The 69,876-nt window shown below is 42.8% G+C and overlaps 6 protein-coding genes across 8 annotated transcripts; 1 reads left to right on the forward strand and 5 right to left on the reverse strand.

The window, feature by feature from the left end:
- Positions 1-4,598: 4,598 nt before the first annotated feature.
- Positions 4,599-6,949, forward strand: LOC117812351 (zinc finger protein 771-like). Of its 2 annotated transcripts, none has more exons than XM_034683052.1 (2): positions 4,599-5,203; positions 5,405-6,949. In XM_034683052.1, exons 1-2 carry the CDS (start codon positions 5,011-5,013, stop codon positions 6,367-6,369), a joined length of 1,158 nt encoding a protein of 385 aa, XP_034538943.1. In that variant the 5' UTR covers positions 4,599-5,010; the 3' UTR covers positions 6,370-6,949. The 2 variants fall into 2 exon arrangements, with proteins under 2 accessions (XP_034538943.1, XP_034538942.1); XM_034683051.1 differs by having other exon boundaries at positions 4,600-5,203; positions 5,393-6,949.
- A 3,683-nt stretch (positions 6,950-10,632) lies between these two features.
- Positions 10,633-19,242, reverse strand: LOC117812748 (gastrula zinc finger protein XlCGF57.1-like). The gene is made up of 5 exons (XM_034683661.1): positions 18,903-19,242; positions 15,514-16,246; positions 15,419-15,432; positions 12,344-12,554; positions 10,633-12,150 (listed from the first exon to the last, which is right to left on the reverse strand). Exons 1-5 carry the CDS (start codon positions 19,078-19,080, stop codon positions 11,646-11,648), a joined length of 1,641 nt encoding a protein of 546 aa, XP_034539552.1. The 5' UTR covers positions 19,081-19,242; the 3' UTR covers positions 10,633-11,645.
- A 900-nt stretch (positions 19,243-20,142) lies between these two features.
- On the reverse strand, positions 20,143-23,764 carry LOC117812350 (zinc finger protein 501-like). Of its 2 annotated transcripts, none has more exons than XM_034683050.1 (2): positions 23,440-23,764; positions 20,143-21,818 (listed from the first exon to the last, which is right to left on the reverse strand). In XM_034683050.1, exons 1-2 carry the CDS (start codon positions 23,612-23,614, stop codon positions 20,575-20,577), a joined length of 1,419 nt encoding a protein of 472 aa, XP_034538941.1. In that variant the 5' UTR covers positions 23,615-23,764; the 3' UTR covers positions 20,143-20,574. The 2 variants fall into 2 exon arrangements, with proteins under 2 accessions (XP_034538941.1, XP_034538940.1); XM_034683049.1 differs by having other exon boundaries at positions 20,143-21,815; positions 23,422-23,764.
- A 4,724-nt stretch (positions 23,765-28,488) lies between these two features.
- On the reverse strand, positions 28,489-41,403 carry LOC117812749 (gastrula zinc finger protein xFG20-1-like). Its single transcript, XM_034683662.1, has 5 exons — positions 41,041-41,403; positions 37,921-38,997; positions 37,846-37,863; positions 32,530-32,730; positions 28,489-29,772 (listed from the first exon to the last, which is right to left on the reverse strand). Exons 1-5 carry the CDS (start codon positions 41,231-41,233, stop codon positions 28,688-28,690), a joined length of 2,574 nt encoding a protein of 857 aa, XP_034539553.1. The 5' UTR covers positions 41,234-41,403; the 3' UTR covers positions 28,489-28,687.
- A 6,605-nt stretch (positions 41,404-48,008) lies between these two features.
- On the reverse strand, positions 48,009-57,187 carry LOC117812349 (zinc finger protein 501-like). Its single transcript, XM_034683048.1, has 2 exons — positions 56,829-57,187; positions 48,009-49,556 (listed from the first exon to the last, which is right to left on the reverse strand). The coding sequence occupies exons 1-2, from the start codon at positions 57,019-57,021 to the stop codon at positions 48,223-48,225; spliced, it is 1,527 nt and encodes a 508-aa protein (XP_034538939.1). The 5' UTR covers positions 57,022-57,187; the 3' UTR covers positions 48,009-48,222.
- Positions 57,188-59,115: 1,928 nt separating this feature from the next.
- On the reverse strand, positions 59,116-63,172 carry LOC117812354. The gene is made up of 4 exons (XM_034683054.1): positions 62,288-63,172; positions 60,918-61,070; positions 60,735-60,824; positions 59,116-60,096 (listed from the first exon to the last, which is right to left on the reverse strand). Exons 1-4 carry the CDS (start codon positions 62,630-62,632, stop codon positions 59,776-59,778), a joined length of 909 nt encoding a protein of 302 aa, XP_034538945.1. The 5' UTR covers positions 62,633-63,172; the 3' UTR covers positions 59,116-59,775.
- Positions 63,173-69,876: the final 6,704 nt, after the last annotated feature.

Consider the following 69,876-nt stretch of genomic DNA (forward strand, 5'->3'; position numbering starts at 1 on the left):
ACGGTAGGACAGATTCCAGACGCAAGGCTAAAAGCTTAGCTAGTATCTTATAGTCCACATTAAGTAGAGAAATGGGACGGTACGAGCCGCAAGCAAGGGGGTCCTTATCCTTTTTTAGTATTAATGAAATAGAAGCTTGCGTTAAAGATTGGGGAAACGAGCCAGTGTCAAACGAGTATGTGAACATTTTCAGTAAGAGAGGGGCTATTTTAACCATAAATTTACGGTAAAACTCAACTGGGAACCCATCCGGCCCCAGACATTTGGAACACCGTAATGTGCCTGCCGCCCGTGAGATCTCGACAAGTGTTATGGGCTCTTCTAGTTGTAGCTTCAGTGGTGTGTCCACAGTGGGGATATTAAGAGTGTCAAAAAATGAGTCGGTGGTTGAGGAATCCGCAGATAGATCAGAAACATAGAGAGAAGAGTAAAAATCTTTAAATTTGTCATTGATTACCTTAGGATCAGTCGTTACACCCTCGGAGGTTCGGATTTGAGGAATTTGGTGATTGGATGATATCTGGCGAAGTTGGTGAGAGAGTAGCTTACTTGCCTTATCACCATGCTCATAATGTGCATGCTGGGATTTAAGTAATAGTTCTTCAACTCGTACGGCTGCCAAATTGTCAAACTCTGCTTGTAGAGAAAGACGCTCTTTATATACCGATGGGGAGGGGGAGACTGCATACATTCTATCTAGCTGTAATATTCTAGTCGAAAGTTCATTCAGTCTCTTTTCCCTCTGTTTTTTGTCATAGCTTGTAAAGGACATAATGTGTCCCCTGATGAAGGCCTTAAAAGTCTCCCACAAGAGAGAGGGCGAGATACCAGGTGCTTCATTTGTGGCCACAAAAAGATCGATTTGGGCAGAAACAAAAGAGACAAACTTGTCATCGGACAATAAGCGAGAGTTAAAGCGCCATGGTGTGCGAGGAGGTCCTCCATCCACCAGCAAGTCAAGAACTACAGGGGCGTGGTCCGATATGACAATAGCATTATGAGAGCAGGAACGGACACACGGTATGAGTCTATTATCCAGAAAAAAGTAATCAATGCGAGTATAGGTGTGATGAACAGGAGAAAAGTATGTATACTCCCTGCCTGTGGGATTGAAAAAACGCCAAGAGTCAACGACTGAGAATTCCTGAAGAAATGCATTAATAACTCTGGAGGATTTAGACTGATTACTAAGTTTGTTTGAAGAGCGATCCAGGGGACCCAGCCAGCAATTGAAGTCACCCCCAAGGACTAGATGGTGCGAGGACATATCTGGGAGTTTAGAAAAGAGTGTAGAAAAAAAATGATTGTCGTCCCAATTAGGAGCATATACATTAGCAAGAATCAATTTGGTGTTATAAATGCTCCCGACAACAATAACATACCTGCCATTGGGATCGGAGATAACATTGGAAGAGATAAAGGGTACTGATTTATGTATTAAAATAGCGGCACCTCTGGCCTTACTCTGAAAAGCAGAGTGAAACAACTGACCTACCCAGCCTCTCCGCAGCCTGAGTTGATCTGAAACCTTTAGGTGGGTCTCCTGCAAAAAGGTTATCTGGGCACCTATGTGTTGAAGATGGTGGAGCACCTTACTTCGCTTTATTGGCTGATTTAACCCCTTGCAGTTCCAAGTACAGAATTTGAGTGTATTACCCGCTGGTTGTCCTCTGACATTAGGTTGTTGAGACATTCGTCACAAAGAAAAAAATAATGGATGCGAATAGCCCTTCGAGTAGCATCAGAAGATCAAAGAAGACATACAGAACAATAAACATGAACATATAAACTACCAAACTCACTCCCAACTGCTGAAGCATCTTCCCAAACAAGATGCGCGCAACCCCCTGTAACCAAACCACCAAGTGCCTCCAGCGAAGCATAGAAGACTCAGTGGGTTATCCGAGCTCTCTTGGAGCCAAAACAGTGACAGTTATATAGATGTAAACAGGTGAGAGTACATCCCACCGATCATTGCGGCCAGGTTGTAGGAGAAAATTTAACCTTTGGCACAGACAACATCATAACATGTAGTCTAAATTTGTATTATTAAATAATAATAACAATAACAATGGTAAATTTTATCATTGTCATAATGAAAATATATATAAAATAAAATAAAAAGGTAAAACCAGTAAGAAGTTGAAGATGAAAAACTTGAAACAGCTGTTAATCGAGACAACTCAGTAGAAAATAGTCTTAACTTTGGTCCAACATAAATTGTTCAAGACTGGCTTACCAATATTGACTAATAAAGGATACACTGTAGCAGTACCATCGATCCCATCATGGTGTGTCTGGAGAGGCAGCCCTCTTCAACTCCATCTTAACAAAGTCAGTTGCAGCTGCTGGATCGGTGAATCTGTGACGGGTTCCTCCTGGGAGGGTGATTCTCAGTTCAGCCGGATAAAAGAGGCCAAATTTGACCCCCGAGCAGGAGTGCAGGAGGCGCTTGACATCCCCAAATCCTGCCCGCTTTTTAGCAACCGAGGGGGCAAAGTCAGGAAAGATGGATAACCTCCTCCCTTGATGCAGAAGGGGGGCAGCCTCCCCCGCCCTGCGAAGGATCTGCTCTTTAAGGTGAAAATAATGAACCCTAATGATGAAAGGCCGTGGCGGCCCCCCATTCCCAGGTCTGTCTCTGAGGGACCTGTGGGCACGATCCAGGAGGGGCGCCTCTTCCAGCTTTAAAATGTCCTGCAGAAGATGGGAAACAAACTCTCTTGGGCTAGAGCCCTCCAGACCCTCCGGAACACCTATTAGACGAATATTATTACGCCTTGACCTACCCTCTAGGTCTTCACATTTAGCCTGGAGCGTTTTGACCTCATCTTGTAAAGCAGTAACTGTATTACCAAGGGAAAAAAGGTCATCACTGCATGTGGTAGCAGAGAGTTCGAGGTCTTTAATAGTTGCACCTTGTGTGTTAACTGTGGACTGGAGGGTATCTAAAGATGATTTTAGTTCATCCTTAACTGCTGCCACTTCAGTGCGGAGAGCTTGAGAGAAAGTGTCAATCTTTGAATCCAACTTGTCATAAATGTCCCGTTTCAAGCCCTCCAGTGCTCTGGTAAAAGTACCTGTGTCAAGCGGTGCACCCTGGTCTTCGTGGTGTTTCTCACCGCCTGGAGAGGTGCTCTGCGGGCTCGATTGTTTAGGCAAGACCGGGGCTCCGCCGAAGCCCGCCTCCGCCGGGTGCTTCCTAAGACGAGTCTTCGAGGCCTCTCTCTTATCAACCATTTCGGCAGTCTAGCAAGAATCCTGATCAGTCTAGTCGAAAACAAAATCAGTTTTGTAGACGAGTCGAGAGAGCCCCGTAGTTGCGGTGCCAGCTCCGTTGATAAGTGGACTAGCCAAATAGCAATAGCAGCGCTAGCCGCGAAGCTAGACAGGGGTATTTAGCACTGCAGGTAGCGTTAGCTGGGACAGAAGAATCCAGGGCCCCCACAGCGGCCCGCTCCGAAGTTCTCTCAAGAGTCGTTAAAGTGTTTAATTATCTTTCGTATGTACCAAAGGGATCGACAGACTGCTTAGAGTGTAGTTGAACGTAGTATTTTCATGAAGTAAGGTAGGGATGACTTTGTATAGATATCTTATTTGTCACTGTTTGGCGGAGCTCCGGGAAACCTGTCTTCACTCCATGGTGTCCACATGCCCACTAAATCTGACCGAAATCTGGGTGTCATGATCGATGACCAGCTAACCTTCAAGGTTCATGTTGCCTCGATTGCTCGGTCCTGCTGTTTTGCCCTCTACAACATCAAGAGGATCAGACCCTACCTGACAGAACATGCAACACAGCTCCTGGTTCAAGCTCTTGTAATGTCACGCATTGACTACTGCAACTCTCTACTGGCAGGCCTCCCTGCATTCACAGTTAAACCTCTGCAAATGATCCAGAACGCAGCAGCACGTCTGGTCTTCAACAGACATGAGTCATGACACCTGCTCATTTCGCCACACTGGCTTCCAGTTCTAGCTCGCATCAGATACAAAACTCTAATCATGACTTACAAAGCAATCACCAAAACCACTCCAGTTTACCTGGAACCCCTCATCCAGGTCTACTGCCCTTCTCGCCCGCTACGCTCAGCCTCTGAAAAGCGCCTAGTGCTTCCAGCACACAAGGCCTCAAAATCACTAGCTCAACTCTTCTCTTCTGTTGCCCCTAAATGGTGGAATGAATTGTCCAACTCCATTTGATCTGCAGAGTCCCTCTCTACTTTCAAAAGACAGCTAAAGACCCAGCTCTTTAGGAAGCACTATGCACTTAGCTAGACTGTTCTCCACTGTTGTCCCCAGTGGCAGATCATGTCTTCCAGCTACAGTTGTGCATTGCCTTTACACTGCTTGGCAGTACCTGCATCCAAATGGACTTGAATCACTTTGTTACCCGTACTGATCTTGTTTCCTCTTGTCTAGATCTTTGCTTGTGTTGTTCTTGTATGTACATCGCTTTGGATAAAAGCGTCTGCTAAATGACATTTTAACATTGTAACTGTTTTTGACTGCAATTTAAATTTGAGTAATAATTCAAAATGTTGATGTTAAACTGGACATTTAAACTTTTGTGGAAGTGCTTCATGAAAGTAAACTTCCTCCTCTCAGTGTTCTTCCTCTCTCCTGGTTTCAATGCTCTTCAGTGAGGTTATTTATTACTTCAACTTCAATAAAGTTGTCTGACTTTTATTTTGAAACGGACAACACTCAACCGGAAGTACTTCTAACTGGAGCGCGTGACTGTTTTATCAAAATGGCGCCGTGGTGAAACAGCGTTTGAGTTCCGTGTATGTGTGGAAGCTGAATAAAGCTGCTCTGATGACCCTTCAGAGCCTCCGTATGTCTAAATAAACCTCTGAACGGACTTTCTGATGTTCACCTGTTTCTCAGGGATTCACCTCTGACTCATCTCCAGGGAACTACAGCTATTCAAGTTAGCTTAGCACGCGAGCTGGAGGAAGGAAGGAAGGAAGTTTGATAGAGAGCTAGCTGTGTTTGTGAGAGTTTAAAATGTCTAAAGTCCACACACTGAGAGGTTTAGTGAAGCAGAGACTGACTGCGGCTGCTGAAGAGATATTTGAGCTGTTTGAAAGAACGATAGCAGAGTACGAGGAGCAACTTAGTCGATCAGCAGAGGAGAACCAGCGACAACAGAAACTACTGGACGCTGTTTACAACCCGGAAGTCCTCTTACACAGAGCAGGTCTGTTCTCTCTTCTTTTACTCTCACCGATTGCTGGTTGGATTACGTGTTCCCGCCTGTTTGCTAACCACATTAAGTAACAGAAGAATGCTAACTGCGTTAAATAGCAAATTAATTACAAAACATTAGCGAGACACAGACATGACTCTGTAGTGGAAGTCACTGCATTAAAAACAGACATGACTGTAGTGTTTCCTGCAGACGTCCAGCAGCTGGGGGAGAATAAAGAAGAGGTTCCCTCTGAGCAGCAGGAGTGGAGCTCCAGTCCAGACCAGGAGGACCCACCAGATCCACCACACAATAAAGAGGAACAGGAGGAACTGTGGATCAGTCAGGAGGGAGACCAGCTTCAAGGACTGGAGGAGACTGAGACCACCAAGGTCACATTGACTCCTGTCCCTGTGAAGAGTGAAGATGATGATGGAGAGAAACCTCAGCCCTCACAGCTTCATGAAAACCAAACTGAAGAGAACAGAGACACAGAGGGTTTGAAAACAGAAGAAGATGAAGAGGAACCTCAGTCCTCACAGCTGTCTCAAATACAAACTGAACAGATGGAGACAGGAGCTGATGGAGAGGAGTGTGGAGGACCAGGACCAGACAGGAGCGGGGATGAAGACACTTCTGAAGCTGAGACTGAAGACAGTGATGAATGGGGAGAGACGACAGAACATCAGTCAGGGTTAGACTCTGTGAAGCAGAGAAATAAAGAAAGTCAAGAGACGAAGAAGAAACCACACCGCTGCTCTGAGTGTGGGAAAACATTTAGGGAGAAAGGAATGGTAGCTCAACACATGAGGACTCACACAGGAGAGAAACCCTTCAGCTGCTCTCAGTGTGGGACAAGGTTCGGTCAGAGGCACTCTCTGAAGCGTCACAAGATAACTCACACAGAAGAGAAACCCTACAGCTGCTCTCGGTGCGGGAAAAGGTTTAACCAAAATGGGAATCTTCTTAGACACATCCGTATCCACAAGGAAGAGAAACTCCTAAGCTGCTCCGTGTGCGGGAAAAAATTTAAAGACAAAGGAAATCTGAGCAGACACATGAGTGTTCACGAGAAAGAGAAACCATTCAGCTGCTCTGTGTGTAAGAAAAGCTATTACTACATAAAAGCTCTCATCAGACACACGGACGTTCACATCAGAGAGCAACTGTTGAGCTGATCTGAGTGTGGATGAAGTTTTACTCTGAGATTAAATTCAGAATTCTGAGATTAAAGTCTGAATTCTCAGATTAAAGTTAGAATTTTTCAGATTAAAGTCTGAATTCTCAGATTAAAGTCTGAATTCTCAGATTAAAGTCAGAATTAAATAAAAATATTGCACCTTACATGTTTTTTCCAGTGTCCCTCATCCTCTCCCGTACCCTCTGATACGTCCACGCTGCAGCTGAAATGTTCCGTCTGAACTGTCATAGATATCACCAGATTAATGGGATTAAGGAATCAGCTGCAGAGTATGAACAGGAGTGATTTTTGTCTTTTATTTGTTTGGATGTTTGTTTTTGATCCGCCTGTTCTTCCTTCATTCAGTCACTGCAGCTGTTCTGATTTTAGTCTGCATCGTGTGTTTACTAGTTCACTCTGTTAGATATGATCAGCTGATGGCAGACTTGTTCATGTTAGTGATGATATGTTGTTTACATCGTACAGTTCATGTAAACGCTCTCACAGTAACTCTGGCTCAGTTTATCAGCTCAATAAAGCGACTTCCTGTTTCAGGGTTAGTGAAGCCAGATAACCAGGGGTGCTTCTCAAAGCTCTAAACTACAGTCTCCTCCCTCCTCGCTCCTCGCTCCTCGGCCAAACCGGAAGTACTTACTGACGCGCCATTTTAACTTGCATCCCAAAGCTCTAAACGCTGCTGGAGGAGAGAGGAGCGAGGAGACTGATCCGAGGAGGGATAATCGAGGAAACACGAGAGCAGACTTTGCGGAAGTCTTTTCTCTGACAGACACGCCCCCTTATCGAATACCTCTCACTGATTGGATGCTGCAGCGGCTCAGACTTAACCGAAACGTAACATCAGCTGAGTTTAATAACAGAGAAAAGATGGACCTTAGAACAGTCACTAAGGGTGCCCTGAAACAGACCTTAAAACAGTCACTAAGGGTGCCCTGAAACAAACCTTAAAACAGTCACTAAGGGTGCCCTGAAACAGATCATAAACACACGTCAGTTTCTAAACAGTCTGTGTGTGATGAGCTGAGATTACAAAATGTTTGATGTGAGTTTTAAAAACAAAATACTGATCGCAAAATCATAAATTCAATATAACAGAGGATGGATTATGTTATATATGATTGATTTTGTCAGATTCACTGTCTAATGAAATAGAGTAATAGAGTCTAATATCATAGATATAATATATATCAATGATCAGTTATTCCTCCTGTTAGTTTCCCTGTTTGTTCTCATTTTCTTCATGAAGAGAAGTCTGACAGTAAAGTTTGTCTGTTAGTAAAAACACTTGTTATATTTCCTGTCAGGTTGATAAAGTTTCATATCATAAATGAGCACAGGGTTTTAAAAGAGTTGCATGGTTTATATTTTCCCTTGAAGTAATAAATAATTTAATAATGAGGCATTTTACTGATGAATCGATCCGTGATGCTTCAGGACAGAATAAACAGAGAGCTGATTCTCTTCATGTGCAGGTGTTTGTTAAACAGGTAAACACAGAGACAGAGCTCTGTTACTGTTTATATTGATCAGAGTTATTACAAGGGCTGCACGGTGGTGAGGGCTGCACGGTGGTGCAGTGGGTAGCGCTGTTGCCTCACAGCTAGAAGGTTCCTGGTTCGAATCCCCGGCCGGGCGGGTGCCTTTCTGTGTGGAGTTTGCATGTTCTCCCCGTGCATGCGTGGGTTCTCTCCGGGTTCTCCGGCTTCCTCCCACAATCCAAAAACATGCTCAGGTTGATTGATCACTCTAAATTGCCCGTAGGTGTGAGTGTGTACGTGAATGGTTGTCTGTCTTTCTGTGTTAGCCCTGTGATAGGTTGGCGACCAGTCCAGGGTGTACCCTGCCTTCCGCCCGAAGCCAGCTGGGATAGGCTCCAGCCCCCCGTGACCCCCAACGGGATAAGCGGTCAAGATAATGGATGGAATGGAATGGAAGAGTTATTACAGTGAAAATGTGTGTTAAACAGGTGTGTGTTAAACAGGTGTGTGTTAAACAGGTAAACACAGAGACAGAGCTCTGTCACTGTTTATATTGATCAGAGTTATTACAGTGAACATGTGTGCAGACACAAACAGCTGTTAAAGCCGTCATCACAAATCGACGTCGCTTCACGTGACGCTCTGGAGGAGAGGACGTCTCGTTTTTCTAAATACAAATCTCCTCTCTCCTCTCTCCTCTGGTTTCATTTCCTCGCATTTCTGGTGGGCGGGACTAAGACGCGAGGAAGAGACGCAAGGATGGACGTTTAGAGCTTTGAGAAGCACCCCAGGAAGTGTTTGTTTTTGTAGTTCTGATTGTTTTGATTTTAAAGGATGAATAAAACACTAATAACACTGTGGCTGTGTTGTTTGTTCAGGCCTCAGAGAACATCACTCCGTTCAAATGCTGAGACATGATCGGATCTCTTTTTGTGATATGAGATGTCAAAGTGGTGAGAGTCACTCCACAGCGCTGAGTGTGGTGATGCATTCAGGGGACCTGGAAACAGTGGGACGTCCCCACTCTGCAACTTTTGATCTTGAAATCAGATTCGGACTTTTTTCTCAACATTCACAATCAACTGTTTTTACTGTAATTTAAATTAGAGAAGAAAAATGAGTCAGCTTTAAAGTCCATTCAGAGGTTTATTTACTCATAGGGAGGCTCTGAGGGGTCAAACTGCTGCTTACACACTCTGTAAACCCGACTCCGAAACCCAGGAGACAAAATTATTCCGACTCGTTGTCATTTTTTGGAAAATCAGAGTAACACGTCTTGATCGAAAAGTACTTCCGGGCAAGCGTTGATTGCAGCCTTCAAAATAAAAGTTTGGATTTTTTTTTTTAGGAAACGAAACACCAACACTGAAACCTCTTCTCACAGGTTATTTTAAGACATTCTGCTGTGTATTAAGACATTTCTATTAATAAATTCTCTCTATTACTGTATAAAAGGAGAAAAATATTTAAATGAATCTGTATATTTTAATAATTTTTAATAATAATTCATTTTTTATAGGCGCCTTTCTGGACACTCAGAGTCCCCTTACAACATAGCAATAATAAAAGCAACATTCAACAGTAAATAAATACATAGCATTTTATTTTTTAAAACACAAATTGCCTTTTATGTTTTCCATGAATTGTATTTATTTTTAAAAAAAAAATTGAGTTATATTTTTGGGGCTTTTACACCTTTATTTTCACAGAGGAGAGGATAGTGGATAGTGAAGGAAACTGGGAGAGAGTTGAGGAATGACATCCAGGAAAGAGGCCAAAGGCTGGATTCAAACCCAGTCAGTCTCCTGTATGGGCGCGCAACTTAACCATTACTCCAAGTCCGCGCCCATTAATTGTGTTTGTATTTATTATCTGTTTGTAGTTGTCAAAGTGAGACCTATACAAACCTATGATCTAGGACCTGGTAAGTACCATGTCATTTTTGCTGTCCAGGCTCTGGTGGGCGGACTTTGTGGCATCAGATGCAGAAGGTCCGTAGAGTCGCGTGGTGACTTGATAATTCCATGTCAGAAGTCAAAAGCCAACCTGAGTCTGTGAAGTCTGAGACACCTGATCAACCTCTGGAACCATACCGGAGGTGATGCCGATGTTCCTAACAACTATTCAATATATATGCGGTCCTGAAATCAATGTCCAAAAATACATTCCCTTTTTGCTGATATTCCCATTTATTGAAGTGTAAAATGAAACTGACTTACATCCTCAAGTTCACAGTAGATTCAGCACGGAAGACGGACAAATTCCACCGGATCCGTGTCAGGTCCGTCTCCGATCCATTACAGCACCAGATCTGATAGGTTTCTATTCTAGTCAATGTGTTAACTTCCACTGGATCCGCTCCATTGCGTTTCAGCTGCGTATCTGATCCGGCAGGTCGGAGTCCTCCGGATCAGATACACAAGACTTCTATTTTTGCCGGATGCCGGAGAACGACACATCAATCTCAACAGAGCAGATGGAGCGGGACAGGAAGTCAGGTTTCACCAAAACAAAATGAAAACATCCGGTTAATTTTCAGAATAAAACACTCAGTGTTATCACCAGATAGTATTTCACTTAACTACAACAACAAACCAAAGTCATGATGAGCGGAGCCAGGCCTGGAGTCAACAGGTCAGAGGTTTTCACAGTACCACAGCAATTCTGGTTGAAGTCTGATGAAGTCCTAATTTACCTCACCAGATGTTAACATAAACCAACACATCAAACATTTTCAGTCCATCAAAAATTTAAAAAAAAAACAGTTATACTGTCCCACAGTTTTCATTTATTGCTTTCATCAGCTCAGTTACAAATATATATTCACATAATAAAGACAAACTAGAGTCAGAATAAAAATAAACCCTGTGAGACGGCTCTCCTCTGAAGGATCCGTAGCGGACCAGTATCTCTCTCGTGTGAGTTTTTTGCGTCCCTGCAGAAGGAACCTCGGAGTAGCTGGAGGGTTTTTTTCTGCTGGGTGAACACTCGTGTGTCTGCTGAGATGCTACCTCTGGTTAAATTTGTTCCCCCAGGTGAAGGGTTTCTCTTCAGCGTGAGTCTGTATGTGTCGTATGAGATGCCCTCTTTCGTGGAAACATTTCCCGCACTCCTGGATCCAGTGGAAGTCAACACACTGACTAGTATAGAAACCTATCAGATCCGGTGCTGTGACGGAGCGGACACAGATCTGGTGGAATTTGCCCGTTAGCAGCAGAAGTCCTCACAAACACTGTATCCCGACACAGGAAACACACATAACAAACAAAGATTCATACGTATGATTTAAATACACTTAAATTCATTCTGTGATTTTAAAAAAAGCTGCTAAATTAATGTAAAAATGGCGCTCAAGGACAAGGCACTGTTTTCATAGCAATCGGCTGCTGATGGAGTCGTGACTTTGGTGTGACTGCGAGTTTGACTCAGTGGAAGTGGGTTCGTCTGAATCAGTACACGAGCCTTTAAAAACGTTGCAGTCAGGGCTGTAAGTCCATGCAGGAACCTCTCTGTGCTCAACGTTCCTCTCTTGAAGGAAGATAGACCGGGGCCAGAAAGATGCAGAAGAGCCTAGATCGCCTTAATGGTACATGTATACTGATCATAATGAAAAAGAGGCTTATTAAGATTTCAGGGCGTCAGAGGAAACTACGAAAAGTTGACTTACAGCCTGCTTGTTGTACCTGAGGTGTCTAAAAGTAGTATGGGAGGTAGAGCCTTCAGTTATCAGGCCCCTCCTCTTTGGATTCGTCTATCAGTCACTGTCCTGGAGGCAGACTTAAAGCGTATAGTCAGGCGCCTGCCCGCTGACACACGTGTGGCTCTTCAGCTGCCTGTGATAACTGAATCTAAGCTCACACACGGAGCAGCTGTAGGGTTTCTCCTCCCCATGCTGCACCATGTGCGACCTCAGGTTGGGCTTACTCGTGAAGCGTTTATCACACTTGGTGCAGCAGAAGGATTTCTCTCCCGTGTGGATCTTTGCGTGTATGTTCAGAGACACCTTCTGATGGAAACGTTTCCCACACACGGAGCAGCAGAAGGGTCTCTCTCCCATGTGGATTTTGAGGTGACTTTTTAGGTTCCCTTTGTCCTTGAATGTCTTCCCGCACTCGGAGCAGATGAAGGGTTCCTCTCTCATGTGGACCCTGGTGTGACGGTGGAGATGCCACTGTTGGGTGAAAGTTCTGCTGCACACAGAGCAGCTGAAGGGTTTCTCTCCGGTGTGGATTCTCATGTGGACGTTCAGATGCTGTTTCTCTTTGAATGTTTTTCCGCACTCTCTTTGGTCTTTTTAAACCTGACAGACATTCTCTTCTCTCTCTCCAATCATCACTGTCATCAGTCTCAGGTTCAAAACAGTCCTCAGTCACTGGCTGTAAATGTCCCGCTGGATCCTGTCCTGGTCCTCCAAAGTCCTCTTCCTCAAATCCTGTTTCTATCTGTTCCATCCATCTTTGATAAAGCTGTGAGGACCTGTGAGGTTCAACAAAGATGTTGTTGATATCCTCCTCCTCCGGACCTTGAAGCTGCTCTCCCTCCGGACTGATCCACAGTTCCTCCTGTTCCTCTTTATTGTGTGGTGGATCTGGTGGGTCCTCCTGGTCTGGACTGGAGCTCCACTCCTGCTGCTCAGAGGGAACCTCTTCTTTACTCTCCACCAGCTGCTGGACGTCTGCAGGAAACACTGAAATACAACAACACAGGTGGCATGAACAACTAATGCAGTGACTTCCACTACAGAGTCATGTCTGTTTTTAATGCAGTAACTTCCACTACAGAGTCATGTCTGTTTTTAATGCAGTGACTTCCTCTACAGTCATGTCTGTTTTTAATGCAGTGACTTCCACTACAGAGTCATGTCTGTTTTTAATGCAGTGACTTCCACTACAGAGTCATGTCTGTTTTTAATGCAGTGACTTCCTCTACAGAGTCATGTCTGTTTTTAATGCAGTGACTTCCACTACAGAGTCATGTCTGTTTTCAATGCAGTGACTTCCACTACAGAGTCATGTCTGTTTTCAATGCAGTGACTTCCACTACAGAGTCATGTCTGTTTTTAATGCAGTGACTTCCACTACAGAGTCATGTTTGTTTTTAATGCAGTGACTTCCACTACAGAGTCATGTCTGTTTTTAATGCAGTGACTTCCACTACAGAGTCATGTCTGTTTTTAATGCAGTGACTTCCACTACAGAGTCATGTCTGTTTTTAATGCAGTGAGTTCCACTACAGAGTCATGTCTGTTTTAAATGCAGTGACTTCCACTACAGAGTCATGTCTGTTTTTAATGCAGTGACTTCCACTACAGAGTCCTGTCTGTTTTTAATGCAGTGACTTCCACTACAGAGTCATGTCTGTTTTTAATGCAGTGACTTCCACTACAGAGTCATGTCTGTTTTCAATGCAGTGACTTCCACTACAGAGTCATGTCTGTTTTTAATGCAGTGATTTCCAGATCAACTTTGTGAACACCGCTGGGCTCATCAATGTCACTTCTTGATCACCGATCAAACAGAATCAAGAAGGGGCGGGACATTTGGAATCAGCTTTGTAACAACAGCAGTGGCTGAGGTCTGTACGCAGTAGGGTCGCTAATGTTTTGTAATTAATTTGCTATTTAACGCAGTTAGCATTCTTCTGTTACTTAATGTGGTTAGCAAACAGGCGGGAACACGTAATCCAACCAGCAATCGGTGAGAGTAAAAGAAGAGAGAACAGACCTGCTCTGTGTAAGAGGACTTCCGGGTTGTAAACAGCGTCCAGTAGTTTCTGTTGTCGCTGGTTCTCCTCTGCTGATCGACTAAGTTGCTCCTCGTACTCTGCTATCGTTCTTTCAAATAGCTCAAATATCTCTTCAGCAGCCGCAGTCAGTCTCTGCTTCACTAAACCTCTCAGTGTGTGGACTTTAGACATTTTAAACTCTCACAAACACAGCTAGCTCTCTATCAAACTTCCTTCCTTCCTTCCTCCAGCTCGCGTGCTAAGCTAACTTGAATAGCTGTAGTTCCCTGGAGATGAGTCAGAGGTGAATCCCTGAGAAACAGGTGAACATCAGAAAGTCCGTTCAGAGGTTTATTTAAACATACGGAGGCTCTGAAGGGTCATCAGAGCAGCTTTATTCAGCTTCCACACAAACACGGAACTCAAACGCTGTTTCACCACGGCGCCATTTTGATAAAACAGTCACGCGCTCCAGTTAGAAGTACTTCCGGTTGAGTGTTGTCCGTTTCAAAATAAAAGTCAGACAACTTTTTTGAAGTTGAAGTAATAAATGACCTCACTGAAGAGCATTGAAACCAGGAGAGAGGAAGAACACTGAGAGGAGGAAGATTACTTTCATTAAGCACTTCAACAAAAGTTTAAATGTCCAGTTTAACATCGACATTTGTTTAAATTAAGAGGAAGAAGTGTCGTCAGTAGAATCGGAATCAAAAAAATCAGTCATTACAGTACACTCTTATATATATTATGGAAATAAGATAGAAATATGAATCCGATAAAATAATCATAATATCATATATATAATATAATTATAATGATAATTCGTCTTGTCTTCAAACTAGGGTTGCAAAATTCTGGGAATTTTCAAGGTTGGAAACTGTCCATGAGAATTAATGACATAAACCACGAAATTACTAAATTGAAGGTTGGCTCTTAATAGGGAGCTTAAATATAGTTGGGGAGAATATATTTTAGCATAATCCTGATTAAAACAACCAGATTTCATGCAAGTACAAATGAATATCTGATCTAATATGCTATTCCTCAATCACATGCATGCTTGGATCTTCCTCCGTCCACTTCCATGAAGTTTGTTTATTTAAACATCAACACTCCCACGTTAAAATATGTAAATACAGCACTTCCAGCACTCGTTTTCTACAAACATTAATCATGGAGGTTGTCACTATGTTTTATTTCCAGAAGCAGTCAGGCTGATAAACCTGAGATTAAACCTTTGGAGAGCTGTACCTGATTAAAAACCATAGACTGTAAATAAAAATGGACAGCGTTGCTCCGCCTCTTCCCGTTGTACGGGTCTGAAGCCAAAAAATCCCGCTACTGGGCGCCGCCATTGTGAAGCCAGAGCCTGTGAAGCCACTGTAATAAGCTCCGCCATACAGTGTAACATCACAAGACGCTGTGTGTCCTTTGAAGTTTCACTCTACGGCGGCTGTGAATCAAAGGAAACAGGAAGTAAAACCCCGTTTTTTAACCTCTAATAACTAACGAAAAAGAAACTTTTCAGAAAAAAGAGGCCTTGAACACAAAACAGTCAAATAATAACTACATATCACCACAGCATACGGATGTGAGAAACATTCGTACCACGTGTATTTATTTTTTAAAGTTTGACTGCTCCCCCATTCAAATGAATGGGGGAGACAGATTTTATTTACCTATACTGCAGCCAGCCACCAGGGGGCAGACACACTGCTGAAAGCCTCACCACTAGGGTCGCATCGCTCGCTTGTTAAAAACATGGCAACTGTGACACCTGCTGGTTAAAAAGAGGTACTACATCACAGCCCTGCACAGATTCATTACACTGGAGTTCACTGCTGGATGAGAGAGGAGGTGAGCCCTTCTCTGTGAGGGTCAGGGGTTTGAAGAAGGACTTCCTGTAAAGCAGCTATCCGTACCACTCCTCATCACTGATTGGTCCTAATGAAGCTGAAGCCGGACCCCCGACACACTTGTGTCTCTTTAACTGTTGACACCAGGAGAACCTCTGGTCACAGCCCCTGCAGCTGTACGGTTTCTCCCCGCCGTGCTGCACCATGTGGGATCTCAGACCCTGCTTACTCATGAAGCTTTTGTCACATGCCGAGCAGCTGAAGGGGTTCTCTCCGGTGTGGACTCTCATGTGTTTGGTCAGAAAGCGTTTCTTCTTGAATGTTCTCCCACACTCAGAGCAGCTGTAGGACTTCTCGCCAGGCTTCGGTCTTTTGTGGATCTTCAACGTGGACTGATATTCTGCTGCGTCTCTCCAATCATCGCTGTTGTCCGTCACAGGTTCAGAACAATCTCTACATCCTGGTCTTAAATTTCTCTCTGGATCTGGGTTCTTGGCTGGTCCTGGTCTTCCACAGTCCTCTCCATCAGCTTGATAAAACCGGTGAAGGAGCTGAGGTTTCTCTCCATCATCACCTTCACTCTTCACAGGGACAGGAGTGAAAGTGACCTTGGTAGTCTCAGCCTCCTCCAGTCCTTGGAGCTGGTCTCCCTCCTGACTGATCCACAGTTCCTCCTGTTCTTCTTTAATGTGTGGTGGTTCTGGTGGGTCCTCCTGGTCCGGATTGGAGCTCCTCTCCTGCTGCTTGGAGGGAACCTCTTCTTTACTCTCAACCAGCTGCTGGACGTCTGCAGGAAACACTGAAATACAACAGCGCAGGTGACATGAACAACTAATGCATGATGTCATCCATCCCTCTGTGGAGGGGTGTCCCCCTGTTCTTGCTCGCTGATGACGGACCCAGATCATGACTTTAAAAAGCACATGGAGATGTAGATTCATGGTACAGTGACTCCTGTATTCAAACCCTTTACATGCAGGTAAACATTAGAGTCTAGTGATGATCATAAAGAGTTAATATCAGGAGTAGTTTTAATAACATATAAAATGAACACAAATATTTTAGAAGTTTTTTAAGAGTTCATGAAAATGTGTCTTGACTAGGGATGGGCGATATTATCGGCCCTCCGATACTATCGGCCTATTTTGACTTAAAAATGTACTATTGGGAATTATCGGTATCTGGTTTTTATAACCGATGTTTGTTCGGTAGGTTTTAGCAATTCCGAGCCTGCATAGTGGCTTGCTAACCGTGGCTAACAAGCTTGCTCGCCCGGTGCAAGAGATGTCCGTGGTTTGGAACTATTCCCAAGTGTCACCTATGAATCGTACATTTGCAATGACTGCAAAGCGTTAGCTACACGAGGAGGAAACAAGGCGTCTTCCTTTAATACACCAAATTTGATCTCCCATCTCAAGAAGAATCTTTCTTGTTTTTATTATTTTGAGAGAGCAGGGCGATGGAGCCCAGTTTATAATTGAATGATTGTATTATTTGCCAAGTTATGGCCATTTCCCTCAGTCATTGAACTTGGAATGAAGAGGATTATGTTTGTTCATTACTCTGGACTGAATATATGCATCTTCCTTGTTTTGATATTGTCTGTGGTGTTGTTTGAGGCAAAATGTTTCTCACTAAAATCTCTAAAAAATAATAAATATGGCAGTGCCATATGGGCACTTTTTTCCATAACTTAAGTTGAAGTTGTTCTCTTTATTTTGCCCAAACAGTGTGTACATTTGGAAAGCCATGATGCATTTATGCATGCTTCCAGTGGGGCATAACAATACAATTAGGCATAATGTGTTAACTCCACAATAGGAGATATGTTATGACCAAGCGGCAAACTCCGGTCTCAAACGATGAAGCCAATGCGGAAGTGTTATAAACTGCAATACATCGTAAATCCTCTTGAGGCTGGCTGCAGAAACACCGGAAACCACATAGACATGAATGGGAAAAAGACGATCTTTGCAGCATTAATAAACATGTTTACAGCCTGGTTCAAAAAACGGCTTGGCCCTACAACGCTAATCTCTCTAATGGCACACACTGTACGGGGGGTGAATTTTTTTCTAACGTGACGGTTAAGAAGATATTAAGATTATGAGTTTTGCCCAAATAAGGACATGACTGACGTGACTCCCGGTCGGGAACACACAGCCATTGGCTAAGAGACTCACACTACGTCACACTCTGCCTAGTTGAGTTCCGCATTACCAATATGGCTGCTGCCGTCGATTTGCTTCAAAACAGCTCTCAGGAACAGATGGGTGACGTCACGGATACTACGTCCATATTTTATACAGTCTATGGTTATGACCAAGCGGCAACCTCCGGTCTAAAAATATGAGTCAATGCGGAAGTGTTAAAAGCTGCAGTTCATCGAGGATCCGCTTGAGGCTGGCTCCGGAAGTACCGGGAGTCACATACACATGAATGGGAAAAGGCTGATCTTACAGCTTTAATAAACATGTTTACAGCCTGGTACAAAAGATGAGTGTAGTCTAGATAGCTCATTCCTCGATGTCCTCTCACTGTGAGGGGGGTGATTTTTTTCTAACGTGGCAATTTCGAAGATATTGAGATTACTAGTCTTCCATTGAGAGGCACAGCTGACTGTGGGAACACTGCAGCTGTTGGCTAGGAGGCTAACTCCGCTTCTTTACGTCACACATCGGCTCGACAGAAGCAATATGGCTGCCGCTGACGATTGGTCTCAAAACAGCTCTTCAGAAACAGATGGGTGACGTCACGGATACTACGTCCATATTTTATACAGTCTATGGTTATGACGTTACCAAACAGTTTGGGTGTAAAAAGCCTGAATATATCGGTATCAGAAATTAAGAGTTGGACAATATCACAATATCGGCAGATTAGCCAATATCGTGCATCCCTAGTCTTGACTGACAGGAAATGAATACCCCTTATGTCTTTTCATATTTAAGTCTAAAAATACTGAATATTAGGCACTGTCAACAGGCATGCACAAACTGCTTCTTTTACTGTGAGCCTTGAAATGAAGAGACATTTAAAGGATTTGACTTACACATCTGATTATTAAATGTATTAATCTGTAGTTTAGGGGAATATATGGACGGGGTTGCTGGGTATAGGCGGATTATACAACACCCCCGAAAATCTCTCTATTTCTCACAGTCTAATTTTGGCAGGTAGGTTCACAGAGTGGTGTCTATCTGGATATGTAAGAGACTCGGCCTCTCTGTGGTACAGTGTTTATACCCAGCCATGTGGCTGACCTGTTTCAGACTAACCTGATGAGTTGTCTGATGCTCATTTATGCAGATTGTCTCCAGGAACAGAAACTGTAACCATTGACGGCCGTTAACTGACCGTAGAGCTTAGAATAGAGCCGCCCTCGTGTTGTAAAGTGGCTTGTTTAATTTAATAAACAAAGAAGAGTAATGAAAAGAGAGAGAGAGTAATCAAACCTGCTTCCGGGTTGTAAACAGCGTCCAGTAGTTTCTGTTGTCGCTGGTTCTCCTCTGCTGATCGACTAAGTTGCTCCTCGTACTCTGCTATCGTTCTTTCAAACAGCTCAAATATCTCTTCAGCAGCCGCAGTCAGTCTCTGCTTCACTAAACCTCTCAGTGTGTGGACTTTAGACATTTTAAACTCTCACAAACACAGCTAGCTCTCTATCAAACTTCCTTAAACTCTACCATGAAGACAAAAACACTCAGACAGAATTATCGCGCCAACCAGTCACCATTTTAAAAAGACAGAGTCACGCGCTCCAGTTAGAAGTACTTCCGGTTGTGTGTTGTCCGTTTCAAAATAAGTCAGACAACTTTATTGAAGTTGAAGCAAGCGGCAACCTCCGGTCTAAAAATGAGTCAATGCGGAAGTGTTAAAAGCTGCAGTTCATCGAGGATCCGCTTGAGGCTGGCTCCGGAAGTACCGGAAGTCACATAGATATGATTGGGAAAAAGACGATCTTTGCAGCAGAAATAAACATGTTTACAGTCTGGTACAAAAGATGAGTGTAGTCTGAATAGCTCATTTCTCGATGTGCTCTCACTGTGAGGGGGGTGGATTTCTTTCTAACGCGGCAATTTCGATGATATTGAGATTACTAGTCTTCCAATGAGAGGCACAGCTGACTACAGGAACACTGTAGCTGTTGGCTAGGAGGCTCAAAGCCCGCCTCTTTACGTCACACACCAGCTTGACGGAAGCAATATGTCTGCCGCTGACGATTGGCTTCAAAACAGTGTTCAGAAACAGATGGGTGACGTCACGGATACTACGTCCATATTTTATACAGTCTATGAGTTTAAGTAATAAATAACCTCACTGAAGAGCATTAACACCAGGAGAGAGGAAGAACACAGAGGAGGAAGGTTAATTTCATTAAGCACTTCAACAAAAGTTTAAATGTCCAGTTTAACATCAATATTTTGAATTTTTAATTGAATTTAAATTACAGTAAAAAAAACAGTTGATTGTGAATGTTGAGAAAAAAAGTCCAAATTTGATTTCAAGATAAAAAGTTGCAGAGCGGGGACGTCCCACTGTTTCCAGGTCCCCTGAATGCATCACCACACTCAGAGCTGTGGAGTGACTCTCACCACTTTGACATCTCACATCACAAAAAGAGATCAGATCATGTCTCAGCATTTGAACAGAGCGATGTTCTCTGAGGCCTGAACAAACAACACAGCCTGGGTATTATTAGTGTTTCATTTATCTTTATTTCAACAGAGAGGACCCGCTGAGACCGAGGTCTACAGAGGTGCCCTGCAGCAACACAATCAGAACTACAATCAGAACTACATAAACAAACACTTCCTGGTTATCTGGCTTCACTAACCCTGAAACAGGAAGTCACTTTAATAACCTGATAAACTGAGCCAGAGTTAGTGTGAGAGCGTTTACATGAACTCTATGAGGTAAACAACATATATAAACACAATTCAGAGATATGCATTCATCATTATAGAACTAACATCCCTGAGGTTAACCTTTAGAGTCTGACACGTGTGCAGCTCTAAGGTTTCTCCTAACCTGACATACTATGTGACTAACTAAACTGCATACTCATAAAACTTTAATCCAGAAGCTCAGGTTCCCTTTAAGAGTAAATCTGTAAGCATGCTCAGATCAGCTCGACGGTTTCCCTCTGGTGTGAACAATCATGTGTCTGCTGAGTCGGCTTTTCACCTTGAATGTTTTCTCGCACGCCGGACAGCCGAAGGACTTCTTCTCCCCGTGACCTGCCGTGTGTCTGCGCAGAGCTTCCGCGTGGAGGAATCCCCTCCCGCAGATGGAGCAGCTGAACGGTTTGTCCTCGGCGTGCGTTCTCATGTGCTGCTTTAGATACCGCTCCTGAGTAAATCTTTTCCCGCACTCGGAGCAGCTGATGGGTTTCTCCTCCTTGTGAAGGCGCATGTGGAGGCTCAGAAGCCTGCTGTAGCGAAATGTTTTACCACACTCTGAGCAGCTGAAGGGTTTCTCCGCCTTGTGACTTGATGCGTGTCTGTCCAGATCTTGTTTGTAGAGAAATCCCCTCCCGCACTCGGAGCAGCCGAATGGTTTCTCTCCTGTGTGGATTCTCTCGTGCTGCCTCAGATATGCCTTGTGAGTGAATCTTAGAGCACACTTGGAGCAGCTGAAGAGATAAATCCCCTGGTGAATGTGCATGTGTTCAACAAGCTGCGATTTCCTGATAAATGTCTTCCCACACTCGGAGCAGCTGTAGGGTTTCTCTTCTGTGTGAACCCTCTCATGACGCTTCAGATATGGCCTCTGAGTGAACTTTTTACCACACTGAGAGCAGCAGAAGGGTTTCTCTCCTGTGTGAGTCCTCATGTGATCAGCTAGCAGTCCTTTCTTCTTATATGTTTTCCCACACTCAGAGCAGCAGTGTGGTTTCTTCGTCTCTGGTCTTTCTTTATTTCTCTGCTTCACAGAGTCTAACCCTGACTGATGTTCTGTCGTCTCTCCCCAATCATCACTGTCTTCAGTCTCAGCTTCAGAAGAGTCTTCTGTTGTGACCTCACTATCTGGATCCCCGCTCCTGCCTGTTCCTCCACAGTCCTCTCCATCAGCTCCTGTCTCCATCTGTTCAGTTTGTATTTGAGACAGCTGTGAGGACTGAGGTTTCTCTCCATCATGATCTTCACTCTTCAAAAGGACTCGAGTCAATGTGACCTTGGTGGTCTCAGCCTCCTCCAGTCCTTGAAGCTGGTCTCCCTCCTGACTGCTCCACAGTTCCTCCTGTTCCTCTTTATTGTGTGATGGATCTGATGGGTCCTCCTGGTCTGGACTGGGGATCCTCTCCTGCTGCTCAAAGGGAAGCTCTTCTTTACTCTCCAACAGATGCTGGACATCTGCAGGAAACACTGAAATACAACAACACAGGTGACATGAACAACAAATGCAGTGACTTCCACTACAGAGTCATGTCTGTTTTTAATGCAGTGACTTCCACTACAGAGTCCTGTCTGTTTTTAAAGACTAACCTGATGAGTTGTCTGATGCAAATTGATGCAGATTATCTCTAGGAACAGAAACTCTAATCATTGCTGGTGTTGTGCTGAGAAACGCCTGCCCGCTGAGAATTGCATGCACCTCGCGGGAACGCGCACCGCTTATAGTAGAGCTGTCCACAGCAATTTACAGTTTAAAACCGATACAATTCTTATTGGTGGGGCTAAATAGTGACGAGTTATGACCCAAAAGTAAAGTTTATATCTTTTTGTGTCTTTATGTTGAATAGACTTTGTAGAATAAGCGTTTTATCAGCCTTAATGTTTGACTGATGATGTGTGACTTCATTTCAATGCAGAAAACTCAAAACCATGATGATCGATTGAATTTAGCTGCAGGCGGCCGGCTGTCAGAAAGACCGCACTGCCCTCAGGCGTTTCGGCGGAGAATTGCTGCGCGACACGGACTCACCGACGCACAAGTATGTGGGGCTCATGTCCGCGTCAGCCCTGCTGCGCAGGCCTTAAGGCTGATTTATACTTCTGATTTATACTTCTACGCAGCAGGGCTGACGCGGACATGAGCACCACATACTTGTGCGTCGATGTGTCTGTGTTGCGCAGCAATTCTCTGCCGAAACGCCTGAGGGCAGTGTGGTCTCTCTGATAGCTGGTCGCCTGCTTCCGGTCCTGCTACGATCTCTGTTTACTTTTCCACAGAGATTCAGAGCGTGTTCTGTTAATCTACTGCTGATACATGTTGCTGTTTATCATACAGACATGATTAAATGAAGAATAGAGAGGAGGAGATGAAATACACGGCCGATGTGTGGCCGATGTCCGGGACCCCGGAAGTGCTGTGAATGCGGGAAAGACAAAGCCGTCGAGCGGACCAATCACAGAGCTTGCGGTCCGCGTCGGCTCCACGCGTAGTTACATTTTGGAGGAGGTGCACGTCAGCTACCTCTGCGTAGGTACGGGAGCTACGCGGACCTACGGCGTAGGCTACGCCGTTGATTCAACGCAGAAGTATAAATCAGCCTTAAGGAGTCAGAAAATATGCATCCACCTGTTATTCAGCTATAGAGAAAAGAACAAGTCATATTTTTGTAACTAATAAATCCACACAGTTCAAAATATGAGCTAGCAGCAGTTTGGGACTCAACAAAGGATCAAAAACTAACTTTAGAGGTGGATGCATATTTCGGCAGACAGAAAAATAGCTGTTGCCGAAAAATGCATCCACCTATAAAGATATTATTCGGACTCTTTAGAGTCCCAAAATGTCTTCAGCTCATATGTTGGACTTTTCTCGTCCAATATTTACAGATATATGACATGTAATATGCTATGAAGCTGAATAATCGCGTTCCCGCGAGGTGCATGCAATTCTCGGCGGGCAGGCGTTTCTCGGCACAACACCGTCCATTAAATGACCGTAAAGCTTAGAATAGAGCCGCCCTCATGTTGTAAAGCGGCTTGTTTAAGTTCATAGAAGATTAAAGAAGAGAGAACAGACCTGCTCTGTCTAAGAGGACTTCCGGGTTGTAAACAGCGTCCAGTAGTTTCTGTTGTCGCTGGTTCTCCTCTGCTGATCGACTAAGTTGCTCCTCGTACTCTGCTATCGTTCTTTCAAACAGCTCAAATATCTCTTCAGCAGCCGCAGTCAGTCTCTGCTTCACTAAACCTCTCAGTGTGTGGACTTTAGACATTTTCAACTCTCACAAACACAGCTAGCTCTCTATCAAACTTCCTTAAACTCTACCATGAAGACAAAAACACTCCGACAGAATTATCGCGCCAACCAGTCACCATTTTGAAAAAACAGAGTCACGCGCTCCAGTTAGACGTACTTCCGGTTGAGTGTTGTCCTTTTCAAAATAAAAGTTATTCTTCTTCTTCTTCTTCTTCTTCTTCTTCTTCTTCTTCTTCTTCTTCTTCTTCTTCTTCTTCTTCTTCTTCTTCTTCTTCGGGTAAGGCAGGCTAGACGCAACAACAGCGTATTGCTGCCCTCCTCAGGTCGATGAATCAGGTCCTTAGATCAATTCTCATATTCTTGAGTACACTCTGGTTCTGTGTAAGAACTCCAACAGTGTCTTAACTTTCGCCCAGTTGTCCAAGTTTAATAACGTGCTCCTGCTAAAGACTGCTTCTCAAGCTGTTAGCAGGTCTCTGAACAGCGTCCTCCTTTCCCAAGCATATCTTTCACACTGCAAGAGAACATGACGCACTGACTCCACGTCCCCAAAGTCACATTTTCCATCAGGGTGCTTCCCTATCAGGGCCAGCCCACTCTTGAGCCCACAATGCCCAAGCCCCAGCCTAGTTATAACTACTGAGTCTCTTCTTTTGCACTTAAAAAAATATTTTTCCTTTCCCACTCCGCTCTGAGTTTCAAAATATGACCTCCCCTTTCTTTCATTTTCCCATGCATTTTGCCATGCATCTTTAACCCACTTATTTATAATTTCTTTATAATCCTGCAGTCCATAAGGCAAACACATTCCAACACTTTCAATCTTTGTGGCTCTCTTTGCCATACTATCTGCTCCCTCATTTCCTTCTATTCCCATGTGTGCTGAGACCCAAACAAATCCCACTTTACCCCCTGCTGTGTGAAGTCTATACAGCGTTTGATTTATCTCTGCTAACATGTCCAGCCTAGACTTGGACTTCTGCTCTTTAATTGTTGTCAACACTGCTGCTGAATCACTGCATATCACTACCTGCTTCAATTTCTTGTCCTTTACCCACCAAAGTGCCCATAGTACTGCCACCATTTCAGCAGTAAATACTGACGTGGTCAGGAATCCGCACCCCCTTTTTAACTCCCAGCTCAGATATGTATACTCTCCGGTTCTTTTGATCCGTCTGTAAACACTGGAATATACCCATTCCAATGCTGGCACAAATAAGACTGAAACACTCTCACAGCACCCCCTACTTCCTTTCTCTGACAGACATTTAGAATACTTAAGTCAACCTCAGGACCTGGGATCAACCATTGAGGTACAATAGACCAACAGACTTGAGGACACACATCCAAATTAAGCACTCCCATTTCCTCTGCTACAGATTTTAGCTTTCCCCAAAGTTAGCTTCAACTGTAGTTGCTGATCCCAAGAATTCCCAGTGCTGGTTCAAGAGTCTATTTGCTTGACCTGATTTAGTCTGCCCCTTTATTTTCATTAAGTACCTCACGCCAAGTTTAATCCTTCTAAGGTGCAGTGGCGTTTCCCCCATTTCTACTAAAAGAGCAGCTACTGAGGTAGTGTGATATGCGCCACCACACACTCTTAAGGCCTTAGCTTGAATTATATGGAGCTTCCTTGTCACTGACGACACAGCTGATCCATATGCCATACACCCATAATCAATAGCTGAACATACCATAGCTCTATATATCATCAAAAGTGACTCTCAATCAGCCCCCCAGTCTGACCCTGCCACACACCTAAGAACATTCACTATTTTTTCACACTTAATACAGACCTTTTCTACATGCACTTTCCACGTCAATCTCTTATCCAGCCACATTCCAAGAAATTTAAAGTGCCTGACTCTTTCAAGTGTCTGCTGGGCTGGCACTTTCCTTTTAAACCCGAATACCATGTATTTAGTCTTATCAATTGATATTTTGAAGCCCCATTCATTAGCCCACTCAGTCACACTCTCTAAAGCTTTCTGAGTCTGAGTGAAGACATAAGGGAGATTCCTCCCTCGTTTCCAGACAGCTCCTTCGTCAGCAAACAAGGAAACTCCAAGTTCTCTACCCACTCTACTAAACATACTGTTTAATAAGATATTGAACAAGACAGGGCTTATAACACTTCCTTTAGGGGTTCCATTCTCTACCTCAAGTTTCTCAGAGAATTCGCTTCCGACCCTCACCTGTATTGTCCTATTACATAAAAAGCTCGTAATCCAGTTATACATCCTTCCTTTAACCCCAGCATCATATAATGCAATTAGCAGCCCCTCCCTCCATAGCATATCAAATGCTTTTTCAATGTCAAGAAACACTGCTACTACTGCTTCTGTATTTGCAATAGCCTTTTTTACATCAATGTCCAAATTCAAAACAGCATCCATTGTAGATCTACCCTTCCTAAATCCACTGTGATACTCTAAAAAGTACCAATTTTTTCCAGTTTCTGTACCAATCTATCTGTAACCATCCACTCCATTATTTTACAGAGTACAGAGGGAAATAAAAGTTAGACAACTTTGTTGAAGTTGAAGTAATAAATAACCTAACTGAAGAGCATTAACACCAGGAGAGAGGAAGAACACTCAGAGGAGGAAGATTACTTTCATCAAGCACTTCAATAAAAATTTAAATGTCCAGTTTAACATCGACATTTTGAATTTCTTCTCAAATTTAAATTACAGTAAAAACAGTTGATTGTGAATGTTGAGAAAAAAAGTCTGAATCTGATTTCAAGATAAAAAGTTGCAGAGTGGGAACGTCCCACTGTTTCCAGGTCCCCTGAATGCATCACCACACTCAGAGCTGTGGGGTGACTCTCACCACTTTGACATCTCATATCACAAAAAGAGATCCGATCATGTCTCAGCATTTGAACAGAGTGATGTTCTCTGAGGCCTGAACAAACAACACAGCCACAGTGTTATTGGTGTTTTATTCATCCTTTACAATCAAAACAATCAGAACTACAAAAACAAACACTTCCTGGTTATCTGGCTTCACTAACCCTGAAACAGGAAGTCGCTTTGTTGGGCTGATAAACTGAGCCAGAGTTACTGTGAGAGCGTTTACATGAACTGTACGATGTAAACAACATATCATCACTAACATGAACAAGTCTGCCCTCAGCTGATCATATCTAACAGAGTGAACTAGTAAACACACGATGCAGACTAAAATCAGAACAGCTGCAGTGACTGAATGAAGGAAGAACAGGCGATCAAAAACAAACATCCAAACAAATAAAAGACAACAATCACTCCTGTTTATACTCTGCAGCTGATTCCTTAATCCCATTAATCTGGTGATATCTATGACAGTTCAGACGGAACATTTCAGCTGCAGCGTGGACGTATCAGAGGGTACGGGAGAGGATGAGGGACACTGGAAAAAACATGTAAGGAGCAATATTTTTAATTCTGACTTCAATCTGAGAATTCAGACTTTAATCTGAAAATTCAGACTTTAATCTGAAAATTCAGACTTCAATCTGAGAATTCTGACTTTAATCTGAGAATTCAGACTTTAATCTGAAAATTCTGACTTTAATCTGAGAATTCTGACTTTAAAATTAGAATTTAGACTTTAAAGGGGACATATCACGCTTTTTTCATCAATATATATTGGTCTAAGAGGTCCCCAAAACATGTCTTTAAAGTTTATTTCTCAAAAAAAACACTTTGAAATCAGATTTTGGTCTGCCTGAAATGCCCTCTTCTTCAGTCCTCCTCAGAACAGTTGGTTTTCTCTCTGACCACGCCCCCTCAGGAAGTGGATGTGGCCTCGGCTGTCCAGCACGTTGATCTAATGTTTACATGTTGGCTGAATATACACGGCTGCTCAGAGATCACGTTACTTCAACCCTCTGAATCTGATCCAGAATCTGATCCTGACGGAGAGGCGCCTGCAGCAGGACCTTTCTGAACCATTGGTCACAGATTTAGTGTTTCTTGTTGTTTTATTTGTCAGCATGTCGACGTGTGTCTTGGTACACAGCAACAGCTACGACATGTAGCTATGTGGCTATGCTAACTAGCGCTAGCACTTATCCATGACAAATAAAAATCATCCACTAGATCTTCAAATCTGCAGACGTGGGGAGTAAAACCGACCTGTGTGTTTATTAAGACAGCCTACAACTAGCATGCCTCCCTTCTAAGCTCCTTGTTAGCACCAAGGGAGAGGTTCCGGTGGCTGGTGGTGAGGATTTCAGCAGTGTGACTGCCCCCTGGTGGCTGGCTGCAGTATAGGTAAAAAAATCTGCCAGTCAAACTTTAAAAAATAAATACACGTGGTATGAATGTTCCTCACATCCGTATGCTGTGGTGATATGTAGTTAGTATTTGACTGGTTTGTGTTCAAGGCCTCTTTTTTCTGAAAAGTTTCTTTTTTGTTAGTTATTAGAGGTTAAAAAACTGAATTTTACTTCCGGGTTTCCTTTGATTCACAGCCGCCGTAGAGGGAAACTTCAAAGGACACACAGCGTCTTGTGACGTCACGCTGTAGGGCGGAGCTTATTACAGTGGCTTCACAGGCTCTGGCTGCACTATGGCAGCGCCCAGGAGAGGGATTTTTTGGCTTCAGAACTGTACAACGGGAAGAGGCGGAGCAACGCTGTCCATTTTTATATACAGTCTATGGTTAGCACACATGTGTGCAGGTAATGAAAAACGGGGGAGGGATTCAGTATTATTTTATACAGTCTATGGGCTGAACAAGCTCCGAGCTCTGACTCCGTGACAGACCGGATATTGTTGTTATGTAACAAAAACACGGAAGTCTGAAACGGCTGGTTTCACACACATTTACAGAAAGGTGGAGAAATCAGAACAGGGGCAGAATGGATTTTTTTCATTCTCGGGGGGTTTGTAGACATGCCAGGGAAATGTGGGGGGTCGTGAGATGTCTGCCAGAATGTTTGAAACCTTGAAATAAAACCTTGAAAATAGAAAATGTACACTAGGCAAGGTGTTTGAGACTCAAATACCAACGACCTTTGAGGCTCTGTACTTGGGTCATGTTCTGTGTCTGAAAGAGAAGAGTGATATAGGATCAGATTCCCTTGAAGAGTAAATCTTTATCCACACTCAGATAAGCTCAACGGTTTCTCTCCGGAGTGAACTTTCATGTGTCTGCGCAGACCTTTGTGGTAGTTATATCTTTTCTTACACACTGAACAGCTGAAGGGTTTCTCTTCCCTGTGAAGAAGCATGTGGATGCTCAGAAGCCTGCTGTAGCGAAATGTTTTACCACACTCTGAGCAGCTGAAGGGTTTCTCCGCCTTGTGACTTGATGCGTGTCTGTCCAGATCTTGTTTGTAGAGAAATCCCCTCCCGCACTCGGAGCAGCCGAATGGTTTCTCTCCTGTGTGGATTCTCTCGTGCTGCCTCAGATATGCCTTGTGAGTGAATCTTAGAGCACACTTGGAGCAGCTGAAGAGATAAATCCCCTGGTGAATGTGCATGTGTTCAACAAGCTGCGATTTCCTGATAAATGTCTTCCCACACTCGGAGCAGCTGTAGGGTTTCTCTTCTGTGTGAACCCTCTCATGACGCTTCAGATATGGCCTCTGAGTGAACTTTTTACCACACTGAGAGCAGCAGAAGGGTTTCTCTCCTGTGTGAGTCCTCATGTGATCAGCTAGCAGTCCTTTCTTCTTATATGTTTTCCCACACTCAGAGCAGCAGTGTGGTTTCTTCGTCTCTGGTCTTTCTTTATTTCTCTGCTTCACAGAGTCTAGCCCTGACTGATGTTCTGTCGTCTCTCCCCAATCATCACTGTCTTCAGTCTCAGCTTCAGAAGAGTCTTCTGTTGTGACCTCATCTGGATCCCCGCTCCTGCCTGTTCCTCCACAGTCCTCTCCATCAGCTCCTGTCTCCATCTGTTCAGTTTGTACTTGAGACAGCTGTGAGGACTGAGGTTCCTCTCCATCATGATCTTCACTCTTCAAAAGGACTCGAGTCAATGTGACCTTGGTGGTCTCAGCCTCCTCCAGTCCTTGAAGCTGGTCTCCCTCCTGACTGCTCCACAGTTCCTCCTGTTCCTCTTTATTGTGTGGTGGATCTAGTGGGTCCTCCTGGTCTGGACTTGGGATCCTCTCCTGCTGCTCAAAGGGAAGCTCTTCTTTACTCTCCAACAGATGCTGGACATCTGCAGGAAACACTGAAATACAACAACACAGGTGACATGAACAACAAATGCAGTGACTTCCACTACAGAGTCATGTCTGTTTTTAATGCAGTGACTTCCACTACAGAGTCCTGTCTGTTTTTAAAGACTAACCTGATGAGTTGTCTGATGCAAATTGATGCAGATTGTCTCTAGGAACAGAAACTCTAATCATTGCTGGTGTTGTGCTGAGAAACGCCTGCCCGCTGAGAATTGCATGCACCTCGCGGGAACGCGCACCGCTTATAGTAGAGCTGTCCACAGCAATTTACAGTTTAAAACCGATACAATTCTTATTGGTGGGGCTAAATAGTGACGAGTTATGACCCAAAAGTAAAGTTTATATCTTTTTGTGTCTTTATGTTGAATAGACTTTGTAGAATAAGCGTTTTATCAGCCTTAATGTTTGACTGATGATGTGTGACTTCATTTCAATGCAGAAAACTCAAAACCATGATGATCGATTGAATTTAGCTGCAGGCGGCCGGCTGTCAGAAAGACCGCACTGCCCTCAGGCGTTTCAGCAGAGAATTGCTGCGCGAGCCTTAAAGGCTGATTTATACTTCTACGTCTCCCCTACGTAGCAGGGCTGACGCGGACATGAGCACCACATACTTGTGCGTCGGTGTGTCTGTGTCGCGCAGCAATTCTCCGCCAAAACGCCTGAGGGCAGTGTGGTCTCTCTGATAGCTGGTCGCCTGCTTCTGGCCCCGCTACGATCTCTGTTTCCTTTTCCACAGAGATTCAGAGCGTGTTCTGTTAATCTACAACTGATACATGTTGCTGTTTATCATACAGACATGATTACATGAAGAATAGAGAGGAGGAGATGAAATACACGGCCGATGTGTGGCCGATGTCCGGGACCCCGGAAGTGCTGTGAATGCGGGAAAGACAAAGCCGTCCAGCGGACCAATCACAGAGCTTGCGGTCCGCGTCGGCTCTCGTAGTTACATTTTGGAGGAGGTGCACGTCAGCTACGTGCGTAGGCCTCTGCGTAGGTACGGGAGCTACGCGGACCTACGGCGTAGGCTACGCCGTCGATTCGACGCAGAAGTATAAATCAGCCTTTAGGAGGAGGTGCACGTCAGCTACGTGCGTAGGCCTCGGCGTAGGTACGGGAGCTACACGGACCCCCGGCGTAGGGTACGCCGTTGATTCAACGCAGAAGTATAAATCAGCCTTAAGGAGTCAGAAAATATGCATCCACCTGTTATTCAGCTATAGAGAAAAGAACAAGTCATATTTTTGTAACTAATAAATCCACACAGTTCAAAATATGAGCTAGCAGCAGTTTGGGACTCAACAAAGGATCAAAAACTAACTTTAGAGGTGGATGCATATTTCGGCAGACAGAAAAATAGCTGTTGCCGAAAAATGCATCCACCTATAAAGTTATTATTCGGATTCTTTAGAGTCCCAAAATGTCTTCAGCTCATATGTTGGACTTTTCTCGTCCAATATTTACAGATATATGACATGTAATATGCTATGAAGCTGAATAATTGCGTTCCCGCGAGGTGCATGCAATTCTCGGCGGGCAGGCGTTTCTCGGCACAACACCGTCCATTAAAGGGGACATATCACGCTTTTTTCATCAATATATATTGGTCTAAGAGGTCCCCAAAACATGTCTTTAAAGTTTATGCTCAAAAAAACACTTTGAAATCAGATTTTGGTCTGCCTGAAAAGTCCTCTTCTTCATTCCTCCTCAGAACACTCTGTTTTCTCTCTGACCACGCCCCCTCCGGAAGTGGATGTGCCTCGGCTCTCCAGCACGTTGATCTAATGTTTACATGTTGGCTGAATATACACGGCTGCTCAGAGATCACGTTACTTCAACCCTCTGAATCTGATCCAGAATCTGATCCTGACGGAGAGGCGCCTGTAGCAGGACCTTTCTGAAGGATTGGTCATAGATTTAGTGTTTCTTGTTGTTTTATTTATCAGCATGTCGACGTGTGTCTTGGTACACAGCTACGAACATGTAGCTATGCTAACTAGCGCTAGCACTTATCCATGATAAATAAAAATCATCCACTAGATCTTCAAATCTGCAGACGTGGGGAGTAAAACCGACCTCTGCCAGAAAGGCAGCAGGACCTTTTATGAAGGATTGGTCACAGATTTAGTGTTTCTTGTTGTTTTATTTGTCAGTATGTCGACGTGTGTCTTGGTACACAGCTACAGCTACAGCTATGAACATATAGCTATGTGGCTATGCTAATTAGCGCTAGCACTTATCCATGACAAATAAAAATCATCCACTAGATCTTCAAATCTGCAGACGTGGGGAGTAAAACCGACCTTTGTGTTTATTAAGACAGCCTACAACTAGCATGCCTCCCTCCTAAGCTCCTTGTTAGCACACATTTGTGCAGGTAATGAAAAACGGGGGAGGGATTCAGTATTATTTTATACAGTCTATGGGCTGAACAAGCTCCGAGCTCTGACTCCGTGACAGACCGGATATTGTTGTTACGTAACAAAAACACTGAAGTCTGAAACGGCTCGTTTCACACACATTTACAGAAAGGTGGAGAAATCAGAACAGGGGCAGAATGGATTTTTTTCATTCTCGGGGGGTTTGTAGACATGCCAGGGAAACATATTTCAGGTAAAGAACCATTAAAAAGTTGATTTTGCATGATATGTCACCATTAAATGACCGTAAAGCTTAGAATAGAGCCGCCCTCATGTTGTAAAGCGGCTTGTTTAAGTTCATAGAAGATTAAAGAAGAGAGAACAGACCTGCTCTGTGTAAGAGGACTTCCGGGTTGTAAACAGCGTCCAGTAGTTTCTGTTGTCGCTGGTTCTCCTCTGCTGATCGACTAAGTTGCTCCTCGTACTCTGCTATCGTTCTTTCAAACAGCTCAAATATCTCTTCAGCAGCCGCAGTCAGTCTCTGCTTCACTAAACCTCTCAGTGTGTGGACTTTAGACATTTTCAACTCTCACAAACACAGCTAGCTCTCTATCAAACTTCCTTAAACTCTACCATGAAGACAAAAACACTCCGACAGAATTATCGCGCCAACCAGTCACCATTTTGAAAAAACAGAGTCACGCGCTCCAGTTAGACGTACTTCCGGTTGAGTGTTGTCCGTTTCAAAATAAAAGTTCTTCTTCTTCTTCTTCTTCTTCTTCTTCTTCTTCTTCTTCTTCTTCTTCTTCTTCTTCTTCTTCTTCTTCTTCTTCTTCTTCTTCTTCTTCTTCTTCTTCGGGTAAGGCAGGCTAGACGCAACAACAGCGTATTGCTGCCCTCCTCAGGTCGATGAATCAGGTCCTTAGATCAATTCTCATATTCTTGTGTACACTCTGGTTCTGTGTAAGAACTCAAACAGTGTCTTAACTTTTGCCCAGTTGTCCAAGTTTAATAACGTGCTCCTGCTACAGAATGCTTCTCAAGCTGTTAGCAGGTCTCTGAACAGCGTCCTCCTTTCCCAAGCATATCTTTCACACTGCAAGAGAACATGACGCACTGACTCCACGTCCCCAAAGTCACATTTTCCATCAGGGTGCTTCCCTATCAGGGCCAGCCCACTCTTGAGCCCACAATGCCCAAGCCCCAGCCTAGTTATAACTACTGAGTCTCTTCTTTTGCACTTAAAAAAATATTTTTCCTTTCCCACTCCGCTCTGAGATTCAAAATATGACGTCCCCTTTCTTTCATTTTCCCATGCATTTTGCCATGCATCTTTAACCCACTTATTTATAATTTCTTTATAATCCTGCAGTCCATAAGGCAAACACATTCCAACACTTTCAATCTTTGTGGCTCTCTTTGCCATACTATCTGCTCCCTCATTTCCTTCTATTCCCATGTGTGCTGAGACCCAAACAAATCCCACTTTACCCCCTGCTGTGTGAAGTCTATACAGCGTTTGATTTATCTCTGCTAACACGTCCGGCCTAGACTTGGACTTCTGCTCTTTAATTGTTGTCAACACTGCTGCTGAATCACTGCATATCACTACCTGCCTCAATTTCTTGTCCTTTGCCCACCAAAGTGCCCATAGTACTGCCACCATTTCAGCAGTAAATACTGACGTGGTCAGGAATCCGCACCCCCTTTTTAACTCCCAGCTCAGATATGTATACTCTCCGGTTCTTTTGATCCGTCTGTAAACACTGGAATATACCCATTCCAATGCTGGCACAAATAAGACTGAAACACTCTCACAGCACCCCCTACTTCCTTTCTCTGACAGACATTTAGAATACTTAAGTGAACCTCAGGACCTGGGATCAACCATTGAGGTACAATAGACCAACAGACTTGAGGACACACATCCAAATTAAGCACTCCCATTTCCTCTGCTACAGATTTTAGCTTTCCCCAAAGTTAGCTTCAACTGTAGTTGCTGATCCCAAGAATTCCCAGTGCTGGTTCAAGAGTCTATTTGCTTGACCTGATTTAGTCTGCCCCTTTATTTTCATTAAGTACCTCACGCCAAGTTTAATCCTTCTAAGGTGCAGTGGCGTTTCCCCCATTTCTACTAAAAGAGCAGCTACTGAGGTAGTGTGATATGCGCCACCACACACTCTAAAGGCCTTAGCTTGAATTATATGGAGCTTCCTTGTCACTGACGACGCAGCTGATCCATATGCCATACACCCATAATCAATAGCTGAACATACCATAGCTCTATATATCATCAAAAGTGACTCTCAATCAGCCCCCCAGTCTGACCCTGCCACACACCTAAGAACATTCACTATTTTTTCACACTTAATACAGACCTTTTCTACATGCACTTTCCACGTCAATCTCTCATCCAGCCACATTCCAAGAAATTTAAAGTGCCTGACTCTTTCAAGTGTCTGCTGGGCTGGCACTTTCCTTTTAAACCCAAATACCATGTATTTAGTCTTATCAATCGATATTTTGAAGCCCCATTCATTAGCCCACTCAGTCACACTCTCTAAAGCTTTCTGAGTCTGAGTGAAGACATAAGGGAGATTCCTCCCTCGTTTCCAGACAGCTCCTTCGTCAGCAAACAAGGAAACTCCAAGTTCTCTACCCACTCTACTAAACATACTGTTTACTAAGATATTGAACAAGACAGGGCTTATAACACTTCCTTGAGGGGTTCCATTCTCTACCTCAAGTTTCTCAGAGAATTCGCTTCCGACCCTCACCTGTATTGTCCTATTACATAAAAAGCTCGTAATCCAGTTATACATCCTTCCTTTAACCCCAGCATCATATAATGCAATTAGCAGCCCCTCCCTCCATAGCATATCAAATGCTTTTTCAATGTCAAGAAACACTGCTACTACTGCTTCTGTATTTGCAATAGCCTTTTTTACATCAATGTCCAAATTCAAAACAGCATCCATTGTAGATCTACCCTTCCTAAATCCACTTTGATACTCTAAAAAGTACCAATTTTTTCCAGTTTCTGTACCAATCTATCTGTAACCATCCACTCCATTATTTTACAGAGTACAGAGGGAAATAAAAGTTAGACAACTTTGTTGAAGTTGAAGTAATAAATAACCTAACTGAAGAGCATTAACACCAGGAGAGAGGAAGAACACTCAGAGGAGGAAGATTACTTTCATCAAGCACTTCAATAAAAATTTAAATGTCCAGTTTAACATCGACATTTTGAATTTCTTCTCAAATTTAAATTACAGTAAAAACAGTTGATTGTGAATGTTGAGAAAAAAAGTCTGAATCTGATTTCAAGATAAAAAGTTGCAGAGTGGGAACGTCCCACTGTTTCCAGGTCCCCTGAATGCATCAACACACTCAGAGCTGTGGGGTGACTCTCACCACTTTGACATCTCATATCACAAAAAGAGATCCGATCATGTCTCAGCATTTGAACAGAGTGATGTTCTCTGAGGCCTGAACAAACAACACAGCCACAGTGTTATTAATGTTTTATTCATCCTTTACAATCAAAACAATCAGAACTACAAAAACAAACACTTCCTGGTTATCTGGCTTCACTAACCCTGAAACAGGAAGTCGCTTTGTTGAGTTGATAAACTGAGCCAGAGTTACTGTGAGAGCGTTTACATGAACTGTACGATGTAAACAACATATCATCACTAACATGAACAAGTCTGCCCTCAGCTGATCATATCTAACAGAGTGAACTAGTAAACACACGATGCAGACTAAAATCAGAACAGCTGCAGTGACTGAATGAAGGAAGAACAGGCGATCAAAAACAAACATTCAAACAAATAAAAGACAAAAATCACTCCTGTTTATACTCTGCAGCTGATTCCTTAATCCCATTAATCTGGTGATATCTATGACAGTTCAGACGGAACATTTCAGCTGCAGCGTGGACGTATCAGAGGGTACGGGAGAGGATGAGGGACACTGGAAAAAACATGTAAGGAGCAATATTTTTAATTCAGACTTCAATCTGAGAATTCAGACTTTAATCTGAGAATTCAGACTTTAATCTGAAAATTCAGACTTTAATCTGAAAATTCTAACTTTAATCTGAGAGTTCTGACTTTAATCTGAGAATTCAGACTTCAATCTGAGAATTCTGACTTTAATCTGAGAATTCAGACTTCAATCTTAGAATTCTGACTTTTATATGAAAATTCTAACTTTAATCTTAGAATTCAAACATTAATCTGAGAATTCTGACTTTAAAATTAGAATTTAGACTTTAAAGGGGACATATCACGCTTTTTTCATTAATATATATTGGTCTAAGAGGTCCCCAAAACATGTCTTTAAAGTTTATTTCTCAAAAAAACACTTTGAAATCAGATTTTGGCATGCCTGAAATGCCCTCTTCTTCAGTCCTCCTCAGAACAGTTGGTTTTCTCTCTGACCACGCCCCCTCAGGAAGTGGATGTGGCCTCGGCTGTCCAGCACGTTGATCTAATGTTTACATGTTGGCTGAATATACACGGCTGCTCAGAGATCACGTTACTTCAACCCTCTGAATCTGATCCAGAATCTGATCCTGACGGAGAGGCGCCTGCAGCAGGACCTTTCTGAACCATTGGTCACAGATTTAGTGTTTCTTGTTGTTTTATTTGTCAGCATGTCGACGTGTGTCTTGGTACACAGCAACAGCTACGACATGTAGCTATGTGGCTATGCTAACTAGCGCTAGCACTTATCCATGACAAATAAAAATCATCCACTAGATCTTCAAATCTGCAGATGTGGGGAGTAAAACCGACCTGTGTGTTTATTAAGACAGCCTACAACTAGCATGCCTCCCTTCTAAGCTCCTTGTTAGCACCAAGGGAGAGGTTCCGGTGGCTGGTGGTGAGGATTTCAGCAGTGTGACTGCCCCCTGGTGGCTGGCTGCAGTATAGGTAAAAAAATCTGCCAGTCAAACTTTAAAAAATAAATACACGTGGTATGAATGTTCCTCACATCCGTATGCTGTGGTGATATGTAGTTAGTATTTGACTGGTTTGTGTTCAAGGCCTCTTTTTTCTGAAAAGTTTCTTTTTCGTTAGTTATTAGAGGTTAAAAAACTGAATTTTACTTCCAGGTTTCCTTTGATTCACAGCCGCCGTAGAGGGAAACTTCAAAGGACACACAGCGTCTTGTGACGTCACGCTGTAGGGCGGAGCTTATTACAGTGGCTTCACAGGCTCTGGCTGCACAATGGCAGCGCCCAGGAGAGGGGTTTTTTGGCTTCAGAACTGTACAACGGGAAGAGGCGGAGCAACGCTGTCCATTTTTATATACAGTCTATGGTTAGCACACATGTGTGCAGGTAATGAAAAACGGGGGAGGGATTCAGTATTATTTTATACAGTCTATGGGCTGAACAAGCTCCGAGCTCTGACTCCGTGACAGACCGGATATTGTTGTTACGTAACAAAAACACTGAAGTCTGAAACGGCTGGTTTCACACACATTTACAGAAAGGTGGAGAAATCAGAACAGGGGCAGAATGGATTTTTTTCATTCTCGGGGGGTTTGTAGACATGCCAGGGAAATGTGGGGGGTCGTGAGATGTCTGCCAGAATGTTTGAAACCTTGAAATAAAACCTTGAAAATAGAAAATGTACACTAGGCAAGGTGTTTGAGACTCAAATACCAACGACCTTTGAGGCTCTGTACTTGGGTCATGTTCTGTGTCTGAAAGAGAAGAGTGATATAGGATCAGATTCCCTTGAAGAGTAAATCTTTATCCACACTCAGATAAGCTCGACGGTTTCTCTCCGGAGTGAACTTTCATGTGTCTGCGCAGACCTTTGTGGTAGTTATATCTTTTCTTACACACTGAACAGCTGAAGGGTTTCTCTTCCCTGTGAAGAAGCATGTGGATGCTCAGAAGCCTGCTGTAGCGAAATGTTTTACCACACTCTGAGCAGCTGAAGGGTTTCTCCGCCTTGTGACTTGATGCGTGTCTGTCCAGATCTTGTTTGTAGAGAAATCCCCTCCCGCACTCGGAGCAGCCGAATGGTTTCTCTCCTGTGTGGATTCTCTCGTGCTGCCTCAGATATGCCTTGTGAGTGAATCTTAGAGCACACTTGGAGCAGCTGAAGAGATAAATCCCCTGGTGAATGTGCATGTGTTCAACAAGCTGCGATTTCCTGATAAATGTCTTCCCACACTTGGAGCAGCTGTAGGGTTTCTCTTCTGTGTGAACCCTCTCATGACGCTTCAGATATGGCCTCTGAGTGAACTTTTTACCACACTGAGAGCAGCAGAAGGGTTTCTCTCCTGTGTGAGTCCTCATGTGATCAGCTAGCAGTCCTTTCTTCTTATATGTTTTCCCACACTCAGAGCAGCTGTGTGGTTTCTTCGTCTCTGGTCTTTCTTTATTTCTCTGCTTCACAGAGTCTAACCCTGACTGATGTTCTGTCGTCTCTCCCCAATCATCACTGTCTTCAGTCTCAGCTTCAGAAGAGTCTTCTGTTGTGACCTCATCTGGATCCCCGCTCCTGCCTGTTCCTCCACAGTCCTCTCCATCAGCTCCTGTCTCCATCTGTTCAGTTTGTACTTGAGACAGCTGTGAGGACTGAGGTTCCTCTCCATCATGATCTTCACTCTTCAAAAGGACTCGAGTCAATGTGACCTTGGTGGTCTCAGCCTCCTCCAGTCCTTGAAGCTGGTCTCCCTCCTGACTGCTCCACAGTTCCTCCTGTTCCTCTTTATTGTGTGGTGGATCTAGTGGGTCCTCCTGGTCTGGACTGGGGATCCTCTCCTGCTGCTCAAAGGGAAGCTCTTCTTTACTCTCCAACAGATGCTGGACGTCTGCAGGAAACACTGAAATACAACAACACAGGTGACATGAACAACTAATGCAGTGACTTCCACTACAGAGTCATGTCTGTTTTTAATGCAGTGACTTCCACTACAGAGTCATGTCTGTTTTTAATGCAGTGACTTCCACTACAGAGTCATGTCTGTATTTAATGCAGTGACTTCCACTACAGAGTCCTGTCTGTTTTTAATGCAGTGACTTCCACTACAGAGTCATGTCTGTTTTTAATGCAGTGACTTCCACTACAGAGTCATGTCTGTTTTTAATGCAGTGACTTCCACTACAGAGTCATGTCTGTTTTTAATGCAGTGACTTCCACTACAGAGTCCTGTCTGTTTTTAATGCAGTGACTTCCACTACAGAGTCATGTCTGTTTTTAATGCAGTGACTTCCACTACAGAGTCCTGTCTGTTTTTAAAGACTAACCTGATGAGTTGTCTGATGCACATTGATGCAGATTGTCTCTAGGAACAGAAACTCTAATCATTGCTGGTGTTGTGCTGAGAAACGCCTGCCCGCTGAGAATTGCATGCACCTCGCGGGAACGCGCACCGCTTATAGTAGAGCTGTCCACAGCAATTTACAGTTTAAAACCGATACAATTCTTATTGGTGGGGCTAAATAGTGACGAGTTATGACCCAAAAGTAAAGTTTATATCTTTTTGTGTCTTTATGTTGAATAGACTTTGTAGAATAAGCTTTTTATCAGCCTTAATGTTTGACTGATGATGTGTGACTTCATTTCAATGCAGAAAACTCAAAACCATGATGATCGATTGAATTTAGCTGCAGGCGGCCGGCTGTCAGAAAGACCGCACTGCCCTCAGGCGTTTCAGCAGAGAATTGCTGCGCGACACAGACTCACCGACGCACAAGTATGTGGTGCTCATGTCTGCGTCAGCCCCTGCCGCGTAGAAGTATAAATCAGCCTTAAAGGCTGATTTATACTTCTACGTCTCCCCTACGCAGCAGGGCTGACGCGGACATGAGCACCACATACTTGTGCGTCGGTGAGTCCGTGTCGCGCAGCAATTCTCCGCCAAAACGCCTGAGGGCAGTGTGGTCTCTCTGATAGCTGGTCGCCTGCTTCCGGTCCCGCTACGATCTCCGTTTACTTTTCCACAGAGATTCAGAGCGTGTTCTGTTAATCTACAGCTGATACATGTTGCTGTTTATCATACAGACATGATTAAATGAAGAATAGAGAGGAGGAGATGAAATACACGGACGATGTGTGGCCGATGTCCGGGACCCCGGAAGTGCTGTGAATGCGGGAAAGACAAAGCCGTCCAGCGGACCAATCACAGAGCTTGCGGTCCGCGTCGGCTCTCGTAGTTACATTTTGGAGGAGGTGCACGTCAGCTACGTGCGTAGGCCTCTGCGTAGGTACGGGAGCTACGCGGACCTACGGCGTAGGCTACGCCGTCGATTCGACGCAGAAGTATAAATCAGCCTTTAGGAGGAGGTGCACGTCAGCTACGTGCGTAGGCCTTGGCATAGGTACGGGAGCTACACGGACCCCCGGCGTAGGGTACGCCGTTGATTCAACGCAGAAGTATAAATCAGCCTTAAGGAGTCAGAAAATATGCATCCACCTGTTATTCAGCTATAGAGAAAAGAACAAGTCATATTTTTGTAACTAATAAATCCACACAGTTCAAAATATGAGCTAGCAGCAGTTTGGGACTCAACAAAGGATCAAAAACTAACTTTAGAGGTGGATGCATATTTCGGCAGACAGAAAAATAGCTGTTGCCGAAAAATGCGTCCACCTATAAAGTTATTATTCGGACTCTTTAGAGTCCCAAAATGTCTTCAGCTCATATGTTGGACTTTTCTCGTCCAATATTTACAGATATATGACATGTAATATGCTATGAAGCTGAATAATCGCGTTCCCGCGAGGTGCATGCAATTCTCAGCGGGCAGGCGTTTCTCGGCACAACACCGTCCATTAAATGACCGTACAGCTTAGAATAGAGCCGCCCTCATGTTGTAAAGCGGCTTGTTTAAGTTCATAGAAGATTAAAGAAGAGAGAACAGACCTGCTCTGTGTAAGAGGACTTCCGGGTTGTAAACAGCGTCCAGTAGTTTCTGTTGTCGCTGGTTCTCCTCTGCTGATCGACTAAGTTGCTCCTCGTACTCTGCTATCGTTCTTTCAAACAGCTCAAATATCTCTTCAGCAGCCGCAGTCAGTCTCTGCTTCACTAAACCTCTCAGTGTGTGGACTTTAGACATTTTCAACTCTCACAAACACAGCTAGCTCTCTATCAAACTTCCTTAAACTCTACCATGAAGACAAAAACACTCAGACAGAATTATCGCGCCAACCAGTCACCATTTTGAAAAAACAGAGTCACGCGCTCCAGTTAGACGTACTTCCGGTTGAGTGTTGTCCGTTTCAAAATAAAAGTTCTTCTTCTTCTTCTTCTTCTTCTTCTTCTTCTTCTTCTTCTTCTTCTTCTTCTTCTTCTTCTTCTTCTTCTTCTTCTTCTTCTTCGGGTAAGGCAGGCTAGACGCAACAACAGCGTATTGCTGCCCTCCTCAGGTCGATGAATCAGGTCCTTAGATCAATTCTCATATTCTTGTGTACACTCTGGTTCTGTGTAAGAACTCAAACAGTGTCTTAACTTTTGCCCAGTTGTCCAAGTTTAATAACGTGCTCCTGCTACAGAATGCTTCTCAAGCTGTTAGCAGGTCTCTGAACAGCGTCCTCCTTTCCCAAGCATATCTTTCACACTGCAAGAGAACATGACGCACTGACTCCACGTCCCCAAAGTCACATTTTCCATCAGGGTGCTTCCCTATCAGGGCCAGCCCACTCTTGAGCCCACAATGCCCAAGCCCCAGCCTAGTTATAACTACTGAGTCTCTTCTTTTGCACTTAAAAAAATATTTTTCCTTTCCCACTCCGCTCTGAGTTTCAAAATATGACCTCCCCTTTCTTTCATTTTCCCATGCATTTTGCCATGCATCTTTAACCCACTTATTTATAATTTCTTTATAATCCTGCAGTCCATAAGGCAAACACATTCCAACACTTTCAATCTTTGTGGCTCTCTTTGCCATACTATCTGCTCCCTCATTTCCTTCTATTCCCATGTGTGCTGAGACCCAAACAAATCCCACTTTACCCCCTGCTGTGTGAAGTCTATACAGCGTTTGATTTATCTCTGCTAACACGTCCGGCCTAGACTTGGACTTCTGCTCTTTAATTGTTGTCAACACTGCTGCTGAATCACTGCATATCACTACCTGCCTCAATTTCTTGTCCTTTGCCCACCAAAGTGCCCATAGTACTGCCACCATTTCAGCAGTAAATACTGACGTGGTCAGGAATCCGCACCCCCTTTTTAACTCCCAGCTCAGATATGTATACTCTCCGGTTCTTTTGATCCGTCTGTAAACACTGGAATATACCCATTCCAATGCTGGCACAAATAAGACTGAAACACTCTCACAGCACCCCCTACTTCCTTTCTCTGACAGACATTTAGAATACTTAAGTGAACCTCAGGACCTGGGATCAACCATTGAGGTACAATAGACCAACAGACTTGAGGACATACATCCAAATTAAGCACTCCCATTTCCTCTGCTACAGATTTTAGCTTTCCCCAAAGTTAGCTTCAACTGTAGTTGCTGATCCCAAGAATTCCCAGTGCTGGTTCAAGAGTCTATTTGCTTGACCTGATTTAGTCTGCCCCTTTATTTTCATTAAGTACCTCACGCCAAGTTTAATCCTTCTAAGGCAGTGTTTTTCAACCTTTTTTGAGCCAAGGCACATTTCATGCATTAAAAAAATCCGGAGTCACACCACCAACCAAAAGTTTTACAAAATGACACATTTAGTCTCTCAATATATGAATCTATTTATCTGCGAGAGGGACTTTGGCTACTTCTTTAATCAGGGCGAAGCACCTTATTTACAATGGCTTTTGCAGGTAGTGTTAAAGGTGACATATCATGCAAAATTGACTTTTTAATGGTTCTCTACCTGAAATATGTGTCCCTGGCATGTCTACAAACCCCCCGAGAATGAAAAAAATCCATTCTGCCCCTGTTCTGATTTCTCCACCTTTCTGTAAATGTGTGTGAAACGAGCCGTTTCAGACTTCAGTGCTTTTCATACGTCACAACGCCATCCGGTCTGTAACTGAAGTCAGAGCTTGGAGCTTGTTCAGCCCATAGACTGCATAAAATGCAACTCAACTCCTCCTCCATTTTTTATTACCTGCAAACATGTGTGCTAACAAGGAGCTTAGGAGGGAGGCATGCTAGTTGTAGGCTGTCTTAATAAACACAAAGGTCGGTTTTACTCCCCACGTCTGCAGATTTGAAGATCTAGTGGAGGATTTTTAGTTTTCATGGAAAAGTGCTAGCGCTAGTTAGCATAGCCACATAGCTACATGTTCATAGCTGTGTACCAAGACACACGTCGACATACTGACAAATAAAACAACAAGAAACACTAAATCTTTGACCAGTGGTTCAGAAAGGTCCTGCTGCAGGCGCCTCTCCGTCAGGATCAGATTCTGGATCAGATTCAGAGGGTTGAAGTAACGCGAGTCTGTGAGCAGCCGTGTATATTCAGCCAACATGTAAACATTAGATCAACGTGCTGGACAGCCGAGGCCACATCTACTTCCTGAGGGGGCATGGTCAGAGAGCTCATTCTCATTTAAAGGCACAGACACAGAAAACAGACTGTTCTGAGCAGGGCTGAAAAAGAGGGGTTTACAAGCAGACCATAATCTGATTTCAAAGTGTTTTTTTGAGCAATAAACTTTAAAGACATGTTTTGGGGACCTCTTAGACCAATATATTTTGATGAAAAAGAGCATAATATGTCACCTTTAATGTCTCTGCCACAGTGTGTCATTTTTTTGAGTTGGCTACGAGTTCAGCTACTAAGTAGCTAGTTGTGAGAGCTCTCCAAACACCGTTGTAGTTTTTCTCATATAAGTTGCCTTTTCCACCACCCATATTACGCTCTTCATCTGGGTTAGAATTTTGTCCAGGGCCCTGTTTGAAGTTTTCAATTTTCCTTTTCGGATATTTATCCATCGCTGTTGTACGCCTACGTCTTGTCACATACACCTCTTGCACACATCATTAATTCTACTGTCTTAACAAGGTCATAAGTGTGCTTTATTGTAACCCAGTGGGTGGGGAGCGCAGGCCAGTACATGGACAAGGACTGAATTACTCCGCCAGTCACTACACTGCAGACACAGACGCACTCCATGGCAAATTATTTGCAGTATATGAATAATACTTTTTTGAATTAATTAAGTGAAATTTGATAATGTCCCACGGCACACCTGACGATCTGTCACGGCACACTGGTGTGCCACGGCACAGTGGTTGAAAATCCCTGTTCTAAGGTGCAGTGGCGTTTCCCCCATTTCTACTAAAAGAGCAGCTACTGAGGTAGTGTGATATGCGCCACCACACACTCTAAAGGCCTTAGCTTGAATTATATGGAGCTTCCTTGTCACTGACGACGCAGCTGATCCATATGCCATACACCCATAATCAATAGCTGAACATACCATAGCTCTATATATCATCAAAAGTGACTCTCAATCAGCCCCCCAGTCTGACCCTGCCACACACCTAAGAACATTCACTATTTTTTCACACTTAATACAGACCTTTTCTACATGCACTTTCCACGTCAATCTCTCATCCAGCCACATTCCAAGAAATTTAAAGTGCCTGACTCTTTCAAGTGTCTGCTGGGCTGGCACTTTCCTTTTAAACCCAAATACCATGTATTTAGTCTTATCAATCGATATTTTGAAGCCCCATTCATTAGCCCACTCAGTCACACTCTCTAAAGCTTTCTGAGTCTGAGTGAAGACATAAGGGAGATTCCTCCCTCGTTTCCAGACAGCTCCTTCGTCAGCAAACAAGGAAACTCCAAGTTCTCTACCCACTCTACTAAACATACTGTTTACTAAGATATTGAACAAGACAGGGCTTATAACACTTCCTTGAGGGGTTCCATTCTCTACCTCAAGTTTCTCAGAGAATTCGCTTCCGACCCTCACCTGTATTGTCCTATTACATAAAAAGCTCGTAATCCAGTTATACATCCTTCCTTTAACCCCAGCATCATATAATGCAATTAGCAGCCCCTCCCTCCATAGCATATCAAATGCTTTTTCAATGTCAAGAAACACTGCTACTACTGCTTCTGTATTTGCAATAGCCTTTTTTACATCAATGTCCAAATTCAAAACAGCATCCATTGTAGATCTACCCTTCCTAAATCCACTTTGATACTCTAAAAAGTACCAATTTTTTCCAGTTTCTGTACCAATCTATCTGTAACCATCCACTCCATTATTTTACAGAGTACAGAGGGAAATAAAAGTTAGACAACTTTGTTGAAGTTGAAGTAATAAATAACCTAACTGAAGAGCATTAACACCAGGAGAGAGGAAGAACACTCAGAGGAGGAAGATTACTTTCATCAAGCACTTCAATAAAAATTTAAATGTCCAGTTTAACATCGACATTTTGAATTTCTTCTCAAATTTAAATTACAGTAAAAACAGTTGATTGTGAATGTTGAGAAAAAAAGTCTGAATCTGATTTCAAGATAAAAAGTTGCAGAGTGGGAACGTCCCACTGTTTCCAGGTCCCCTGAATGCATCAACACACTCAGAGCTGTGGGGTGACTCTCACCACTTTGACATCTCATATCACAAAAAGAGATCCGATCATGTCTCAGCATTTGAACAGAGTGATGTTCTCTGAGGCCTGAACAAACAACACAGCCACAGTGTTATTAATGTTTTATTCATCCTTTACAATCAAAACAATCAGAACTACAAAAACAAACACTTCCTGGTTATCTGGCTTCACTAACCCTGAAACAGGAAGTCGCTTTGTTGAGTTGATAAACTGAGCCAGAGTTACTGTGAGAGCGTTTACATGAACTGTACGATGTAAACAACATATCATCACTAACATGAACAAGTCTGCCATCAGCTGATCATATCTAACAGAGTGAACTAGTAAACACACGATGCAGACTAAAATCAGAACAGCTGCAGTGACTGAATGAAGGAAGAACAGGCGATCAAAAACCAACATTCAAACAAATAAAAGACAACAATCACTCCTGTTTATACTCTGCAGCTGATTCCTTAATCCCATTAATCTGGTGATATCTATGACAGTTCAGACGGAACATTTCAGCTGCAGCGTGGACGTATCAGAGGGTACGGGAGAGGATGAGGGACACTGGAAAAAACATGTAAGGAGCAATATTTTTAATTCTGACTTCAATCTGAGAATTCAGACTTTAATCTGAAAATTCAGACTTCAATCTGAGAATTCTGACTTTAATCTGAGAATTCAGACTTTAATCTGAGAATTCAGACTTTAATCTGAGAATTCAGACTTTAATCTTAGAATTCTGACTTTTATATGAAAATTCTAACTTTAATCTTAGAATTCAAACATTAATCTGAGAATTCTGACTTTAAAATTAGAATTTAGACTTTAAAGGGGACATATCACGCTTTTTTCATCAATATATATTGGTCTAAGAGGTCCCCAAAACATGTCTTTAAAGTTTATTTCTCAAAAAAAACACTTTGAAATCAGATTTTGGTCTGCCTGAAATGCCCTCTTCTTCAGTCCTCCTCAGAACAGTTGGTTTTCTCTCTGACCACGCCCCCTCAGGAAGTGGATGTGCCCTCGGCTGTCCAGCACGTTGATCTAATGTTTACATGTTGGCTGAATATACACGGCTGCTCAGAGATCACGTTACTTCAACCCTCTGAATCTGATCCAGAATCTGATCCTGACGGAGAGGCGCCTGTAGCAGGACCTTTCTGAAGGATTGGTCACAGATTTAGTGTTTCTTGTTGTTTTATTTGTCAGCATGTCGACGTGTGTCTTGGTACACAGCAACAGCTACGACATGTAGCTATGTAGCTATGCTAACTAGCGCTAGCACTTTTCCATGACAAATAAAAATCATCCACTAGATCTTCAAATCTGCAGACGTGGGGAGTAAAACCGACCTTTGTGTTTATTAAGACAGCCTACAACTAGCATGCCTCCCTTCTAAGCTCCTTGTTAGCACCAAGGGAGAGGTTCCGGTGGCTGGTGGTGAGGATTTCAGCAGTGTGACTGCCCCCTGGTGGCTGGCTGCAGTATAGGTAAAAAAATCTGTCAGTCAAACTTTAAAAAATAAATACACATGGTATGAATGTTTCTCACATCCGTATGCTGTGGTGATATGTAGTTAGTATTTGACTGTTTTGTGTTCAAGGCCTCTTTTTTCTGAAAAGTTTCTTTTTCGTTAGTTATTAGAGGTTAAAAAACTGAATTTTTCTTCCGGGTTTCCTTTGATTCACAGCCGCCGTAGAACGAAACTTCAAAGGACACACAGCGTCTTGTGACGTTACGCTGTAGGGCGGAGCTTATTACAAAGGCTTCACAGGCTCTGGCTGCACAATGGCAGCGCCCAGGAGAGGGATTTTTTGGCTTCAGAACTGTACAACGGGAAGAGGCGGAGCAACGCTGTCCATTTTTATATACAGTCTATGGTTAGCACACATGTGTGCAGGTAATGAAAAACAGAGGAGGGATTCAGTATTATTTTATACAGTCTATGGGCTGAACAAGCTCTGAGCTCTGACTCCGTGACAGACCGGATATTGTTGTTACGTAACAAAAACACTGAAGTCTGAAACGGCTCGTTTCACACACATTTACAGAAAGGTGGAGAAATCAGAACAGGGGCAGAATGGATTTTTTTCATTCTCGGGGGGTTTGTAGACATGCCAGGGAAACATATTTCAGGTAGAGAACCATTAAAAAGTCGATTTTGCATGATATGTCACCTTTAATCTGAGAATTCAGACTTTAATCTGAGAATTTAAAAAAGTATATTTTACCTTAACTGTTTTTTCAAGTGTCCCTTATCCTCCCTGCCCCTTAATTGTGGGTCGGGACCCCCCGGGGGGGGGGGGGGGGGGGGGGGCACAAGACACAAATGGGGGGTCGTGAGATGTCTGCCAGAATGTTTGAAACCTTGAAATAAAACCTTGAAAATAGAAAATGTACACTTGGCAAAGTGTTTGAGACTCAAATACCAACGACCTTTGAGGCTCTGTACTTGGGTCATGTTCTGTGTCTGAAAGAGAAGAGTGATATAGGATCAGATTCCCTTGAAGAGTAAATCTTTATCCACACTCAGATCAGCTCGACGGTTTCTCTCCGGAGTGAACTTTCATGTGTCTGCGCAGACCTTTGTGGTAGTTATATCTTTTCTTACACACTGAACAGCTGAAGGGTTTCTCTTCCCTGTGAAGAAGCATGTGGCTAGACAGATTCCCTCTCTGGTTAAACCTTTTCCCACACTCGGAGCAGCTGAAGGGTTTCTCTTCCTTGTGAATATTCCTGTGTTTGATCAGATATCTGCTTTGAGTAAACCTTTTCCCGCACTGAGAGCAGCTGAAGGGTTTCTCTGACTTGTGAATATGCCCGTGTTTGATCAGATATCTGCTTTGAGTAAACCTTTGCCCGCACTGAGAGCAGCTGAAGGGTTTCTCTGACTTGTGAATCTGTATGTGTCTAGAAAGATTAGCTTTCTGGTTAAACCTTTTCCCGCACTCAGAGCAGCTGAAGGGTTTCTCTTTACTGTGAGTAAGCATGTGTAGGTTCAGATTCCTACCGTCCTTAAATGTTTTCCTGCACTCGGAGCAGCTGAAGGGTTTCTCTGACTTGTGAACTATGCTGTGTCGATGAAGATCTCGTTTCTTGAGAAATCCCCTACCGCACTCAGAGCAGCTGAAGGGTTTCTCTCCTGTGTGAATTTTCATGTGTCCGTTCAATATGCTTTTCTTGCAAAACCTTTTCCCACACTGAGAGCAGCTGAAGGGTTTCTCTCCTGTGTGAGTCCTCATGTGTTCAGCTAACAGTCCTTTATCCTTATATGTTTTCCCACACTCAGAGCAGCTGTGTGGTTTCTTCTTTGTCTCTTTTCGTTCTTTATTTCTCTGCTTCACAGAGTCTAGCCCTGACTGATGTTCTGTCATCTCTCCCCAATCAACACTGTCTTCAGTCTCAGCTTCAGAAGAGTCTTCTGTCGTGACCTCACTATCTGGATCCCTGCTCCTGTCTGGTCCTGGTCCTCCACAGTCCTCTCTGTCAGCTCCTGTCTCCATCTGTTCAGTTTGTATTTGAGACAGCTGTGAGGACTGAGGTTCCTCTTCATCTTCTTCTGTTTTCAAACCCTCTGTGTCTCTGTTCTCTTCAGTTTGGTTTTCATGAAGCTGTGAGGGCTGAGGTTTCTCTCCATCATCATCTTCACTCTTCACAGGGACAGGAGTCAATGTGACCTTGCTGGTCTCAGCCTCCTCCAGTCCTTGAAGCTGGTCTCTCTCCTGACTGATCCACAGTTCCTCCCGTTCCTCTTTATTGTGTGGTGGATCTGATGGGTCCTCCTGGTCTGGACTGGAGCTCCTCTCCTGCTGCTCAAAGGGAACCTCTTCTTTAATCTCCAACAGCTGCTGGGCGTCTGCAGGAAACACTGAAATACAACAACACAGGTGACATGAACAACTAATGCAGTGACTTCCACTACTGAGTGTCTGTTTTTAATGCAGTGACTTCCACTACTGAGTCCTGTCTGTTTTTAATGCAGTGACTTCCACTACAGAGTCATGTCTGTTTTTAATACAGTGACTTCCACTACAGAGTCATGTCTGTTTTTAATGCAGTGACTTCCACTACAGAGTCATGTCTGTTTTTAATACAGTGACTTCCACTACAGAGTCATGTCTGTTTTTAATGCAGTGACTTCCACTACAGTCATGTCTGTTTTTAATGCAGTGACTTCCACTACAGAGTCATGTCTGTATTTAATACAGTGACTTCCACTACAGAGTCATGTCTGTTTTTAATGCAGTGACTTCCACTACAGAGTCATGTCTGTGTTTAATGCAGTGAATTCCACTACAGAGTCATGTCTGTTTTTAATGCAGTGACTTCCACTACAGTCATGTCTGTTTTTAATGCAGTGACTTCCACTACAGAGTCATGTCTGTTTTTAATGCAGTGACTTCCACTACAGTCATGTCTGTTTTTAATGCAGTGACTTCCACTACAGAGTCATGTCTGTTTTTAATGCAGTGACTTCCACTACAGTCATGTCTGTTTTTAATGCAGTGACTTCCACTACAGTCATGTCTGTTTTTAATGCAGTGACTTCCACTACAGAGTCATGTCTGTTTTTAATGCAGTGACTTCCACTACAGAGTCATGTCTGTTTTTAATGCAGTGACTTCCACTACAGAGTCATGTCTGTTTTTAATACAGTGACTTCCACTACAGAGTCATGTCTGTTTTTAATGCAGTGACTTCCACTACAGTCATGTCTGTTTTTAATGCAGTGACTTCCACTACAGTCATGTCTGTTTTTAATGCAGTGACTTCCACTACAGAGTCATGTCTGTTTTTAATACAGTGACTTCCACTACAGAGTCATGTCTGTTTTTAATGCAGTGACTTCCACAACAGTCATGTCTGTTTTTAATGCAGTGACTTCCACTACAGTCATGTCTGTTTTTAATGCAGTGACTTCCACTACAGAGTCATGTCTGTTTTTAATGCAGTGACTTCCACTACAGAGTCATGTCTGTTTTTAATGCAGTGACTTCCACTACAGTCATGTCTGTTTTTAATGCAGTGACTTCCACTACAGAGTCATGTCTGTTTTTAATGCAGTGACTTCCACTACAGAGTCATGTCTGTTTTTAATGCAGTGACTTCCACTACAGTCATGTCTGTTTTTAATGCAGTGACTTCCACTACAGTCATGTCTGTTTTTAATGCAGTGACTTCCACTACAGAGTCATGTCTGTTTTTAATGCAGTGACTTCCACTACAGAGTCATGTCTGTTTTTAATGCAGTGACTTCCACTACAGTCATGTCTGTTTTTAATGCAGTGACTTCCACTACAGAGTAGGGGTGAGTATTGGCAAGAACCTCACGATACGATATGCATCACGATACGATAGTATCACGATATATCACGATATTGCGATATATTGCGATATATTGCGAAATTAACTTAGAAAAAAAATAGAGATGGTGTATATGTAAATCACACAATTACTCAAAATTGAAAGGACAAATTCAGTCAAAACTATTCGATTTAAAACAACTTTTCCATTTTATTGTTTTGAAATACTGAATGTCAAATGCAGTGTTACATACATACACTTAACTTAAACAAAGTGCATAAAGTTTGTCACTTAAACTACTGTGACATTAAACTAATGCTTAAAGAAAACATTATTATTGTTTTTCCTTTAACAACACACTGAAAGCATCCTAACCTGCAGTGCAGCTCACACTGTAATTGAGAACATGAGGAACAAAGTGCTTTGAGTTACTGACTTCACAAAAATAAATTAAAACAATTCACATATTCATCTTGACACTGTCTCTGAACTGAATAGACTGCATAAAAAATAAAAACCCTGTGCATACATATTGCATAAGTGACCTATGTCATTGAAAACAGACACAAGTATGAGGGAAATAAAGTGCACAAGGTATTCTTGTAAACAAAATAAATACAACTTAAATAGTATTCCCAGTGTAGTGTACATAAACTGGATGTGCCAACTAATTGTACTTGACTTCTTTGGTTTTCAAATTTTTTGTGAAGAAAGATAATCTGATCAACGTGTTCTGGAGTGAGTGCACTCCTCTGTGCGGTGATAAAGTCCCCTGCTGTAGAAAAAACTCTCTCAGCAGAGACACTTGTTCCCGGGATGCACAAATACCTCTTTGCAAGCTTTGATAGGAGGGGATACTCGCACTCATGCTCCTTCCACCAGGTCAGTGGATTGGCACCTTTTGTAATTGGCATTGGAGCTGTTTCCTTGAATCTTCCCATCTCCTCCGCTGCCTGGATATCTGGTGTCTTTAGCTTCTTTGCAGGACCTGAACAGTGACAAAAAATTGCCCAAAAATCAAAAATTACCCTGCAAAATATTATAAGGCCACCAAAAGCATTTGCTCCCCTAGGGAGAGGAAGAAAAACTCATTTCAAATGTCTTACTCTCACCTGAAGCATATGTTTGACCAAGAAGGTCAGCAAGGCCACAAGAATCCCTCTCTCCCCTCAAGGATCTCTTCTTAGTTGTGGATGTGGCTACAGAGCTGTCCTCTTCCTCAGGACCTTGACTGTTGTTTTTGTCCTCATCTGGCACCTCCAGCCCTGCATCCCTCTCTCCTTCTTTTTCTCCATCAGTCTGAGTCTGTGGCTCCCCCGTATCATCCTCTCCAACCCCTCTCTGCTAAAAAAAAAAAGAGAAAGCATCACATGAAATTTAGTGAATTATATAGGCCCAAATTTTAAAAAGTTCACAATTTGTTAATTGAATATAAATATTTACTAATGTTTATCAGCATTTACTTATTCATTTAAACCAAGTATTTGATTTAAGATGTATGCAATTAATTGTTTTATCAACTGTTTTTTCAAAGGCTTTTCTATGAAAAATGTTCAAACATTTTTTTTTTATCTTTGTGAAAGCAGTCTATTGTTCACTGACATAGCTTAGCTTACCTGAAACAGTCCTTGGGACCTTGCAGCCTCTGTGATGACTCTCTTATAGACGGCCTGGCGTTCATCCTCCGACAGGAAAGGCATGGTCTTAAATCTGGGATCCAGAGCTGCACACAGTTGTAGAGTCTCCCTCTGCTCATCTAAGTACCTCTTCTGAAGATCCTGGCATATAGCTGACTTTATTTCTCTTGTCATGTGTGAATCACCTGGGCTCTCCTGGAGTTCTTGGATCAGATGTGTAAGGACTGGTGCAACTGCTGACAGTGTTGGAGTTTTCTCTTCCTCCATGGCGACGGTAGCAATCTTCGTGGGTTTCATAGCAGCCACGATTTCTTCAGCAGCTGTAATGTCGGCCTCACTGAGAGTGCTGATATCCTTTTCGTTCCTCCTCACCTCATTGGAAAGCAGGGCAGCGGGTTGCTGCTCAAGAAAGCGCTGCAACATGTCATGAGCACTGTTCCACCTGGTAACAACGTCAGTTATGAGTTTGTGCTGCTTCAGATTCAATAGCTTTTGTTTTTGCTTCAGCACATGGCTGGCTATGGTGCTGCGTCGGAAAAAGGTGGTAATGCGCCTGACTCTTCCTAGCAAGCGTTGGACGGCTGGCAACTTCAGTGCGCGCTGGGATGCTAAATTGAGGGTGTGTGCAAAGCATTTGAAATGTAGCATACCAGCTAGCTGTGCAGCGGTGGTCATGTTTGACGCGTTGTCCGTCACGATGGCTGGCTCCTTGTCTTGCAAGCCCCATTCCTCCACTGCCCTTTGAAGCAAATCTGCGATGTTACTGCCGGTGTGGCTCTCATGCATAACTCTCGTCTGCAAAACATGAGAAACAATCTCCCATTCTGCAGAGATGTGGTGGGACGTAATGGTCACATATGACTCGGTGGCTCTGGACGTCCACCCATGACACGTCAGGGCCACTCTTTGTGCAGAGCTAAGAGACGTTTTTACGGCCTCCTTTACCTCCTCGTACATCTTGGGGACAGCGGTGTTTACCATGTGGACCCGCTGCGGTATCTTGTAACGCGGCTCTAAAGTCTGCACCATCCACCTAAAGCCGGCGTTGTCGACCACGTTGTACGGCCGTAAATCTTTACAAATAAAATGCACGAGCGACTCCGTGATCCGCTGAGCACGAGGTGATAAAGATGGAAGCAAGTTATCCAGCGTAGTTTGCTTCGCCTCAACAGGTCTCGGTGGCTGCCGCTGTGATAATACATCCGAGTGGTGTCTTGCAAGATGAGACCGTAAGTTGGTGGTGTTCCCACTATATTTCACGGAAGTAAGACAGAGCTTGCAAACGGCATTTCCCTTCTCTAACTCACTGTTTGTGCTCCCTGTTCTAACTTGGAAGCCAAAATGCTTCCAAACGTCTGCTTTAAATTGTGCAGGTGTTGTTATTTTGTCAGCCATGTTGGCTCCCTTTACCTGCGCGCTCTGACTGCCTCTACAGGAAATGCCGCGGGGACATACAGCGGAGAAGCTCTTCGGCGCCATCTACCGCAGTGGAGGTGCGGAAGTCATATTTTAGGTCCAACTCGGAGAAAATATAAATTTTTATTCTTTACAAATAATCGATATTAAGAGTTGAAATATCGATATTTATATTGGAGGTCAAAGTATCGCGATATATTGCCATATCGATATTTTTTCACACCCCTACTACAGAGTCATGTCTGTTTTTAATGCAGTGACTTCCACTACAGAGTCATGTCTGTGTTTAATGCAGTGATTTCCACTACAGAGTCATGTCTGTTTTTAATGCAGTGGCTTCCACTACAGAATCATGTCTGTTTTTAATGCAGTGATTTCCACTACAGAATCATGTCTGTTTTTAATGCAGTGACTTCCACTACAGAGTCATGTCTGTTTATAATGCAGTGACTTCCACTACAGAGTCATGTCTGTGTTTAATGCAGTGACTTCCACTACAGAGTCATGTCATTTTTTAATGCAGTAACTTCCACTACAGAGTCATGTCTGTGTTTAATGCAGTGACTTCCACTACAGAGTCATGTCTGTTTTTAATGCAGTGGCTTCCACTACAGAGTCATGTCTGTTTCTAATGCAGTGACTTCCACTCCAGAGTCATGTCTGTTTTTAATGCAGTGACTTCCACTACAGAGTCATGTCTGTTTTTAATGCAGTGACTTCCACTACAGAGTCATGTCTGTGTTTAATGCAGTGACTTCCACTACAGAGTCATGTCTGTGTTTAATGCAGTAACTTCCACTACAGAGTCATGTCTGTTTTTAATGCAGTGACTTCCACTACAGAGTCATGTCTGTTTTTAATGCAGTGACTTCCACTACAGAGTCATGTCTGTTTTTAATGCAGTGACTTCCACTACAGAGTCATGTCTGTTTTTAATGCAGTGACTTCCACTACAGAGTCATGTCTGTTTTTAATGCAGTGACTTCCACTACAGAGTCACTTCATTTCAATGCAGAAAACTCAAAACCATGATGATCTATTGAATTTAGCTGTGTTAGAGTGTTCTGTGGTAATCGAGCCCACTGTATCATTAAGCATTTATCAACACCGACAGGTAGTGATGGTGAGATGAAGCCTCATGAGGCTTCGAACCACTTGAGCCAATTGGTTCGAGAAAGGGTTCATTACTCGAAGCTTCATGTGCACACGAAACCACCTACTGGCCAGGTTTATCATTACAAGCAGCTGGATCTTAACCACATAATGTGTGATGCATTGAATTTTTGTGTCTGTTATGGGAATGACTATGAATTACAAAAAAATGTATGACCAAATAATTTCTGTACATAAATTATCATATATGTGTATGATCAAATATTTTTGAATGTATTCTGTGTGTGTACATTTTCCCAAAATGGTATTATCATATGATATGGCAGGTTGTGTAATTATATTTTTCTGTCACTTTAGGAAAATGGAATTGGCTTAAGCAGGCAGAGGACAGTGAAAGTGATTGTGGAACTAGGAAGAGGGCACTGAATATGCTTGTGTTATTAGGAGTTAGGAGTTATTAAATCAAAATGTTGCCACACAGGGGAAATCCTCCTCTTTCTTTCTTTTTTAAGTTATATTTTTTGGGCTTTGACTACTTTTATTTATAGAGGAGAGGACAGTGTAGAAACTGGGAGAGAGTGGGGGGAAAATGCAATTAAAAAGCTGCAGGCTGGGCTAGAACCCGGGCCAATTATATCATAGGCGTGCAACTTAACCATTAGGCCAAGACCGCACCAGAGTCGCAACAGGTCCGCACCTGACTCCCCTCTTTCTAGCTGGCTCCATCTTACCTGTCCTCCTCTCACTCCTAAATCTTCAAACCATCTCTCTCTCTAAACTCTCCAAACTATATAAACGCTGTCCAAACTCTAGTGTCCAAACTATCAAAACTCTATCCGAAGTCTGAACAGACCGCAACTCTCCATCAAACACCCACATTTTGAACGGAGCCTGAGGGGTTTATATGGCTGTCAAACCTCGCAGCAAAATCTGAACCACTTGCCGAAGCAGTCACATGGTACAGCCGGGTAGCGAGGCTTCGGACGTCATCATTTTCGGCCCCTCCCCTCAATGAAGCAAGCCTCGATACACGCTTCACGGAAACGCCCCCTCCATTACTCGACACACGCTTCGAAGCCTCGGCACATCTCGTAACATCACTACCGACAGGTAAACAAGCAACTAAAAATCACAGGGTTTCATTAAACAGCTGTAGTGTAGACGTTCAGCAGACATGTAACGATAACCTCTTTTACATGTCTGCTGAAATCTGCATCCACCTGTTATTCAGCTATAGAGAAAAGAACAAGTCATATTTTTGTAACTAATAAATCCACACAGTTCAAAATATGAGCTAGCAGCAGTTTGGGACTCAACAAAGGATCAAAAACTAACTTTAGAGGTGGATGCATATTTCGGCAGACAGAAAAATAGCTGTTGCCGAAAAATGCATCCACCTATAAAGTTATTATTCGGACTCTTTAGAGTCCCAAAATGTCTTCGGCTCATATGTTGGACTTTTCTCGTCCAATATTTACAGATATATGACATGTAATATGCTATGAAGCTGAATAATCGCGTTCCCGCGAGGTGCATGCAATTCTCGGCGGGCAGGCGTTTCTCGGCACAACACCGTCCATTAAATGACCGTAAAGCTTAGAATAGAGCCGCCCTCATGTTGTAAAGCGGCTTGTTTAAGTTCATAGAAGATAAAAGAAGAGAGAACAGACCTGCTCTGTGTAAACGGACTTCCGGGTTGTAAACAGCGTCCAGTAGTTTCTGTTGTCGCTGGTTCTCCTCTGCTGATCGACTAAGTTGCTCCTCGTACTCTGCTATCGTTCTTTCAAACAGCTCAAATATCTCTTCAGCAGCCGCAGTCAGTCTCTGCTTCACTAAACCTCTCAGTGTGTGGACTTTAGACATTTTAAACTCTCACAAACACAGCTAGCTCTCTATCAAACTTCCTTAAACTCTACCATGAAGACAAAAACACTCAGACAGAATTATCGCGCCAACCAGTCACCATTTTGAAAAAACAGAGTCACGCGCTCCAGTTAGAAGTACTTCCGGTTGAGTGTTGTCCGTTTCAAAATAAAAGTCAGAGAACTTTGTTGAAGTTGAAGTAATAAATAACCTAACTGAAGGGCATTAAAACCAGGAGAGAGGAAGAACACTGAGAGGAGGAAGATTACTTTCATTAAGCACTTCAACAAAAGTTTAAATGTCCAGTTTAACATTGACATTTTGAATTTCTTCTCAAATTTAAATTACATTAAAAACAGTTAATTGTGAATGTTGAGGAAAAAAATCCAAATCTGATTTCAAGATAAAAAGTTGCAGAGTGGTTAAGGCAGCACCATGTGAGGAGGTGCGGAGAGCCAGAGCTTCGCCAGAACTAACCTTTTCTTTAAATATAACCGCTCTTCAGTCATTCATTCGCATTTCCCCGTTTGAATAAAGTCTTCTACAACAAGTTTGGGAAAGAGATTGCAGCACAGTTATTCCAGTATGCCTGACGCGTAAAAAAGCACAAGACGCAAACAGGCAACTTCTGAAAACGAGCAGACGGAGATCAGCAGAGGTGCGATTCTCCGCGAGATTAGAAGATTAAAAACTGAGCTTCTTGTGAAGATGGATGAGAAAGCTGAAATCCATGCAAGCGGAATCAAAAAGCAAGGAGAACAACTGAGGGATGAATTTAAAAACGCAATGGAGCAAGTGGGCAGCAGGATCACCTCTGGAGGGTCGTGTGGCCTCCCTGGAGGAGGAGGCTGAGAGCGCCCAAGCTGATACTACCACCACCCTGTAGCAAGAGGTAACTCAGCTAAAACGGGATGTTGTTAATCTGGAACAGAGGAACGAGGATTTGGAAGCGAGATCCCGACGATGTAACCTGCGCATACTTAGTGTGAAAGAAAGACGGGAAGAAGGGAAACGTGCCACGGAGTTTGTTGCGCAGCTGCTTAAAGAATCCCTGGGTCTTGAGAAGGCACCTGTGTTGCACCGGGCGCACCACACTCTGAGGGGGAGACCAGGAGACGATCAGCCTGCCAGAGCATTTGTTGTAAAATGCCACTACTTCCAAGAACGAGAGCTACTGATGAAAATGGCAATACTGAAGAAAGAGATAATCTCTCTCCACGGAGACAGGATCCGCACTCTAAAAAAAAATGTCATGAGTTTACTCAAAAAGGTATGTTTACTTTTTGCATGGATCTTTGTAAGTTGTCCTAACTTCATTGTTAATTGAGTAATCAGTACTAGTCCAGCTTAACAAGGCCAACTTAAATAGCCACATAAATAGGAAGCTATTTCAAGTTGAATCTAATTGTTTTTTTGTATATATTATTAAATTTTCACATTGGTTGTACTTGATATATGTTTTAGGTACAACAAAAAATTAAGTACAATTACCATGTTTTTTTTATATATCCAAGAGAAAAATCAAGTAGTGTTTACTTAATTAATTACACAATATTCCTTGAAATGTTATCTCATCATTCAAATTTAAGTTGTTTTAAATGAATACATAAACATTTTCTACTCAAAAATGTCCATGCAAAAAGTAAACATTAACTATAGTATATGCAACTCATTCTAATCAAGTTGGGGGAAATAATAAACAAGAACCACAATTCACAATTTAAACTGTTTCTTTTATAAACATTTTACACAAAATAAGTGCAAATAATAACAGCACCATCAAAAACTTGCTACTGTTAGTTCTCTAATTTTAGAGCTGCTTAACTTACATTTCCATTTTTTTAATGATCTTGATACTGCCATTTTGGTCAGTAGTGTGTTTATGTGTTAATGTGTAGTTCCTTACTGTGTGTAGTGTGTGTGTTTGTGTGTATGTGGTGTGTGTTTGTAGTGTGTCACTGTGTGTGAGTATGTAGTGTGTTAGTGTGTGTATGTGGTGTGTAGTGTGTCAGTGTGTGTAGTGTGTCAGCGTGTGTAGTGTGTCAGTGTGTGTAGTGTATGTAGTGTGTATGTAGTGTGTCAGTGTGTGTAGTATGTACAGTGTGTTGTTATGTGTGTATTTAGTGTTAGTGTGTGTATGTGTATGTGTGTATGTACTGTAGTGTGCCTAGGTGTTATATGTTGCACATGTCAATTTATTTATTTATTTTACATTTTATATTTTAATTTAAACTAGGTCTATGCTGTTTCCCTCCACTCCCAATGACCAAGGATAAAACTTTTCATTAACTTAATCATAAAAGGGAAAAAATACTGTACATACAGTTTATGTGCTAGGGAAAATATTTTTAGATTTGTTTGGGATTTAAACAGGTTAAACAGCTCTAGATTCAGAGAATAATCATTAACGAGTTGAGTCAGTGACTTCAAACGACTGTGACTCTTACTGAGGTAGAAGGACATTTCTACATTTTGGCAAACTAATGAACTATGTCTTTATACTTATCCATCCAAATTAAGGGCAAGTAAGGCACCATCAAGAACAGTTAACATTCTGGGTCAGCTAAGGACAATACACTCACCAATATTCCAGCTCTCCAGACAATCAACGACAATCAACTTCAAAGACCCGAATAACATGAGCAGCAACCATCTCAGATGTAGGCTGAATGACATTGCATTGCATAATCTCGGAAAAACAACTCGAACAGCAAGTCCATCACAGCACAAATGAGAGGTGTCCATTTTTGATTTTCAGCTAGGAGGTTCAAAAGGGTTTCCTAGCAGTTTTTGCTTTAGAGATGTGACTTTTGGGCTGCATTTTTGACTATCTAATTTCAGGAACACCTTCTGAAATACCTCACAAGTGTACTTCAGCTCTCGCGGGTAGCTCAGATTGAGGGCATAGATGAGGCCCATCAGCAAAGCACAGGCCCTTGGCACATCCAACCCCTGCAGGACTTCTGTGCCCTCTATGATGATGGTTGCGCTGGCTGGATCAGATGCTGTAGCACCTTTGGTGACTAGGATCTTCATCACCCGACCCTCAAGATCTCCAGTTTGGCTCTCAGAATCCTAAAAGCAAGAATATCAGAAACAAATATCAGTATTCATTGTCATGAAGCTGGCACACTCAATCCCCCTACATTTTTTTTTTTAAATACACAAAATGTCCTGTAAATGGCGTCCATTGACTGCCAGTCAAAATTTCAGAGACTTAGCCTATATACACACAATGTCCTGTAGATGGTGCCTGCCGCCACAGCCACGAAAAACAGATACTGGTTTTGCACTTATTTCTTGTTTTAACATAATGAAAGGAAAATGTACGGAAGAGTATTAGGGCCACTGGAAAACAAAATTTAAGGGATCATTTCTGACTTTTTTCTGGAACGAATAAACAAAAAAAAAAGTCCTCTCAATTTTTTTTTTCAGTGTCCCTAATTATTTTCTGTACAGATGCTGTAACAGTTCTCTGGAGGAAAAAACAAAACAAGTTTTCACCACATTTCTATTCAGGACATGCGCAAAAGTAAAACAAGCTAGTTTGTCTCTTTTGATCACTATATGCTGAGCAACAAGCAGCAGCGAAAAGAAAGAAGGACAGGGTAGGGAGAGAGAGATACTGGTGAGTTATTCACAAAGACAGCATGAAAGGAAAGTTCCATTTCACTTCAAATTAAGGTGTTGCGAGGGGATTCACTTTCACCTACCACATATTCGAGAAGATTGTCCTCATTTTCCCCAAGGTAGACCACTAAGCAGCGAATGGCAACCTCTCTGCGAATTTCAACTGTGTTGATCTGATGGAGAATTCAAAGAAAAAGGTCAAATAGGTGCATTTCTTTGATAGCGGTTAATTTAGTTTCTCCTATTGTAAATATCATATCGGGCACCTTCAGAAGTTCCATGATTTTCTGGATCTTAAATTTGGCAGCCCCTCCTCTTGACATCACCAACAGCATCAATCTTGGTATGCAATGGTCCAGATTCGCCATAAAAGTTGACTCCAGATTGGCAGTGGTTATTCTTTTATATTCTTCCTTGATCTGTGTGACAAAATAAAGCAACATGGTGCAAGAGATATCAGAATTAAATCACTCCGTTGAAATCATACTTCTGCCAATTCCAAATAAAACAAAATACAAAAACATTAACCTGTGTAACCAAGCTAGGGCTGGAAAGGGATTTCTGGGATTAGAAGATAAAATACCAACAACGCCACCTTGGGACTTTCACCCAAAGAGTTTTAACAATATACTTATTTTTTAGTTACCGACCCTTTAACAGAGGGTTTCCCCTTTAACAATACGCAGGTGAGTTCACAAATGAATACAAAGGCATGGTTTAGGAAAATATATACACGATCTTTATTTAACTGGCAGAAAAATAGTTTTAAAACACAATTATTATCATTACTTCAACATGAATCACATACTAGAAATCAGTGTTGGGACACCGCTAACTGCAGCCAGGTTATAAGTATCGGGCTTATGAACACGGCACACTCACTACAACGACACACATCTAGTTGATAAATTAGACGATGCAAAGAACAAGAAAAAGCCTGACACAATAAACTGTAGCTACAGCCACGGCTGCTTACACAGCCTGGACGGGGACACTTTAACACTGTTACTGAGTAGAGTCTTTAAATCACACTGTTACTGAGTAGAGTCTTTAAATCACACTGTTACTGAGCAGAGTCTTTAACTCACACTGTTACTGAGCAGAGTCTTTAACTCACACTGTTACTGAGCAGAGCCTGTAACTCAAGGCAAAAAGAACAAAACAAAGACAAGCTAAATAGAAAGGCAAAAAGAGACAAAAAGAGACAAAAAGACACCAAAAAGACACCAAAAAGACAAGGCAAAAGTGGCAATCTGCAACAAAATACATGAACGTTAACCACTTACAACAAAACGGCACATTAAGATAAACAAAACCCAGTTGAGGTTTACCTCGGCCGTCCGCGACCCTATCACGTCACTACCCGCGCTCGTACCGCGTACTATATGCGCTGGCGGCACACAACGATCCACCAACACGAAAGGAACACCGTCCTGGAATAAGAGTGAAAGTTACTCACATGTACGAACATTGAAAACACTTAACACACGCGACTCGTACCTGCTCTCAACCCGGAGCTCTGCAGAGACTGAAGGGAGCTCCGTCACTCAATTTTATCCCCGCAAACAACCAGGTAACCGCAGGTGATTGGTTCCCACCCAGCTGTGGGGCATGAGCGCTAATCAGCCGGTTACACCTGCTCTGGAAGAAATAGAGCAGGCCATCGCTCCTTCAAGTCACTGACATGTGGAGCCAGGGTGACAACTTCTTGTCTCCGAGTGGAAAAGGTCCTTTCCATTTTCTCACCGATGATGTTGGAATTATTTCTCTTCTTTACCTCACTTAGAAGATCCAGTCTTTGTTGTTCAAGGCTTTCTTTGGTTTCTCCTAGTGGATGAGGTGGCAGGTAGTTTGCCTCACCCTTCCGAGCTTTCTTCACATTCTTTGCAGGCGTCTTCTCATTGGCTCGCTTTTTTTGGAGGGAGTTAACATCAAGCTCAGGGCACCCAAGACCCCTAAGTTTCGATCTGTAATTGCCCATTTTAAATTTCAGTCTTTGTTGCCATCCGTAACATCCATTGTAGGACCCTGGTTCTTTCAGGCAAGGATGTTTTCGAATCAGTGCTTCTGCTATATCAGCACATTGTGCGCTTGTAGGATATGCAACATACTCAAAGATGCTTTCAGCTAATCTCTCAAAGATGTCTGCTACGATGGCAGTAGAGCTGAGTGGACATCCATCTTTATTGAAAGCTTCATTACCAGCTGCTAGCACAAGCTCTGTGTCATTGCGGAAACGTGGTATTGGAAATTCGGAGGGCCAAGACTTTGAGCGCAGATTTCCTTGCTCAGGTGATGACAGGATGATTGTATCACCGGATTCAGATGAAGCAGTACTGGCAGGCTGATTGGAGCTGCTGGCTGCACCTGTGTCTGAGCTGCTGGCTGCACTTGTGTTGGATCTATCCAGGTCAGTTACAACAAATTGGATTGGGGAGATATCAACAATATGGACAACCTTAATTGTGTCTTTATCTTTAAGATCTTTTGTTGATGCAAGAGAAAAAAACTCTCCTCCAAAATCAACATCCTTGTAATGTAAGGTAAACTTCCCTGCTTCCAATCTATATTTCTGTTGCACAATAGACTCTAGCTCATCCACTGTCTCGGGTACTCCACAAGGCAGTTCAAGCTTGTCAATCATATGGTCTTGAACAATAACACGAAGTGCAGCAGGTTTACTCAGACGAGTCATTTGAACATCTGTAAAGAAAAAAAGACATTATGTGACTCTGACATAATATGTGAGCATTGCAACATCTTAGGCCTGAGGTTTTGCTGGCATACATTTCACATTTTTTGGAGCCATGATGTTAGCAGAACCTCATTAAGAATAACATACCAGGAACATCAGGATCAGGAAAATCCATTTCCTTGTATATTGCATTCAGCATTCTTTCAGAAGGAGAAATATGTTCTGAAAATGTATAGCATAAAGAGAATAAAACAGCAAATACTTTCATATTAGCTGCATCATATCATCTTGTAAAAATGTGTCAATTTAACAGTCCATTGGTTAACTACTGTATGCCATTGAACACAATGAGAGTTTGTACCTCGGGATTGCTTGTTTGCTGTGAAATCTGCCATCCTTTGACATCACTAGATAACACAAAGACAGTGTGAAAAAAGGCATCTATGGCAAGTAAATGTATCGCTTCAGAGTGACCATACGCTTCCCTGCAATGGTGTATGCAGCTAAAGGGAATATATCAGACAACTGAGCTGGCTCAAGAACTTTAAAAGTTCTTGTATTCTCAAGCTCATAGCTTCCCAGGTGCTCGATGTACCAAGCATCTAAGCATTCCACAATAAATCCAGGTTTACCATCAACAACCACAATCTGAATCAGCTCTCCAAAATCAGGGAGGCCACTTGTTGAACCATTAGCCAAGATCATTCCAGTGGCATATCTAGTGCCACTGTAACACACCGTGTTAGCCAAGTGAATACATTGCTTACCAGGGTACTTGGCTTCCACTGCTGACTTGATGTCCTCTCTCAGCACAGTCAATACTACCTCTGACAGTTTGGTCACCTGCAATGAAGGTTGGACAACCTTACTGTCATGTAGATTATACGCAATCATCATCTGATGCTTCACTGAGAGAGAGAGAAGAATGTTGCGGAAGGAGTGAGTATGTCTGACAACACGTTTAAAGAAACTATGTTTAGCCTCAAACCGCATGGTCCACAGCGACACAAGTGGTCCAAAAGCCTTTATCAACTGAGGATAATGTTCTATGAAATGATGCTTTGGAGTGAGTCTTTGACCAGGGAAAGCTTCACAGAATCTGTGTCGATGCTCTGATATCTTACTGTCCAAGAAACAAATTGTCTCATCTGTATGGACAGGGGCTACAACAAGTTCAACTATGTCCTTGAGGTTGAGAAGAACTTGCCATGTTGGGTCACTCAGCGGTATCCTTGTGCCAATGATGAAAGGAAGGAGTCGCAGCAAAGCCCGGTTTTCATGCGCATTCCCACCAACAGTTTTTTTAGCAGCAAAATTAAGGGGTACTGGTTGTGGTGCATTCTTCTTATCTGTCCACTTATATGGAAACTCTCTGATCAATGTATTCAGCTCTGAGAGAGTGAAATATTTGTTCTTAATCAAGGTATCTAGGCACAGTGCTACTTCTTTTGGTACAATACCTTCAAAAAGATCATGCAGCAAATCAGGGGGGTAGCCTGACAGAACATCAAAATGCTTAAGTTTTTCTGTCAGTGGACATTGTCGCTTTACGCCACAGCTATGGTACCCACTCACCTGTGCAGTCTGAACATGCACTGTGTGGTCTTCTTTGGTCCGGGGAGGAAGTGTTCCTGTTCGAACTTCACAGTCTTGCAATTTGGAGCGTTCTCCAAGGCACCATCTACAGAAGTATGAACTTGAGAAACTCTCAACAAATCCACTGATGGAATGAGCCCCAAGGTTGTCTGCAATGACAGAAAAGACAGTACCTTTAACTTGTCTGCCAAGAGAGGGAATGTAAATCCCATCCTCCTCAAGACTCCCAAGATCTTTAAGAAGTGGCTCCAACACAGTATCATATCCATATTGTTTTATGTCCTCAGCTTTGCATAGAATGGCTAAAAATATTGAGGTCAGTGAGGACCGGAGCAATGGTGGTACATTCACAAGAACCCAATAGACAGCAGTGATTTTGTGCTTTTTTCTCGATGTTCCAAGTGGATTGCACACTTCAAATTCATCCACATATAAATTGAGAGCTATTGCTAGATCATTTTCAGAGAATAATTTATTAGCTTTAAAGTGGGTTCCATCATAAAATGACGTGTACTGAGTTTCTGTGTTTTCTGTGTTCTGTGCTTTTTTATCACTGTTTATTAGGAAATCCTGCATTTCCTTCTTCTTAAAAATCTCAGATAAGGACTTCAGAATAGGTACATACTGATAGCTTTTTTGCTTCCGGGCATTAAGCACATATTCAACTGGCTCCACTACAGAGAAATTCTCCTTGAAATATTCATTTCTCTTGTAGGCAGTGGACAGAGGACCATCACTCCTCAATGCTTGGCTGATGGGGTTGGATTTACAGAGTTCTGTTACCATGTCAGTGATCACAGAATCATCAAGTTGACATTTATGCTTCTCAAAGCATGACTGCAAAATGTCTTTCATAATAAGACCTGATGCTGAACTAGAAATAAAGTTTAGTTCTTCCACCATCTCATTAATACACTGTTTGGGCACATTAAATATGCTTTCCAATTTCAGAAAGAGGTGGGCAAGATTAGCTTCAATGATGTTAGGCAATTCTTTCCTTTCTTCATCATAACCCTCTCCACACTCAATATCTTCATCATCAGGATCATCACCGGCATTAACAGGATTCACATACCTGTGTACAAGCTCTGCCTTGAAGTCATCCAGTGAGTGCGGAGTGTGTTTGCGTGTCCTGTGAGAGGCAAAAGTACCATAAATGTTGGTTTTGAAATGGCAGTTTTCAAAATCGCATGTAATAGTTTCATGTTTTTTTAAATGACGGCCAATATGCTCAAAGTACTCCCTCTCTGTGGTGATGGAGCTTAGGGTACAACATGGACATTGAAAAGACAAGACATCATTCACTTTTGCTGTTTGATAAGATGAATGACTTCTTGTCATGTGTGATTTAAGGCTGGCCCATGTTTTGAAAGAGCAATAGCAGTCCCAATAGAGACAAGGCAGAAATTGCCCACAATGCACATGTCGTAGCCTGTAGTGTTTTAAAAGCTCAGTCTTTCTGGGAGTTTCATATTTGCAAATTTTACAGCACCAGTTCATTGTGAAAAGGATTTGGTGAAAACGTTCTAAACACTGCTTAACAATAAACCAGTCAAAATAAATCAGTCAATAATCAATAGCTGTTGCCTCTTATGCTAGCATGCTACTAAAATGGCGGTCCGAGGGCTTACCTTTCAAGCGGCATGGGCAGCCATGTAGTAGGCTAATGGTCCTCCAGCAATAATTAATTCCCCGACAGAGGACTTGTCAGCTGTTCCAAAGTGCATAAGACAAAATTCCAAAGTAGACAGTAGCTCTGTGCAAGCAAGCAGACACGAGTGCCTCGAGTTTTACAAACTGGCTGCACCTGGAGTCTCTCGTCCGTTGCTTGAGTAGCCACGCCCCCTCTCTTCAAAATTTCAGGTTTCAAAAGACCTTACCTTGATGAATCAAGTTGGTTACTTAGTTAAACAAATAGATGCTGCAAACTTAAATGTTTATATTGAAATTGCGTATTTATTTAAGCTGAATTTACTACCCCCTTGCTTTATTTTTTAGAGTGCGCATCCAACCGGACTTCACCCAGACCGTGGCCCGGCAGCGGGCTGCTTTCAACGAGGAACAAGGAATGCTGAGGCGCTGGGATGGGATACGCTACGGCGTGTTCTACCCGGCGGAATTGAGAATTACTATGAAAGATGGACTGAGACGGAGTTTCAAGGACTCCAAACTAGCCAAGATATTTGTAGAGGAGAACTGGTCACCACCAAGGGAGAAGTTCCCTCGGCTGGTGGTGAAGCTTTCAACAGTGTGTCTGCCCCCTGGTGGCTGGCTGCAGCATAGGTAAAAAAAAATCTGTCTCCCCATTCATTTGAATGGGGGAGCAGTCACACTTTAAAAAATAAATACACGTGGTACGAATATTTCTCCCATCCATATGCTGTGGTGATACGTAGTTAGTATTTGACTGTTTTGTGTTCAAGGCCTCTTTTTCCTGAAAAGTTTCTTTTTCGTTAGTTATTAGAGTTTAAAAAACGGGGTTTTACTTCTGGGTTTCTTTTGATTCCGTAGAGGCACACACAGTTGCCGTAGAGGCAAACTTCAAAGGACACACAGCGTCTTGTGACACTACGCTGTAGGGCGGAGCTTATTGCAGTGGCTTCACAGGCTCTGACTGCACAATGGCGGCGCCCAGGAGAGGGTTTTTTTGGCTTCAGAACCGTACAACGGGAAAAGGCGGAGCAACGCTGTCCATTTTTATTTACAGTCTATGGTCACTACGGGCCTAACTAAATGTTGGGTCCTGAACTAATTATGACTTAGGCTTAGAGAAAGGCGGACGTTGTACACTTAAATGGACCCTAAATGTTTACATTGTCAGCAGGATGGTAGTTAATATTTCTACACTAAGGTCATAATCATCCAATATGCCATAAAGGTAAGCTGATGTTTATACTTTCCCCTCTGTGGTTCTAAAGCAATTGTAATCTTGGGTTTAAAGGGGTCCTAATTATTTTTGAAATGCATGTGAAGTTGTGATCTTTATAAGTGACAACGGAACGCTAACAAATTAAAAATGTTTTCATTTAAGGAGTTGCGGTTATGCTTCGATTTATTATTTTGATTCCATGTTCTGGTGAATACTCTGGCTTATTAGATGAGTGGATCTGCGAGTCTTGTTAGAGACTATGACTGGAGGCACCGGCAGCCTCTATGGATTAGAGGCCAGCGCTATATTATTTGTTTAGTATGATTTTCTTTTCTTTTTCTTTTTCTTTAATTATTATTTTTGTTATTATTTCTCATTTATTATTTTCTTATTTTTTCCCTTTTGCTGTCAGACACTCCCGCATTTGTATTTGTCCAACACCGACTCCCAAGGAGCCCATATGTTAAAAAGTGAGTGTAAAAGCCAGATAGTAGTGATACTGTGATAATTAGCTGGAATTGCAGAGGCCTAAATCACCCAGTTAAACGAAGCAAAATATTCTGTCACATCAGGAAACTGAAGGGAGACATTGTCTTCCTACAGGAGACACATCTGATCCCCAGGGATCATAGTAGACTTCAAAGAGGAGGCTTTACACTCCAAGTTCACTGCAAAGAGCAGGGGTACAGCCATTCTTATATGTAGAGATGTTTTGTTTGATGTAGTTAAAGTAACAGCAGACACTGATGGTCGGTTTGTAGTGGTCCAAGGAAAATTATTTGACTGTCCTGTAGTGTTGGTAAACTTGTATGCCCCTGACTGGGACAATGTGGAATTTTTCAGAATTATCTTTGCACAATTTCCAGATCCCTATGGCCAGCAATTCAGTATAGGTGGAGATTTTAATTGTATATTACACCCAAGCTTAGACTCTTCTCTTGTAGGCAGTGGACAGAGGACCATCACTCCTCAATGCTTGGCTGATGGGGTTGGATTTACAGAGTTCTGTTACCATGTCAGTGATCACAGAATCATCAAGTTGACATTTATGCTTCTCAAAGCATGACTGCAAAATGTCTTTCATAATAGGACCTGATGCTGAACTAGAAATAAAGTTTAGTTCTTCCACCATCTCATTAATACACTGTTTGGGCACATTAAATATGCTTTCCAATTTCAGAAAGAGGTGGGCAAGATTAGCTTCAATGATGTTAGGCAATTCTTTCCTTTCTTCATCATAACCCTCTCCACACTCAATATCTTCATCATCAGGATCATCACCGGCATTAACAGGATTCACATACCTGTGTACAAGCTCTGCCTTGAAGTCATCCAGTGAGTGCGGAGTGTGTTTGCGTGTCCTGTGAGAGGCAAAAGTACCATAAATGTTGGTTTTGAAATGGCAGTTTTCAAAATCGCATGTAATAGTTTCATGTTTTTTTAAATGACGGCCAATATGCTCAAAGTACTCCCTCTCTGTGGTGATGGAGCTTAGGGTACAACATGGACATTGAAAAGACAAGACATCACTCACTTTTGCTGTTTGATAAGATGAATGACTTCTTGTCATGTGTGATTTAAGGCTGGCCCATGTTTTGAAAGAGCAATAGCAGTCCCAATAGAGACAAGGCAGAAATTGCCCACAATGCACATGTCGTAGCCTGTGGTGTTTTAAAAGCTCAGTCTTTCTGGGAGTTTCATATTTGCAAATTTTACAGCACCAGTTCATTGTGAAAAGGATTTGGTGAAAATGTTCTAAACACTGCTTAACAATAAACCAGTCAAAATAAATCAGTCAATAATCAATAGCTGTTGCCTCTTATGCTAGCATGCTACTAAAATGGCGGTCCGAGGGCTTACCTTTCAAGCGGCATGGGCAGCCATGTAGTAGGCTAATGGTCCTCCAGCAATAATTAATTCCCCGACAGAGGACTTGTCAGCTGTTCCAAAGTGCATAAGACAAAATTCCAAAGTAGACAGTAGCTCTGTGCAAGCAAGCAGACACGAGTGCCTCGAGTTTTACAAACTGGCTGCACCTGGAGTCTCTCGTCCGTTGCTTGAGTAG

Source organism: Notolabrus celidotus, chromosome 5 (genome assembly GCF_009762535.1).
Source record: "Notolabrus celidotus isolate fNotCel1 chromosome 5, fNotCel1.pri, whole genome shotgun sequence".
Lineage (NCBI taxonomy): Eukaryota > Metazoa > Chordata > Actinopteri > Labriformes > Labridae > Notolabrus > Notolabrus celidotus.

Excerpts from the sequence above, each read along its gene's own strand:
- LOC117812749 (XM_034683662.1), bottom strand. The coding sequence starts at position 41,233 with ATGTCTAAAGTCCACACACTGAGAGGTTTAGTGAAGCAGAGACTGACT. Across the intron at positions 38,998-41,040 it reads AGTCCTCTTACACAGAGCAG|TGTTTCCTGCAGACGTCCAG; the intron begins GTCTGTTCTCTC and ends GTTGTATTTCAG. Across the intron at positions 29,773-32,529 it reads AGTCCTCTTACACAGAGCAG|TGTTTCCTGCAGATGTCCAG; the intron begins GTCTGTTCTCTC and ends GTTGTATTTCAG.
- LOC117812350 (XM_034683049.1), bottom strand. The coding sequence starts at position 23,614 with ATGTCTAAAGTCCACACACTGAGAGGTTTAGTGAAGCAGAGACTGACT. Across the intron at positions 21,816-23,421 it reads AGTCCTCTTAGACAGAGCAG|TGTTTCCTGCAGATGTCCAG; the intron begins GTCTGTTCTCTC and ends GTTGTATTTCAG.
- LOC117812748 (XM_034683661.1), bottom strand. The coding sequence starts at position 19,080 with ATGTCTAAAGTCCACACACTGAGAGGTTTAGTGAAGCAGAGACTGACT. Across the intron at positions 16,247-18,902 it reads TGTTTACAACCCGGAAGCAG|TGTTTCCTGCAGACGTCCAG; the intron begins GTTTGATTACTC and ends GTTGTATTTCAG. Across the intron at positions 12,151-12,343 it reads ATCTTTGTTGAACCTCACAG|AGAGTGCGGAAAAACATTCA; the intron begins GTCCTCACAGCT and ends AAAAGACCAAAG.
- LOC117812349 (XM_034683048.1), bottom strand. The coding sequence starts at position 57,021 with ATGTCTAAAGTCCACACACTGAGAGGTTTAGTGAAGCAGAGACTGACT. Across the intron at positions 49,557-56,828 it reads AGTCCGTTTACACAGAGCAG|TGTTTCCTGCAGACGCCCAG; the intron begins GTCTGTTCTCTC and ends GTTGTATTTCAG.
- LOC117812354 (XM_034683054.1), bottom strand. The coding sequence starts at position 62,632 with ATGGGCAATTACAGATCGAAACTTAGGGGTCTTGGGTGCCCTGAGCTT. Across the intron at positions 60,825-60,917 it reads AAATCATGGAACTTCTGAAG|ATCAACACAGTTGAAATTCG; the intron begins GTGCCCGATATG and ends ATTCTCCATCAG. Across the intron at positions 60,097-60,734 it reads ACAATCTTCTCGAATATGTG|GATTCTGAGAGCCAAACTGG; the intron begins GTAGGTGAAAGT and ends TCTTGCTTTTAG.
- LOC117812351 (XM_034683051.1), top strand. The coding sequence starts at position 5,011 with ATGTCTAAAGTCCACACACTGAGAGGTTTAGTGAAGCAGAGACTGACT. Across the intron at positions 5,204-5,392 it reads AGTCCTCTTACACAGAGCAG|TGTTTCCTGCAGACGTCCAG; the intron begins GTCTGTTCTCTC and ends ACATGACTGTAG.